A 72,089-nucleotide genomic window follows, 5' to 3' on the forward strand; every position below is an offset into this window, starting at 1 on the left:
ATCATCCTGCGCCGGTTCATCCTCCTCCTCTCCACCCAGTGGAAGTCAATGGTTGCCCAGTCAATCCCAGTTAAGGCTTGGAAGACAACTTCATCACTTATAAGGGTGGACGGTTCAACATCAGGGGCATAGGTATGCTTACGGATTGGCGGGATAAGATTTTGCACATCATAAGTTGGTGCATTAAACCGTTTGTTGTTGGCGTCGTAAATCGACTGGTAATGAGAAAGATCAGTCTCTTCAGCCAATTTGTTGGCCAATGGGCGCATTTCCTTTGTCAAAGCTCGGAGATCATCATTGTCAAAATCTGATCCGTCCTCCTTCATGCTCGGATAGCCATTTCCCACGTCAGCCGGGTCAAGATCTGGTATCCATGCTTTAGCCCGGGTTAGCGCCGTCAGAGCACCCGCCCTTGCAGCTGATCTTTTTAACTCCTCAAACCGGGCAGGCAGCATCGACAGCCTCTCTAATGTTTCCTTGATCAAGGTTGGGGGCGGTTTGTTATGAGAGGTAGTACAGATGATTCGTTGCGCGCCGGTATACAATTGCTCTATAAGAGTATAGGCAGCCTTCAATTTCTTCTGCATATCAGAGCCCAGATGGGTAATGTGAGATCCTGCATCATTACGCACATCGATAAACCGGTAGTTTATGGGATAATACATGTTAACACCTTATAATAAGGATACTTACCAAACACAGCAGTGGTCATGGCATTTATTTGCCGCTTCAAACCAGTCAGTTCTTCTACCACCGGATTAAGGGCTGCTTCTACATCCTCAGCCCTCTTTTGCAGTGTGGTTTTCTCTATGTCCCAGTCTGCCCGCTCCTTCTTGAAGTTTTCCTTCAGTTTCTCCATGGCTGCTAAGGCACTGGTCAGCTCCTCTTTGGCTTTGGAGGCTTCTGCTTGTTGGGACTTGATATTTTCTTGAAGATCAGCATTTTGGGATTCCTTTTTGCTCAGCTCAGCCTGTAAGGGACATACATGTTATGAGTTGGCAGCATATATTTGAAGTACCAAGCACATAACAAGTTATACACTTGGCACTTGGGGGCTAATGCCTATTGCTTCTTATCAAAAATTTCTTGTAAGTCCCAAGATCAATTCAAGTATTATTCTTGGCACTTGGGGACTAATGTATATTTGCTCAATAATACAGTCCCGGTTCATCTTAAAGAGATAAACTGGCCCTTGGAGGCTACACAGGCAAAAGTTGAAAGATTAACACTCTAAAGTCCCGGTTCATCTTGAAAAGATAAACCGGCCCTTGGGGGCTACGCAGGCAAAAGTTGAGGTATTACAAAGTCCTGATTTACATTGGTATCATAAACCGACCCTTGGGGGCTACTGGAGTTGATATTAGAAATTGGACACAAGGGGGAAACAATTATGAAGAGTTAACAGTACTTACCTCATATCGCTCCTTCATCATGTTCACTAAACCGGCTTCATAGTCGCGGCTTGTGTACAGGCGGTTTAAAAATCCAGAATGGATGTCTTGGGCGTTGAGGTGGGCGTAGCTTGACAAATCTGTATTCCACTTGCCCTTGTCCATAGCAGAAAATTCCTCCTTGGCACTATGCTTTGATAAAGCGACAGGATTGCCAGGGGTGGTGTGGCCGACGCCGATAATCATAATGTCATCCGCTTTGTCATCAGCCACTTTGACTGGGCTTGGCAGTTATCAGCAACTTTAGCTGGGCTTGGCGGGTCAGCAGCATGGCCTGTGGGATCATCTTCCATCTGTTCAGCACAAGTTTCATGGTGTTGCGGTGGCGGATCATCAAGAATAGCGTCGTTCAAACTGATCTGGGATTTTTTTCCAGTTCAGTGGCCGGGTTATTGTTAGCCGGTTTATTCAATTTGGCCTTTTTACTGTGTCTGGGCTTGGCACTGAAAGGAATCAATACAAAGGTTTTTTACAGTGAGTAAACATAAAATATTAAGAGTTAATTTGAGTATGCTTACCCAGGAACCGTTTTGAGGGTTGGCAGTTGCGTCTCTGTTGATTCGCCAGAAGAGGAATGGGAAGCTCCCTGATAATTTGAATCAGACGGAGTAAGAGGTTGCTGGAAATAACCCGCCTTAGGATAACGTGGGTCAGAAGTATAACAGACCTCTGGGTGACATTTACGAACCGGCGTGTTCGGTAAACCGGACGAAGTTACCACATGGCCGCTATGCCGGGTCGTGCGGCGAGCTTCATGTTGTTGTTTCTTCAAAAGAAAGTTTGGATCCATGTGAGCTAGAGGGTGAGAAAATCTTACTTTCCGGTTTGCTTGACGTGTTTTCGGAGTTGGCAGAGCTTCTGAGCCGGAGGAAAGAATAATTACCTCTACGTCACCAGCTTGACTAGCCTCTGCGTCCTCCTGATAATAATCATTATCATTAAGGTGTATGAAGAAGGAACCAAGTGAATCAAGTTCTACCTCTGACTCGTGATTTTCATCGTCATCGTCAAAGTTTAAATCGGTGGAGTCGGCGGTTTTCTTTTTGGCAGGCTTCTTGGTAACCTTGGTCTTGACACGAGGGGTTTTTGCCGGTTTATCCTGCGGCTTCTTCTTCGAGAACGGATCATCACCCTGTCAAAGATCGGCAAAAGTTATAAGGGAATAGTTAAAAGGGACGGATTAAAAATGAGAGTTACGCAGTTCTTACAGCTGGCGGTTTATTGGAAACACAAAAAGGACTAAGGCCTGTTTTACTGCATTCGGCCACCGGTTCATCCAACATCTTCTTAACAGCCTCAGTAACTTCAGCATCAGATAGCTGGATGTCAATATGGCGTTGAGGCTCTTTTAAGTCCCCTGTGTACTCACACATTAAACCGGGGCGACGGCTTAAAGGCAAGATACTCCAAGAAACCCAGCAACGGACAAAGTCGACGACTGTTAAACCATTGGCCATAAAGGCTCGGAGCTTCGAAAGCTGTGGTGCATATTTGGCTCATTCTTTTGCGCTAAGTCGTTGGGGAAACGAATGAGTACTGGTAAGCCGGTGAGCATGATAATCTTCAGCTGGAGATGTATCTCGGCAATAGAACCAAGTCTGATTTTCTTCAGCTGGAGATGTATCTCGGCAATAGAACCAAGTCTGATTCTAGTCTTTGGGGTGACTATGATGCTTAGCATGAGGGAAACTGACATCTTTTCTCTTCTGAATTGAAACCCCGCCAAGTTCAGTATTGGGCCCATCTGTAAATTCAGTACGGCGGTTCAAATAGAAGAAATCCCTGAACAGTTCAACAGTGGGTTCTTCTTGCAGATAAGCTTCGCAAAACACTTGAAAGTTACAAATATTGGACACAGAGTTAGGCCCAATATCTTGAGGGCGGAGTTGGAAGCTAGCAAGCACATCACAAAAAAAATTTGATCCGGGAGGGCTAAACCCTCGTCCCAGATGATCAACAAACACAATCGCTTCTCCATCCTTGGGCTCAGGAAGATTTTTTGGACCAGGTGCTCTCCAGTGGATGACTTCCTTTTTTGCTAAAGCGCCAGTTGCGGCCCATCCATTCAGTTGTTCTTCAGTAACTCGGGAAGGAACCCAGTTGCACGCATAAAAAGACTTGGCCATTTGAATAACAACCTGAAGGAAGGTTTGTGCCGGTTTAAGATTCATAATTACGAAGCATAAAGTGTTACAGGTTAAGAGACAGAAGTTATTCAAACATGCGAGATTGTTAAACCAGAAATTGATGTTACCAGAGTTATAATGACAAGCGATTGGCGGTTTAAGAGGGGACTAATGGTACCTGGCGGATTATCATTTTCTAAAAGTTAAACCGCCTACATTGGTATGGAAGGATGGAAAAACAAGTTTCACAAATTGGCATTACAAATCTGGATCTACCGTGTGTCAGAAAATGGAAAATATTCAGGGTGAAATGTTCTGTCACTTGAACAGTTGAAGGATCCAGATGGGATTTTCTACTTAAATGAGATGCATTAATGGAAAGGAAGGATCATGGCTATCTCTATACTGGATAAACATCAAAGTTTAAATCAAGAACTATTGCGCAGAGATGAACAATGACGAACACCGACGAGCACTGATGAACACCGATGGGTACAGAAACCCTAATGACAGATCTAGGGTGGAAGGAAAGAATTCTTACCGATGTCACGGGGGCAGCGGAGAGGCGCCGCGATTTTCTGGTAAGCTCAGGGTGATGCAGCGGCCGGAGTCGAGGTCGAAGACAAAACTTGGCAGCGGCGGCTGAGCTCGAGCATTTGGTCGACGCAAGGAAGGAGACGAAGTGAAGAGGCACGGAGGGTAAAATGAAAAGGGGCCCTCGGCCTTATTTATAAGGCAAAGGGATAAGCGACAGGTGTGAGAATCGAGGAGCCCAAAAAATGGATATATGACAGAGCTGTCGCCTCTATTTCGGAGGCTCATTAATAAAGGTGAGGTATATACGGTTTTTTAATAAACAGATGATGTCATGGCGGTTTACTATAATCTTGGAAGATGACGTCATGGCGGATTACAAGGTTTACGCGAAGGTGCTGAAGGAGGAATTTTCCTAAGTATTGAAGATTGACATGAATAGGTTCAAATCAATCTGGGGCCTAATGTTGGGGATATAACTACTGACTATAAACCGCCCAGGAGGGGCCGGGTTATACCCATAATGAGTTATTCATATTGAAGCCCATGAAGACAAGGAGTATGGCGCTTTACGGAGGAGATCTAACACAAAGGCCCAGGGCCCAAAGGCGGATTAGGGCCCGTAAACATAAACCGCCATATGATGTAACTTGTGTTGTAAGATGGAAAGGGTAGAAACTGAGTCGGACACGTTTATGAGCCAGCTGGGATTCTGTAAACCGCCGGGCGTCAACCTGTGTATATAAAGGGACGACCCGGCGACGGTTCAAGAACAAGAAACAACAGATCGAGAGCCAGGCAAAGCGTATTTGCTCCCTGGTCATCGAAACCCTAGCAATTCCACCACAACTGGATTAGGCTTTTACCTTCACCGTAAGGGGCCGAACCAGTATAAATTCCTTGTGTCCTTTGTCCCGCTTTAACCCCTTTAAGCTAACTACGTTGCGATGGCTCCACGACTAAGTCCTTACGCTAGGACATCTGCCGTGACAAAACCACGACAAGTGCCGAGCTGGTCCCTTTAATTTTAATGGGAGGTATTTGATGGCATGAAGATCATCACTATGGGCCATGTGAATATGGAGAAGGAAGTCCTCAATCCATACTGCATGATCTGTTGTTCCATCGTATGATTCAATATTCACGGGTTTAAACCTTTCTGGGAATTCGTGCTCCATTACCTCATAGGTGAAGCATAGGGGGTGTGCGGCGCCTCTATATCGGGCCATGTCATGACGCAGTTCAGATGGAGTCCGTCTGCAGTTTTCGGCCTGCACGTGGTTGTTCTTGTCGCGCCAGGCTAGATAACCGTCCTCACGCACTGGGGCACGCCCCCGTGATCCGTAGATCGATCTTGTCTGACCTGCTCTATTTTCCAGGTCTTGTCGTAGGTCATATGTGTATCCCCGAGCTATTGTTTCTCTGCTTTTACGGCGAGGTGGCGCGGGCTGGTGTTCGGCTTGAGATGTCGTTCTGTCCCGGCAACGTGGTGGTCGGTCAGGTCTGTCAGCCGCGTTACGCGCGGGTGGTATGGGCTCCAGCGCCTCATCGTCAAATTGGGGTAGCAGCTTACGCTTCGGGTAACTCTTTGTTGGTCGTTTGAGGCCGTATTCTTCGGCTGCCAGGACATTAGTCCATCTGTCGTTGAGCAGATCTTGGTCAGCTTGAAGCTGCTGCTGCTTCTTTTTTAGGCTTCTTGTCGTGGCTATTAGCCGGCGCTTAAAGCGCTCTTGTTCGAGGGGTTCCTCTGGCATGATAAAATCTTCGTCGCCAAGGCTCACGTCGTCCTTGGAGAGTGGTAGATAGTTACTATCCTCCGAGTCTTCATTCCCTGCTTGCTCGTCAGGGCCAACTTGCCCGTCCTCCCGATCATCCTGTTCGGATGTTGGTTCGATGGGGTCTTCTTGGTCTTCGGCGTTCTCCGGAGTATCATTATCTCTGGTGCCGGTATTGTTGTCTTTTTTGCGACGCGATTTAGAGCGGCGCCGCTGACGTCGACGCTTCGGTGGTATCTCAGGAGGTTCATCCTCAACTAGGTCCATCTCCTCATTGACATCGCCTTCTTTAGGTGTGTCCACCATGTACACGTCGTACGAGGAAGTGGCCGTCCAGCGTCCGGTGAACGATGGCTTTTGGGCCTGCTCCTCTCCGGCATCGTCGTCCATACCATCGATGTCTTCGGAGGGGTAGTCGAGCATGTCGGTTAGATCCTCGACAGTGGCTATAAAGTGGGTGGTGGGTGGGAAGTAAAGTTCCCTATGTCCAGTCCCTAGTCCGGGTTGGGCGCAATTCGGAAGCGGTTCCTCTGTGATGGCGAGGGACCGCATTAGGTCCAGAGCCTCGTTTAAGAGCGAGGTTTGGGCAGGGACCGAAGTTCCCTGGCCGAGCCCGCATGACGCGGGCTGCGAGGATCCAGGGCTAGTGTTCGGAAAAGAGTACGGCTTTATGATGAGTGCTGGTGACACTATTCCCTTCGGTTCTCCCGTGTTGAGTTTTGCAGCCGCAGAGAGTCCGGCGGGCTCTAGTCTCCCGTCTTCGGACCTGGTGATGCGCTCCGGATCTAAGGTCGGAGCGGTGGTTGGAGCCGCGAACCCTTGGAAGATCAAGTCTCCTCGAATATCGGCGTCATAGTTCAGATTTCCAAAACCGATCTGGTGACTAGGGGCGTAGCTGTCGATCTGCTCCAGGTGGCCAACCGAGTTGGCTCGCAGTGCGAAGCCGCCAAATACGAAGATCTGACCGAGGAGAAAAATCTCGTTCCCGGCAGCATTGTTGTAGATGATCGATGGAACCATCGAGCCTTTCGATGACGGCACAGTGGAACTCTCAATGAAAGCACCAATGTTGGTGTCAAAACCGGTAGATCTCGGGTAGGGGGTCCCGAACTATGCGTCTAAGGATCGAAGGTAACAGGAGACAGGGGACACGATGTTTACCCAGGTTCGGGCCCTCTTGATGGAGGTAATACCTACTTCCTGCTTGATTGACTTTGATGAGTATATGGGTTACAAGAGTTGATCTACCTCGAGATCGTAACGGCTAAACCCTATATGTCTAGCATGTATGATTATGATTGCCCCTACGGACTAAAACCCTCTGGTTTATATAGACACCGGAGAGGGCTAGGGTTGTACAGAGTCGGTTTACAGAGAAAGGAATCTTCATATCAGCACGCCAAGCTTGCCTTCCACGCCAAGGAGGGTCCCATCCGGACGCGGGAAAGAGCCTTCTATCTTGTATCTTCACGGCCCATAAGTCCGGCCAATGTCGCATAGCCCGGACGCCCGAGGACCCCGTAATCCAGGACTCCCTCAATCGTGACGAGTACGACTACATCAACCACGTGATATACGCTTTCCCTTAACAGTCTATGAGGGTACATAGGCACACTCTCCCCTCTTGTTGCTATGCTTCTCCTAAATAGATCATGGGTGTTCGTAGGAAATTTTTTCATTTTCATGCTCCGTTCTCCATCAACCTTAGCACCTGTACAAGGTGGAGCATTGGGAGGGGCCTTATAGTGCCGAGTGGGGTGTGTTGAGTTGTATGATGATTGGTCGTTGCTTTATATATAAAACGGGGCATGAGTCTTTTTCGGTAGGTTCACTGTTCCTAATGATATTCGCACACGATTAGCTTTATAAGGTGTGTGACAAAAAAACTCTTAGAAGGCTGGTCACAACAAGATAAGACAACACAAAAATAGAACAACCAACAGTGCCATGGCGCATAATTGGACGTCCTCAACTTGCCGTCGAGCAAAAGTGCAAGAGAGAATGAACCGGGAGCGACTAGGATAAAAGCTGAGCCTAGGGTGCAAAAATAGAAAAAACATTCTGGGCCCTCGGGTTGAAAATCGATGGTGCAAGTTATGGTGGACCAATCTGTGCAGAAAGACCCCTCTTTTATGTATAATTTTCCTCGCGACGTCCTCCTCTTTCCAACGAGAGTCCCCGCCCATCTCTCTATCGCTTTGCCTGACGGTGGCGGCGGCAATCCGGATCCGGTGCAGAGCTTGAGGGCTACGCCGACGGGAGGTGCTTGACTACATCTTGCCGGAGACCATCGACGTGCACCACGTCGCCGCCTTCTATGAGGACGTACTCCGCTCCGCGCGCGTCCCTTCTCCCTATGGTTTCCAGGTCGTCTGTCTCCTCCTAACGGGCACCCCCGCCGCCATGGGCTACTGCACCCAGGGGGTGCGGGTGCCCCGCCCGCGTAGCTGCCGAGGATGCACCACACGGCCTTCTTGAAGCCCGCTTCTGTCACATCTGCAACAAGGAGGAGCCCACCCTGCCAGCAGCCAAGCTGCAAGGTTGGTACCTCGCTGCTTTCCTGTAGTGCCGATGAGGTGATACAGTGATTTTCTTTGTTGTGCGTAATTATTTTATCAATATGTTGACAGGGAAGATGCTAATATGAACCTGAAGTCAAACCTGATGCCATTTATTAGCTTGGAGATCTTTAATCTCTCAATGCTTTGGTTACATTGATTAGGAAACGTGTTAATGATAGTGAAGTTACAGAGACTGTGGTGACATTGCATTCCACATTTGGAGGTGCTGTGTAGTAGGCAGCAAAATGGGTTGCACTGGACTGTTCCATGTGATTAGTTCATTTTAGGAGTTCAGAACAGGTGGTTAACAAAGGAATGATGCACTGGAACTGTTACTTTGTTTACTTGTAGTTTTCTGTGTCTATGCTATTGTCCGACTGAGGATTTCGTCTTTGATTGGCATCGTAGTTCAGCGATGTTCAAATTTCTTCATAATACTTTTTGTACATCCCTCGTTTGATGTTGTTTGCTAAAATCCGTTTGTAGCCATGGTGTCGGTCAAATGGTGTTCAAAATATAAATGTCGGAGCTGCTACCTCATTTGCAGCGATTGATTTCCCAGTGCTTCTCATTGATGATTTCAGTACACCGGAAAAGAACCAATCATTCTCTAACGAGGTACCCACACAGCTGAATTTTGATCTAACATAATTTCTTATATCTGTCCATGTTTAAGTCCCTGAATTTATTCATGTTTGATAGGACATTATACACACTTATCACATGTGTCACTTGCCTTTAAATGAAAACTCTGTTGCAGTTTTCTTATTCTATATGAGCATTCATGAATCATGCTTTTCTGATTGCTTGGGAGTCAACTGAACTTTGATACTTAAACAATCAGAAGTTGTAACTTGCAGCACCATAAAATTGCACTTTCACTTTTCCAATTATACAAGAGATTCGTCCTTGCTGTGAATATATTTTGCCAGATGGTACTCCTTTTTCTTTTCTCTAGCCTGACATACGTCTTTGTGCTGCAGCATTTTAACAGAGTTTCTATCATTTGTGGTGAGTTGTTCCTTTTCATCATGTACGAGTTTAGAAAAGCAAACGAACTTCAGTTCCATTCTTAATTGTTGAACACCTACACGATTAGGACACGAGCTATTATTCAAGTCTAGAAATTTGTAGTATAAATACGAAGTAAGCACTATGCCACTACTGCAAGCAATTCTTTTGGGTCTGTACACAACCAATGTTGGTATTTCACTTGCAAGGGTGCAGTACTTTGTTCACTGTTTCAGTTCTTCAATTCTGGCAATTTTACTTAACTTTCATGCTAGTTACCTAAATATGATATTCCAGTGCTTAAAATACAAAAGCTATGCTTTTACAACATGTTGTATTTTATCACTTACAACTGTTTAGTCCACCAAAGAGCATCATTTCTAATTTCTTGCCATGTGATGTAAACCACAGAAATGTGTTTGCAGATTGATGAGACAACCGGAAGAATCAGGAGTACAAAGGGAGAGAAGAAGCATTTAGCAAAGGCTCCCTTGCTTACCAACCACGTGAGCGAAACTAATTTGTCTGCAATATAATTTTAATTTATTTAGTAAGCCTATGCATACAGCCGCACAGACTCGTGCTGCTGAGTCATACTTGTTTGGTGTGATCTCTCCCTTCAGATGAAACAAGATGAGCAAGAAGAACTTGAGCTAGAGGCAAAGGTCAACTGACATGTTCTCTATGTACCATGAAGATAGTAAAACTGATGCAATTTTAGTTGCAATGCTTCCCGGTCATGTACTAAAATGACGCTCTCATGTTATGTAACATTTGATATGCATGCATGTGGATCAGAGAGGACCCAGAAAATGGAATACCTTGCTGAAATCCATTTTCACCATTATATTCAGATGTGGGTGTGTATTGCCAGATAAAGTTAATGTTGGCTTTAATTTAATATGCATAATTTTTACAAAGGAAAACATTATTTTTCTTGTTTAATTGCTGGGCTATTCCCTATTTATCCAGATCTATGGTCATCTTATTTACTTTTCATTATGATAATTCTGTTAAACTTCTAATGCTTGGTTGTGAAGATCAAGCTACAAGACATACAAGTGTCATAAGGTGTTTACTGAGTCTGGACTAATGTAAATCATCTTTTGTGTTCTATTCTGTTTCGGATGGTCCACTTTCTCATGTACACAAAGACATGCAACGCTGTGAAGATTTGGAAACGGATGAAAAGCTTGAGGTTGTTACTGCAAATGTCATGTTTATATCTAACTAGAACTAGGGGGTGTTCCATAAAATGTACAATAAGTGGGAACAGACCCCTCCTTCAGAATCTGTACCATCGGTCTGTAATCTGACGGCTCAGATTGCATTTTTCTATTTTTGCACCTGTACATCATCTTCTATTGTAGTCGTTCCCGAATGAACCACCACTAGAAGGCACCACGTCGACCGACAAAAAAGTAATGAATGCAGCGTGAGGAAGAAGCTTAAGATCTTTCAATTAGGTTTTCGTGGTCGTCTGGGATTGATGCTGCTGCATTTGATTGATTTATTTATTTATTCTTGCCGACGTTCTCCTTTCCTGGGTCGAGTTACGTTTGCTGCTGTAGCAGTTTGATGTGATTCTACATCGATATGAGCTTGTAACAGAAGCGCGCCCTGTTGCTGGAAATCGGTCACTGATGCACGGGAATAAGAAGGCTTGTGCGGAAATGTCATCAACTTGGTCCCATGGTCTAGTGGTTAGGACACTGGACTCTGAATCCAGTAACCCGAGTTCAAGTCTCGGTGGGACCTTAATTTTTTGTTCCTCTTTCTTTCTTTCTTTCGCATACAATGAACCCACCTTGTTCTTTTTCATTTTTCTCTCTTCTTTTTTGCGTACAGTCAGAGATGCAATTCAAGATGGCCAATTTTTAGCTCAATATCAGCTCCCCGCTAGATATCAACTCTCCTGTAGTTACTACCCATGCTGAACATGTAAAAAATTGTAACACAGAAATCCAGAATGGCAAGTACATCGCAAGGAAAAAAAAATGGCAAGTAGGTATGCTTACCAAAACTACCGGCCACTTGCAGCGCCGTTTATTCCCAGTTCAGATTACAGGTTTTTATTCTCAGTATAAGTTACAGAAAACTGTCTCACTGAAAGGGGTGGGAGATAAAGAAAGTCTACTCCTTGTATACACAGTTTTTTCACCTACTAGGACAACAAAATATGCACATCAGATGATGGATTATACGCATCTGAGATTAACAACAGCAAAAAGTCTCGGCTCATGTAAGGTATAGCTAATCTATGGTGATCCTACACAACAGCTCTGTCTTCCAGCTCTACTGGATCCGGGAGCATATCCCGTGAAGCCTTCTTGAAGGAGAAGGAATTTTCCTCCTCGTCGCTTCCTTCGGATTTTGCTGACTGCCTACAGGTAAGTACTTTCCCTGATGTTTGCACCTCGGAGTACTGGTACGAGTGCCCATGGAAAGCAGAACGCCAAGAGCTTCGGGATGAGGTACTTGTGAGCCGAGCTGAACTGGGGCTCGAGAAGAGCTCTTCCCGCACCACCCCTAGCGGGTTCTCCAGCGCTTTCAAGATGTACCGAGCGAGAGGCCGCCTGGAGGGCTTTGGATTCAGGCATGTCTTCGCGACAATGGAGACTGCCCATACTTCTTCTAGGTGGTCTTCGTCCACAACAAGTGAAGGGTCTACAATATTTGTGACACTCTCCTTGTCATGGGTTTCAATGTAATCTAAAGTGCTTGCCAACCACTCCTCTGAGTCGGTGTCGTTTGAGCCACTCACACCAAATTTCCCGGTGATTAGCTCAAGTAGCACCTTTCCAAAGCAGTAAACATCATATGTGCGGCTAGCAGGTGGACCTGTTAGGTGAAGAACATGCATAAAATTTTGCTCATCAGAATTATTATCCACATGCTGTACAGTATAAAACTACTGGAAAAGAGAGTTATGAAGAAGCTTTACACACCTGACATGTTCTTGTCGAGAGACCTGCCATAAAAAAGAGAGACAGATACAGATGTCAGCCAAAGAGCCCTGATATTTTATATACTTGGACAAACATCAAGTTTTCAAAAAAAAATGTGGACGATCCATCTTGTGTTTGGGAGATGATGTGGAAGTTTCATTACGGCATTACCTCAGAGACAAGGTGTAAATTACAGTGATATGTTACACTAACTGGAAAAAACAGCCATTTGTCATCATATTTACTCAATAGCGTTGACTTGTACTGGTCACTATCTTGATGCAAACTGTTCGATAGGATATACCGAACAGCTCTTAACAAGTAATTTGTTTTCGATGTAACAGGGATGAGGAACCACCAATATGTACGATAAATAGTCTAGTTGAGTGTGCAGTAACACATTCTTGTAGAAACAAAATACAGTAGTCGTCCCCAGTTCATAAGCTTTATTTTGAGCATTAAACTAAGGATAAACTGTAGTGAGCAACTAAATAGGTCATTACTTTTACTCTCGGTTGAAAGTGATGTTCGTGAAAAAAAAAATGCTGATGAGATACTCATACTACAACAGTATAACCATTTAGGCCACTAGAGTTTCTTTTAAGAGTAGCATGCTAACTATAGTAGAAGATGACATAGAGGTCTTACTTTGATGATCTCAACATCCTAGAGAAGAAACTCCTGCTGCCATCACTTGGTTGAAGGCAAATTTCACTCAAACTTCCAAGGCACACTTCAAATTTGTCATCAAGAAGAACACTGCTTGCTTGGATATCTCTACAAATATCATGACGTGATCACAAATGAATAAGAACAAGTACTGACTGAAAATATTAAAAAATCATATCAAAAACAAAATCGAAGAAATTGAGCAACCCGCATCAACTCAGATTGGGATGGTCAAATAATGGCAATTATAACACCATGACAGAGGGACGCAACACAAGGCTTAGTCAAGCACAAAACAAATAAATGATTTAATCAACTTTACTGCATGCTGCTTATAATTATTCCTTGTTTTTTCCAATGCATTTGCACATGTAAAGAAACCATATGCATGTAGGCTGTTGTTCAGCCCAAAGCTAGTGTTGCATTTTGGAGTATTTTCTTTCTTTTGTTGCAGTTTTTTTATTGGACGTAAGCCTTGTAACTTTTTGTTTTCCCGTCTTCTTAATACAAAAGCAGAGCACCTGCTAGTTCCCTTAGTAAAATCCTAAACAAAAATGTCTAGAAAATTCCAAAGCATGTTAGAATTAATACCATTGATATGAAGCCAATGCATCTAGGAAATATATAAGATAATATTTACTATATATTAAGCATGGCATCTGGTGTCCTCACTTCTAAATGTTGGTCGACAAAATGATTATACATATTATTTTCTTCCAGAAATGGTTTTTGGGCATGCATTGAGTGAGATGTGCAACTACAACCATTTTTAGAGGCCTACATGGGCAATATTATTTTCCTTCTGTCACTGTCTCACTTGTGATCTCTAGTAAAACTTCTTCATTAAAATGCCATGATTTATTGAACTGCATAGAATCTGAACTTTCCACATTCTAATCATGATGTTAATGCTGAAAGTAGCTTACCACAGCTATGAGATGTTTTATACAATAATTTTTTTCAAAAACTGCCATACTCCAAAAAGTAGTGCCTGGCATCCATAACCATACCTGTGAACCAATGGTGGACTACATTCATCATGAAGGAAGCACAGGGCCTCAGCTACACCAATTGCAACCTTCAGTCTTGTTATCCAATCCAATGAAGATAACCCCACTTCAGCATCCGCTGGCTTCCTGTGCAGTGCAGTTGTCAAATCTCCCTTTGACATGTACTTGTACACTAGCAATTCCTCGTCATCCTTGACCAAATGCCCCAGCAATGGAACAATCCTGGCATGGGATTTTTTGACAAGAAAGCTTAATTCCACTATGTTCTTCTTACTGCTCTTCATGTCGACCTTTTTTATGACAACATTTAAGCCACTCTCTAAGGCACCACGATAGATGTCCCCGGAGCGCCCATGCTTGACAAGGTTATCATCTCCAAAGCCTCCAGTGACATGGTGCAACTGCTCATAGGTGAGCTCATCCACGACGACAGGCAAACCCTTGGGTGGACTGTTAGCTGCCCGGGATGGTGACATCACCATCGGATTCACACTGCTGCTCTTGCGACCAGAGCGGATGCCGTCGTCGTTCTGCTCCAGCCCTCTTCCTCTAGGCCTCCTTCTCCCCCTCCTCACCAAGCAAAACACCAGTGCTGCAAGTGAAAGGACAACCACGATAGCTGCAGCTCCAAGAACTCCAGCTAGTACATGTTTCCACCTGACGCCTTTCTTGCCCGGTGATGGTGATGCTTGTTGTGGTTCTGGCAATGGCAATCCATTCCTCTTAAAGAAATCCTCGCAATCACCAGGGCTGCGCTGGCCTGGTACGCCTGGCAAGCAATTCATCTCGATGTGGACTGTTCCCTCAGAGCCATTCTGAAATCCAGTGGTGGCCGCTTGGCCAAAGTAATTGCTCGACACATCGACCACCTGAAACCTCTTCTTGAGGGACACCAGGCCATCGCCAATCGCACCATAAAGTGAATTCCCCGAGGCGTTAAACAGAGCTCCGGCTCCGTCACCGGCGGAGGCAGACACGTCGGGAAGCTCCCCGGTGAGATTGTTGTTGGAAAGGTCAAGGGTCCGGAGAGCCTTACTGGAGAAAACCGACGCCGGAATCCGGCCGGAGAGGCTGTTACCAGCGAGAACGAGGGTGGTCAGGTTCCCGGACATGCCGAGGTAGAGGGGCAGCTCGCCATCGACGCCGGCGGAGCTGATGTCCAGGACGGCGAGCGACGGCGGGAGGCCGCGGCCGAACCAGGCCGGGATCCGGCCGGGGAGCGGGAACCCGGAGGCGTTGAACTCCTCGAGGGCCGCGAGCCCGCGCAGCGCGTCGACGGCGAAGGCGGCGCTGCGTTCCCCCAGGCGGGTGCGGCGGAGCCCGCCGAGCCGGACCACCGCGACGCGGCCGGCGCGGCAGGCGACGCCGGCCCAGGCGGCGCAGGGGTCGGCCTTGGCGGGCCAGTCCCGCGCGCGCAGGCCCAGGGACGCGCGCAGCCCGTGGAGCGCCGCGAGGTCCTGCCGCACGAGCGTCGGCTGCGGCTGGCCCCGGGCGAGCGGCAGCAGCAGCGGCGCGAGCAGCAGCAGCAGCAGGCGGAGGAGGGCGCTGCGCGGAAGCATGGGGGAGGAGGTGGCGGAGCGGAGCGGAGCAGAGTGGGGTGGGGTGGGGGTGTGTGCGGCAGCGGTGGCTACGGGAGGTGGTGTGTCATGGCGCGCCCATGGCGGAGGAAGTGGTGCGCGCAAGGTGTTCGGCGCTTTGGGTGGCCCGGCCTCCGCCTATTTCCTCGCCGGTCAGCGTCTGGGGAAGCAGCGAGTTGACCACGGGGAGCACGGGGAGACGCCAAGGCGAAGTGGGGGAGGGCCGTCGCTCACTTCCATGCGGGCCCCACCAGAGGTTCCTTCCACCAGCGGGTGGTGGTGGCGGCGCGGGAGGGGAGGTGGTGGAGTCTGATTGGACCGAGAGCTCATCATTTGCCGCGAGCGTACGTGCGCGTTCGTGGCGCTGACCTGTGGGGCCCCGTCTCGGCCGCGTGTGAAGGAATGTTCCCACCTGTAGTGGTATCTTTTGAAAAGTAATAAAAAGACGATTTAGGTTGCCGTCATTTTCGAATCTCCGGGAGGCAAAAGAAAACACGATGGAATGGGTTCCTCACCGATTTCATTTTCTATTCCAGATGCGTGCATCCAAGACGATCATGGTGGTGTCATATCGAATAAACGTGCTAGCGCATCGATTGAACTCATGAATCATGATGCACAATCTTGCTCCTTCAAGTCTTAGAGCAACTCCAACGCAGCGACCTATTTAATCAACTCGTGTCATTTGTGTCCGTGCAAATAAAAAAAACACTGCTCAACGCACAGACCCATTCTCATTTACTATCTATTTTGTGTCCGTTTGGATCCATTTTCGACACAAATTTGGGTCACATTTGGAGCGGAGGCAGACACAAAGCGGATGCTTTCTGTGTCCCCTTCGTCCATCTATGTCTGCTACATGCGAGGCATAGCCTATCTATCATAGACCCACTTCTCTCTCTTGCTTTTTCTCTCCACTGGCCCACCCACCCACGCACGCACCGCATCTCGCTTCCGTCTCTCTTGCCGCTCGTCCTTGCTGGTGCCCATCCATGTCGACGCCCGTTCCCATTGACACGTGTCGCGTGCAGGCGCTCGTCCCTGCCAACGCGAAGGCAGCAGGCGCCAATCCCCTTCGGCGTCCGTTCCTGCTGCCGGCGCGACGGTTGCATGCATTCGTCCCGCGCAGAAGCTTCTCCCTGCCGGCGCCCGTCAATAGGCTTATTGTTGTTATCGATGGGGTGATCGGGGCCTCAGACTGCCTTACTTTAAGGGAGATGCATATTGGAGGGTGTTTTGGTACTCCATGAGGCAGTTAATGAATTGAATAGGAAAAAACTCTCTAGTGTTCATTTCAAAATTGACTTTGAAAAGGCCTTTAACAAAATCAAACTTTGGAAATGAAACTGTTTTTTCACAAATGAAATCATGACCATTATCTCTCAGGAGGGATGAGGGTCAAAGTGAATGGGGAAATTGGGTTATACTTAAATACCCATCAGGGTTTGAGACAAGAAGACCCACTGCCCTCTTACTTTTTGACCTAGTTGTAGATGTACTTAACATTTTTAGTGGGCAAGGTTGTTAATCAAGGTCTTGTCACTAGGCTGACCAAACATTTAACGAAAGGAGATGTTGCCATATTTCAATATGCACATGACACAATCCTTCCTATGCAAGATGGTTTTGAGCAAGCCACTAACATGAAATTCATGCTATGTCTCTTTGAGGAGATGTCATGCTTGAAAACTAACTACCACAAGAGTAAAGTATTTTGCACAAGGCACGCTAAAGAAAGAACTAGTCTCTTTTGAATAAAGGTTCACCTATGGCAGTGGTAGCTTGCTATGAAGTATTTTGGGATTCCAGTGGGTGAGAAGAGACTTAAAAATAGTGACTAGGTCCATTTGCTGGGAAGATTGAGAAAAGGATAGGATGTTGGCTTGGTAAAAACCTTAACATTGGGGGCTTCAGGGGAAGACTATTTTAAATAAGTCTTCTCTATCTTGTTTGTGTCTCTCTATATGATGTATTTCTATTATCTCTTCAAAGGGATCAAGGAGAAATATGATGGACCGAGATGGAGGTTCCTCGGGAGCGGGGAGAAAAATAAGAGAAAATGCCACTTGGTTGTTGGCTTGTGGTAGACTTAGAGCTAGGTTTCTCTAGAGGGGGGCAAAAACAAGACAAAATACCACTTGGTCTCTTGGCATGTGGTTTGCCTTCCTAAAGATCGGGTGGTTTAGGGAATTAGGGTTGCTTGATCTGGAATTAATAAATGCTGCCATTTTTCATCCAAGTGTTCGTGGAAGTTGTTTAATGAACTTAGCCTTTTTCATGATATGATTAGAGAAAAATATCTTGGGGGGGGGGGCTCGGGGAAAGGTACAACATAGAGAGGGAGATTCTCACTTTTGGTAGCGGATGCTGAAAGTAAATGATCTCTTTCTTTCCTGTTGTAGATTATGAGTCGGTAATGGTGAGAAGACAAGGTTTTGAGAAGACACATGGTTATGCAATGATACACTATATCAAGTTTTCCCAAGACTATACCTAATTTCCGACATCATATTACTGTTAGTGCCACTCTTGATAGTAACCTTTCTACCTTGACTTTTTTGAGAACCTTGGTAGGGGAGAAAGCGGGGCTTTGGACCAAGCTGCAACTAATGTGTGTTTATTTTCAACCTTAGTGATATATAACATATAATGTCTTGGTTACTTACTAGTTCTGGGAATTTCAGCATTAAATCCTTTTATGCTGCAATGCAAACTAGTGGTGTGGTGCCTTATAAATTTCTCCCGAGAGTGGAAAATCCACTTAGAGGCAAACTTTCATCTAGTTGGTGATTAAAAAAAGCATCCTGACTAGAGATGTCTTACTCAAGAGGGGAGGTTGTTGTGAACCAGACTATTTATTTTCGCGTGAAGCATGGGTCCATTAATCATCTTTTTTCCGAATGTCCCCTTGCAAGATATATTTGGAATGTGATTAGTTACCCTTTGGGGATTGAATGCCACTTTCCATAAGATGAAACATGCTTTAGGTGGTTAAAAACATTGGCGACAAGAAAAAATATATATACTATTGGGCTTGTAGTTGTGTTGTGGAGCATCTCGAAAGCTCACAATATGGCCTTGAAAGATCGTGGATGTCGCCTAGAGGGGGGTGAATAGGCGCTTTAAAATAATTACGGTTTAGGCTTGAACAAATGCGGAATAAACCTAGCGGTTAATTTGTCAAGCACAAAACCTACAACAACTAGGCTCACCTATGTGCACCAACAACTTATGCTAAGCAAGATAAACAACTAGGTGATAGCAAGATACATGACAAGAAACAATATGGCTATCACAAAGTAAAGTGCATAAGTAAAGGGCTCGGGTAAGAGATAACCGAGGCACGCGCAGACGACGATGTATCCCGAAGTTCACACCCTTGCGGATGATAATCTCCGTTTGAAGCGGTGTGGAGGCACAATGCTCCCCAAGAAGCCACTAGGGCCACCGTAATCTCCTCACGCCCTCGCACAATGCAAGATGCCGTGATTCCACTAAGGGACCCTTGAGGGCGGTCACCGAACCCGTAAAAACGGCAACCCTTGGGGGCGGTCACCGAACCCGTACACTTTGGCAACCCTTGGGGGCGGTCACCGGAACCCGTCAAATTGCTCGGGGCGATCTCCACAACCTAATTGAAGACCCCGACGCTTGCCCAGAGCTTTACACCACAATGATTGAGCTCCGAACACCACCAACCGTCTAGGGCGCCCAAGCACCCAAGAGGAACAAGTTCAAGGGTACCAAGCACCCAAGAGTAATAAGCTTCTCAACTTGTAACTTCCACGTATCACCGTCGAGAACTCAAACCGATGCACCAAATGCAATGGCAAGGGCACACGGAGTGCCCAAGTCCTTCTCTCTCAAATCCCACCGAAGCAACTAATGCTAGGGATGAAAATGAGAGGAAGAACAAGAAGGAGAACACCAAGAACTCCAAGATCTAGATCCAAGGGGTTCCCCTCACATAGAAGAGAAAGTGATTGGTGGAAATGTGGATCTAGATCTCCTCTCTCTTTTCCCTCAAAAACTAGCAAGAATCCATGGAGGGATTGAGAGTTAGCAAGCTCGAAGAAGGTCAACAATGGGGGGAGAACACGAGCTCAAAGGATCAAGTAGAATGGGGAAGAAGACCCCCTTATATAGTGGGGGGAACAATCCAACCGTTACCCCCACTTCAGCCCCGCAGAGAGCAGTACTACCGCTTGGCCAGTGGTACTACCGCTTGCCCCTATAAGCGGTACTACCGCTCCCCCTCGCGGTACTGCCGCTGGGCCCAGAGAGGTACTACCGCGGTGGCAGGGCGGTACTACCGCATACGAGCGGTACAACGGCCCCCACTGCCGTGGCTAGTACCGTAAAACCCGACACGAAAAAGACCCCTCGAATCGAGGCGGTACTAGCACGAGACCGCAGCGGTACTACGGCTGGGGGCTACCAGCGGTACTACCGCTCTGGAGCGGTACTACCGCTCTAGAGCGGTACTACCGCTTGTAGCACCCAAGCGGTACTACCGCTCCGGCCCGCGGTACTACCGCTAGGAAACCAAAACTGCCATAACTTCTGCATATGAGCTCCGAATTGAGCAAACTCAAGCTTGTTGGATAGAGGAAGACGAGTAGCATCAAAACAGCCCTGACCGAGAAGAACCGGCATAATCTCCAACATCGAAAACATCATAGAAGATGCGAATGAACTCCGTTTTCGATGAACTCGAGCTTGTCATCAAGATGACCATAAGCTCCAAAACTCACAAAGAGAAGAACCAAACAAGAACCAATAAAGATGATGCAAGGATGCAATGGTTTGAGCTCTCTATGAACAATACGATCAAGCTACTCATCGAGAGCCCCCCTTGATAGTACGGCAATCAATCCTATAACCCGGTCTCCCAACTACCATCATGAGACCGGTAAAATAGAAAACCTATCAAGAGCAAACCTTTGCCTTGCACATGGTCCACTTGAGCTAGATGATGACGATCTTGACTCCCTCAAGTTGGACCACCTTTCTTGGTTGCGTTGGCTCGATGAAGACTAGTTGATTGCTCCCCCATGCTCCACTATGGGTGAGCCACTCTTCCGCACATCTTCACAAGTCCATTGTCACCACAATGGACGGCAAGCTTCAAGCATTTCATCTCTTCATGATGCTTCACTTGAACTTGCACACCGCAACATCTTCACAAGTCCATTGTCACCACAATGGACGACAAGCTTCAAGCATTTGATCTCTTCATGATGCTTCACTTGAACTTGCACACCGCAACCTAACCCCACAAAGAACTCTCACGAAGATCATGGGTTAGTACACAAAGCGTAATTGACAATGCTCACCACACCATGGGATCGCTTGATCCCTCTCGGTACATCTTCTACGCTTTGTGAGTTGATCAAGTTGATTCACTCTTGACTTAGTCTTGATCAACCATGAATCTTTTCAACTCTCTTCATTTGGATGATGTCTTGAAGATATACATGAATGATCACACAATCTTCTTCTCCAAGACATGCTTGCAATAAGCTCAACTCTCACATGACCAATCTTTGGATAATTCCTTAATAACACCTTGGTCACCACATAAACTCTTTGAAACCAACACATGAACTTCAAGAAATGCCTATGGACAAATCCTTCAAATATAACTCAAGGCAACCATTAGTCCATAGAGATTGTCATCAATTACCAAAACCAAACATGGGGGCACCGCATGTTCTTTCAGGCCTGCTTCGAGTAAAAATGGCCAACTGAGCCTATCGATGTTCTTTACAAGGTTTCCTTTTGTATTAACACATTGAGTGACTTGCATGTGGGGGAGGACATAAGACCGGGACTACGGAGCTGTGCAAAGCTTATGGATCAAGTCGCAGATGAGCTATTTTGTGCAAGATGTGTTGGGGATCGTAGCAGAATTTTAAAATTTCCTACGCATCACCAAGATCCATCTATGGAGTATACTAGCAATGAGGGGAAAGGAGTGCATCTACATACCCTTGTAGATCGCGAGCGGAAGCGTTCCAATGAACGGGGTTGATGGAGTCGTACTCGCCGTGATCCAAATCACCGATGACCGAGTGCCGAACGGACGGCACCTCCGCGTTCAACACACGTACGGAGCAGCGACGTCTCCTCCTTCTTGATCCAGCAAGGGGGAAGGAGAGGTTGATTGAGATCCAACAGCACGACGGCGTGGTGGTGGAAGTAGCGGGATCCCGCCAGGGCTTCGCCAAGCGCAAGCGGGAGGGAGAGGTGTTGCAGGGGGAGAGGGAGGCGCCAGGGGCTGTGGTATTGCTGCCCTCCCTCCCCCACTATATATAGGCCCCCTGGAGGGGGGCGCCGGCCCTGGAACCCATCTACAAGGGGGGCGGTGGCCAAGGGGGAAGGGGGGTGGCTTCCCCCCCAAGCCAAGTGGGGCGCCCCCCACCCCTAGGGTTTCCAACCCTAGGCGCAGGGGGAGGCCCAAGGGGGGCGCCCCAGCCCACTAAGGGTTGGTTCCCTTCCCACTTCAGCCCATGGGGCCCTCCGGGATAGGTGGCCCACCCGGTGGACCCCCGGGACCCTTCTGGTGGTCCCAGTACAATACCGATAACCCCCGAAACTTTCCCGGTGGCCGAAACTGGACTTCCTATATATAATTCTGCACCTCCAGACCATTCCGGAACTCCTCGTGACGTCCGGGATCTCATCCGGGACTCCGAACAACTTTCGGGTTTCCGCATACTCATATCTCTACAACCCTAGCGTCACCGAACCTTCAGTGTGTAGACCCTACGGGTTCGGGAGACATGCAGACATGACCGAGACGCCTCTGCGGTCAATAACCAACAGCGGGATCTGGATACCCATGTTGGCTCCCACATGTTCCACGATGATCTCATCGGATGAACCACGATGTCGAGGATTCAATCAATCCCGTATACAATTCCCTTTGTCAATCGGTACGTTACTTGCCCGAGATTCGATCGTCGGTATCCCAATACCTTGTCCAATCTCGTTACCGGCAAGTCACTTTACTCGTACCGTAATGCATGATCCCGTGACTAACTCCTTAGTCACATTGAGCTCATTATGATGATGCATTACCGAGTGGGCCCAGAGATACCTCTCCGTCATACGGAGTGACAAATCCCAGTCTCGATCCGTGCCAACTCAACAGACACTTTCGGAGATACCCGTAGTGTACCTTTATAGTCACCCAGTTACGTTGTGACGTTTGGCACACCCAAAGCACTCCTACGGTATCCGGGAGTTGCACGATCTCATGGTCTAAGGAAATGATACTTGACATTGGAAAAGCTCTAGCAAACGAACTACACGATCTTTTGTGCTATGCTTAGGATTGGGTCTTGTCCATCACATCATTCTCCTAATGATGTGATCCCGTTATCAATGACATCCAATATCCATAGTCAGGAAACCATGACTATCTGTTGATCAACGAGCTAGTCAACTAGAGGCTTACTAGGGACACGTTGTGGGCTATGTATTCACACGTGTATTACGATTTCCGGATAACACAATTATAGCATGAACAATAGACAATTATCATGAACAAAGAAATATAATAATAACCATTTATTATTGCCTCTAGGGCATATTTCCAACAAGATGAAGCTAGACATCATGGATCTCTAGACTGACTTGAGAAGATGGGGCCTGAGTAGAACTGGAATCTGCTTAGAAATGGTGACGCCTAGCTTCTATTGTTGTTTCAGTGTAGTTTGTTTTTGCGCAGGCTATCGTATGTGTTTCGGGGACGAGTGTGCTTATGAATGTGGACAATTAGCTTCAAGTTTTCATCGTCTTCTTGCTTAACCTCTTCTGCTTCATCTGTTTTACTATGGTTTAGTTGGCTAGCTAATTGGTTAGCGTGCTATGGTTGTAATGAACTTGTGGTTTCTTATATGAAATTGGGAGAGAAAGTCTCTTTTATTAAATAAAACTCTTATATGTATCAACTAAAAATATGGGAAAAACTTTCCCTCAATTGGCTAATATTTCTAACACTCTGGCCGCCTCCCATGGATGATGTGTGTCCTCGGTGTTGGGTAACGTAGCAGAAATTCAAAATTTTCTACGCATCACCAAGATCAATCTATGGAGTAATCTAGCAACGAGGGGAAGGAGAGTGCATCTACTTACCATTGTAGATCGCGATGCGGAAGCGTTGCAAGAACGCGGATGAGGGAGTCGTACTCGTAGCGATTCAGATCGCGGTTGATTCCGATCTAAGCACCGAAGAACGGTGCCTCCGCGTTCAACACACGTGCAGCCCGGTGACGTCTCCCACGCCTTGATCCAGCAAGGAGAGAGGGAGAGGTTGGGGAAGACTCCATCCAGCAGCAACACGACGGCGTGGTGGTGATGGAGGAGCGTGGCAATCCCGCAGGGCTTCGCCAAGCACCGCGGGAGAGGAGGAGGAGGGAGAGGGGTAGGGCTGCGCCGAAAGAGAGATGTTCTCATGTCTTGGGAAGCCCCAAACCTCAACTATATATAGGGGAGGGGGAGGGCTGCGCCCCCATCTAGGGTTTCCCCCCCAAGGGGTGCGGCCAGCCCTAGATGGGGCTTGGGGGGCGGCCAAAGGGGGGAGGAGTGCCTCCCAAGTCAAGTGGAGGCCCTCCCCCTTAGGGTTTCCCCTCTCCCATGCGCATGGGCCTTGGGGGGGCTAGTGCCCCTGGCCCATTAAGGCTAGGGCGCCCCCTTACAGCCCATGCTACTGTATTGGACGTGGTGGAACATTTTCCGGACCTCCGGACCCCTCCGGAATCCTCCGGAATCTTCTGGAAGCTTCCCGGTACAATACCGAAAAAACCCGAACTTTTCCCGGAACCCGAACAACAACTTTCCATATATAAATCTTTACCTCCGGACCATTCCGGAACTCCTCGTGACGTCCGGGATCTCATCCGGGACTCCGAACAACATTCGGTAACCACGTACATGCTTTCCCTATAACCCTAGCGTCATCGAACCTTAAGCGTGTAGACCCTACGGGTTCGGGAACCATGCAGACATGACCGAGACGTTCTCCGGTCAATAACCAACAGCGGGATCTGGATACCCATGTTGGCTCCCACATGTTCCACGATGATCTCATCGGATGAACCACGATGTCGGGGATTCAATCAATCCCGTATGCAATTCCCTTTGTCCATCGGTATGTTACTTGCCCGAGATTCGATCGTCGGTATCCTGATACCTTGTTCAATCTCGTTACCGGCAAGTCTCTTTACTCGTTCCGTAACACATCATCCCATGATCAACTCCTTGGTCACATTGTGCACATTATGATGATGTCCTACCGAGTGGGCCCAGAGATACCTCTCCGTTTACACGGAGTGACAAATCCCAGTCTCGATTCGTGCCAACCCAACAGACACTTTCGGAGATACCTGTAGTGCACCTTTATAGTCACCCAGTTACGTTGTGACGTTTGGTACACCCAAAGCATTCCTACGGTATCCGGGAGTTGCACAATCTCATGGTCTAAGGAAATGATACTTGACATTAGAAAAGCTCTTAGCAAATGAACTACACGATCTTGTGCTAGGCTTAAGATTGGGTCTCGTCCATCACATCATTCTCCTAATGATGTGATCCCGTTATCAACAACATCCAATGTCCATGGTCAGGAAACTGTAACCATCTATTGATCAACGAGCTAGTCTCCTAGAGGCTTACTAGGGACATGGTGTTGTCTATGTATCCACACATGTATCTGAGTTTCCTATCAATACAATTCTAGCATGGATAATAAACGATTATCATGAACAGGGAAATATAATAATAACCTATTTATTATTGCCTCTAGGGCATATTTCCAACAGTCTCCCACTTGCACTAGAGTCAATAATCTCGTCCACATCACCATGTGATTAACATTCATAGGTCACATCACCATGTGACCAACATCCAAAGAGTTTACTAGAGTCAACAATCTAGTTCACATCTCTATGTGATTAACACTCAATGAGTTCTGGTTTGATCATGTTATGCTTGTGAGAGAGGTTATTAGTCAACGGGTCTGAACCTTTCAGATCCGTGTGTGCTTTACGAATATCTATGTCATCTTGTGGATGCTACCACGCGCTATTTGGAGCCATTTCAAATAATTGCTCTACTATACGAATCCGGTTTACTACTCAGAGTCATCCGGATTAGTGTCAAAGTTCACATCGACGTAACCCTTTACGACGAACTCCTTTTCACCTCCATAATCGAGAAAATTCCTTAGTCCACTAGATACTAAGGACAAGCCCGACCGCTGTCATGTGATCCTTTCCCGGATCACTATTGTACCCCTTGACCAACTCACGGCAAGGCACACTTCATGTGCGGTACACAGCATAGCATACTATAGAGCCTACGTCTAAAGCATAGGGGACGACCTTCGTCCTTTCTCTCTCTTCTGCTGTGGTCAGGTCTTGAGTCTTACTCAATACTTACACCTTGTAACACAGCCAAGAACTCCTTCTTTGCTGATCTATTTTGAACTCTTTCAAAATCATGTCAAGGTGTGCGTTCTTTGAAAGTATCATCAGGCGTCTTGATCTATCTCTATAGATCTTGATGCCCAATATGTAAGCAGTTTTATCCAGGTCTTCCTTTGAAAAAACTCCTTTCAAACAACCCTTTACGCTTTCCAGAAATTTTACATCATTTCGGATCAACAATATGTCATTCACATATACTTATCAGAAATGTTGTAGCGCTCCCACTCACTTTATTGTAAATACAAGTTTCTAACAAACTTTGTATAAACCCAAAAACTTTGATCACTCCATCAAAGCATCTATTCTGACTCCGAGATGCTTGCTCTAGTCCATGGAAGGATCGCTGGAGCTAGCATACCTTTTAGCATCCTTAGGATCGACAAAACCTTTCTGATTGTATCACATACAACCTTTCCTTACGAAAACTGGTAAGGAAACTTGTTTTGACATCCATCTGCCAGATTTCATAAATGCAGCTAATGCTAACATGATTCCGACGGACTTAAGCATTGCTACGGATGAGAAAATCTCATTGTAGTCAACTCCTTGAACTTGTGGAAATACTCTTTGCCACAAGCCGAGCTTCATAGACGGTAACATTACCGTCCACGCCCGTCTTCTTCTCAAAGATCCATTTATCTCGGATTTCATGGCTTCTAACCATTTGTCGGAATATGGGCCCACCATCGCTTCTCCATAGCTCGCAGGTTCAGTATTGTCCAACAACATGATATCTCAGACAGGATCACGTACCACTCTGAAGTAGCACGCATCCTCGTCGTCCTACAAGGTTTGGTGGTGACTTGATCCGAAGTTTCATGATCACTATCATAAGCTTCCACTTCAATTGGTATAGGTGCCACAGGAACAACTTCCTGTGCCCTGCTACACACTAGTTGAAGTGACGGTTCAATAACCTTATCAAGTCTCCACCATCCTCCCACTCAATTCTTTCGAGAGAAACTTTTCCTCGAGAAAGGACTCGTTTCTAGAAGCAATTACTTTTGCTTCCAGATCTGAAATAGCAGGTATACCCAACTGTTTTGGGTATTCTTATGAAGATGTATTTATCCGCTTTGGGTTCGAGCTTATCAGCCTGAAACTTTTTCACATAAGCTTCGCAGCCCCAAACTTTTAAGAAACGACAACTTAGGTTTCTCTAAACGGTGTCGTCTCAACGGAATTGTGTGGTGCCCTATTTAAAGTGAATGCGGTTGTCTCTAATGCCTAACCCATAAACGATAGTGGTAATTCGATAAGAAACATCATGGTATGCACCATATCCAATAGGGTGCAGTTATGATGTTCGGACACACCATCACACTATGGTGTTCCAGGCGGTATTAATTGTGAAACACTTTCCACAATGTCTTAATTGTGTGCCAAACTCGTAACTCAGATACTCATCTCTATGATCATATCACAGACATCTTATCCTCTTGTCACGACGATCTTCAACTTCACTCTGAAATTGCTTGAACCTTTCAATAATTCAGACTTGTGTTCCATCAAGTAAATACACTCAGCATCTACTCAAATCATCTGTGAAGTTAGAACTTAACGATATCCACTGCATGCCTCAGCACTCATTGGACTGCATACATCAAAATGTATTACTTCCAATAAGTTGCTCTCTTGTTCTATCTTACTGAAAACGAGGACTTTCAGTCATTTTGCCCATGTGGTATGATTTGCATGTCTCAAGTGATTCGAAATCAAGTGAGTCCAAACGATCCATCTGCATGGAGTTTCTTCATGCATATATACCAATAGACATGGTTCGCATGTCTCAATCTTTTCAAAAACGACTGAGTCCAAAGATCCATCTACATGGAGCTTCTTCATGCGTTCTATACCAATATGACTCAAACTGCAGTGCCACAAGTATGTGGTACTATCATTACTATTTTATATCTTTTGGCACGAACATGTGTATCACTACAATCGAGATTCATTTTAGGTGCAAGACCATTGAAGGTATTATTCAAATAAACAGAGTAACCATTATTCTCCTTAAATGAATAACCGTATTGCGATAAACATAATCCAATCACGCTCAACGCAAACACCAAATCTCGATGGTAGAGGGAGCATGCGATGCTTGATCACATCAACCTTGGAAACATTTCCAACACATATCGTCATCTCACCTTTAGCTAGTCTCCGTTTATTCCGCAGCTTTTATTTCGAGTTACTAACACTTAGCAACCGAACCGGTATCTAATACCCTGGTGCTGCTAGGAGTACTAGTAAAGTACACATTCATATAACGTATATCCAATATACTTCTGTCGACCTTGCCTGCCTTCTCATCTACCAAGTATCTAGGGTAGTATTGCTTCAGTGACCGTTCCCCTCATTACAGAAGCACTTAGTCTCGGGTTTGGGTTCAACCTTGGGATTCTTCACTAGAGCAGCAAACGACTTGCTGTTTCATGAAGTATCCCTTTTGCCCTTGCCCTTCTTAAACTAGTGGTTTTACTAACCATCAACAATTGATGCTCCTTCTTGATTTCTACTCTCGCGGTGTCAAACATCGCGAATAGCTCAAGGATCATCATAACTATCCCTGATATGTTATAGTTCATCACGAAGCTCTACTAGCTTGGTGGCAGTGACTATGGAGAACTATCACTATCTCATCTGGGAGATTAACTCCCACTCGATTCAAGCGATTGTGGTACTCAGACAATCTGAGCACATGCTCAACGATTGAGTTTTTCTCCCTTAGTTTGCAGGCTTAAGAAACTTGTCAGAGGTCTCATACCTCTTGACGTGGGCACTAGTCTGAAATCCCAATTTCAGTCTTCGGAACATCTCATATGTTCTGCGACGTTTCAAAAACGTCTTTGGTGCCACAATTCTAAACCGTTAGCATTACGCACTGAACTATCACGTAGTCATCAAAACGTGTATGTCAGATGTTTCGCAACATCTACAGACGACGCTGAGGTTCAGCACACCGAGCGGTGCATTAAGGACATAAGCCTTCTGTGCAGCAATGAGGACAATCCTCAGTTTACGGACCCAGTCCGCGTAATTGCTACTATAAACTTTCAACTAAATTTTCTCTCGGATCATATCTTAAACAGTAGAACTAAAGTGTAAGCTATGACATAATTTGCAAAGACCTTTTGACTATGTTCATGATAATGAAGTTCATCTGATTATGAACTCCCACTCAGATAGACATCCCTCTAGTCATCTAAGTGATACATGATCCGAGTCAAACTAGGCCATGTCCGATCATCACGTGAGACGGACTAGTCATCATCGGTGAACATCTCCATGTTGATCGTATCTGCTATACGACTCATGTTCGACCTTTCGGTCTCTTGTGTTCCGAGGCCATGTCTGTACATGCTAGGCTCGTCAAGTCAACCTAAGTGTTTTGCATGTGTTCCGAGGCCATGTCTGTACATGCTAGGCTCGTCAACAACCGTTGTATTCGAACGTTAGAATCTATCACACCCGATCATCACGTGGTGCTTCGAAATAACGAACCTTCGCAACGGTGCACAGTTAGGGGGAACACTTCTCTTGAAATTTTAGTGAGGGATCATCTTACTTACTACCGTCGTTCTAAGCAAATAAGATGCATAACATGATAAACATCACATGCAATCAAATAGTGACATGATATGGCCAATATCATTTTGCTCCTTTGATCTCCACCTTCGGGGCACCATGATCATCTTTGTCACCGGCATGACACCATGATCTCCATCATCATGATCTCCATCATTGTGTCTTCATGAAGTTGTCACGCCAACGATTACTTCTACTTCTATGGCTAACGCGCTTAGCAATAAAGTAAAGTAATTTACATGGCGTTATTCAATGACACGCAGGTCATACAAAAAATAAAGACAACTCCTATGGCTCCTGCCGGTTGTCATACTCATCGACATGCAAGTCGTGATTCCTATTACAAGAATATGATCAATCTCATACATCACATGTATCATTCATCACATCTTCTGGCCATATCACATCACATAGCACATGCTGCAAAAACAAGTTAGACGTCCTCTAATTGTTGTTGCAAGTTTTTACGTGGCTTGTATAGGTTTCTAGCAAGAACGTTTCTTACCTACGTAAAACCACAACGTGATATGCCAATTTCTATTTACCCTTCATAAGGACCCTTTTCATCGAATCCGTTCCGACTAAAGTGGGAGAGACAGACACCCGCTAGCCACCTTATGCAACTAGTGCATGTCAGTCGGTGGAACCTGTCTCACGTAAGCGTACGTGTAAGGTCGGTCCGGGCCGCTTCATCCCACAATGCCGCCGAAACAAGATAAGACTAGTAGCGGCAAGAAGAATTGACAACATCGACGCCCACAACTACTTTGTGTTCTACTCATGCATAGAAACTACGCATAGACCTAGCTCATGATGCCACTGTTGGGTAACGTAGCAGAAATTCAAAATTTTCTACGCATCACCAAGATCAATCTATGGAGTAATCTAGCAACGAGGGGAAGGAGAGTGCATCTACATACCATTGTAGATCGCAATGCGGAAGCGTTGCAAGAACGCGGATGAGGGAGTCGTACTCGTAGCGATTCAGATCACGGTTGATTCCGATCTAAGCACCGAAGAACGGTGCCTCCGCGTTCAACACATGTGCAGCCCGGTGACGTCTCCCACGCCTTGATCCAGCAAGGAGAGAGGGAGAGGTTGGGGAAGACTCCATCCAGCAGCAACACGACGGCGTGGTGGTGATGGAGGAGCGTGGCAATCCCGCAGGGCTTCGCCAAGCACCGCGGGAGAGGAGGAGGAGGGAGAGGGGTAGGGCTGCGCCGAAAGAGAGATGTTCTCATGTCTTGGGAAGCCCCAAACCTCAACTATATATAGGGGAGGGGGAGGGCTGCGCCCCCATCTAGGGTTTCCCCCCCAAGGGGTGCGGCCAGCCCTAGATGGGGCTTGGGGGGCGGCCAAAGGGGGGAGGAGTGCCTCCCAAGTCAAGTGGAGGCCCTCCCCCTTAGGGTTTCCCCTCTCCCATGCGCATGGGCCTTGGGGGGGCTGGTGCCCTTGGCCCATTAAGGCTAGGGCGCCCCCTTACAGCCCATGCTACTGTATTGGACGTGGTGGAACATTTTCCGGACCTCCGGACCCCTCCGGAACCCTCCAGAATCTTCTGGAAGCTTCCCGGTACAATACCGAAAAAACCCGAACTTTTCCCGGAACCCGAACAACAACTTTCCATATATAAATCTTTACCTCTGGACCATTCCGGAACTCCTCGTGACGTCCGGGATCTCATCCGGGACTCCGAACAACATTCGGTAACCACGTACATGCTTTCCCTATAACCCTAGCGTCATCGAACCTTAAGCGTGTAGACCCTACGGGTTCGGGAACCATGCAGACATGACCGAGACGTTCTCCGGTAAATAACCAACAGCGGGATCTGGATACCCATGTTGGCTCCCACATGTTCCACGATGATCTCATCGGATGAACCACGATGTCGGGGATTCAATCAATCCCGTATGCAATTCCCTTTGTCCATCGGTATGTTACTTGCTCGAGATTCGATCGTCGGTATCCCGATACCTTGTTCAATCTCGTTACCGGCAAGTCTCTTTACTCGTTCTGTAACACATCATCCCGTGATCAACTCCTTGGTCACATTGTGCACATTATGATGATGTCCTACCGAGTGGGCCCAGAGATACCTCTCCGTTTACACGGAGTGACAAATCCGAGTCTCGATTCGTGCCAACCCAACAGACACTTTCGGAGATACCTGTAGTGCACCTTTATAGTCACCCAGTTACGTTGTGACGTTTGGTACACCCAAAGCATTCCTACGGTATCCGGGAGTTGCACAATCTCATGGTCTAAGGAAATGATACTTGACATTAGAAAAGCTCTTAGCAAATGAACTACACGATCTTGTGCTAGGCTTAAGATTGGGTCTCGTCCATCACATCATTCTCCTAATGATGTGATCCCGTTATCAACAACATCCAATGTCCATGGTCAGGAAACCGTAACCATCTATTGATCAACGAGCTAGTCTCCTAGAGGCTTACTAGGGACATGGTGTTGTCTATGTATCCACACATGTATCTGAGTTTCCTATCAATACAATTCTAGCATGGATAATAAACGATTATCATGAACAGGGAAATATAATAATAACCTATTTATTATTGCCTCTAGGGCATATTTCCAACACTCGGTGGGGCCCGTCCACCACTTCTCCCTGCTGCCTTATCTTCTCCCCGATGACTCCCATCCACATCTCTCCCCCTTCATCACTAAGCTCCCCTCATTCCCCAGACGTCCAGCTCCTTCTAGCAGGCCACACCCTAGGATGGAGAGTGCTTGTTCAGGTAACGGCCAAGCAACAACACGTAGCAGCAGGCAAGCATGCTTGCTACAGGAAAAGTCGCGCAGCGTACGAGCAACAGTGGCCAGCTGAAAAGATGGTTGATGGCTCAATATTTTTTCACTTTCACATGGGTATTTGTGAAGGGTTTTTGTTGGTTCTTGCCTTAACGACAATCCTTCGAAAACGAAGAAACCTTGTTTACTTACTTGATGTGTAGGTACAAACACTTCGGGAAAGAAAGCAATCAACACCCTAGTCATTGAAGAAATTTGGAGCGACCCTCCCTTTTTGAGCAAACCTTCGTGGACCAAAGAAGAAGATAGTGTCTGGTATGAGCATGGACGCTCGTACCAGCGGTCATACCTTGCCGCCACCTCTTGATCTATACAAACAACTTTTGTGAAGGGACACATGAGAGGAGGGCTAAGAAGAAAGAAAGGAATCCAAAGAGGAGAAAACTTCACCACACGAAGAAGGGAGAAGGTATCCGAGAGAGAAGAACATCATTCAACTCAGTTTCGGTCTTCTCTGATCTTTACCCCCTTTCATTCATAGAAACCACCACATTTGAGAGAGTAACTCCAATTTGTAAGACCGGGCTTTGCAGCTCTATTCGCACTTGTTCAGAGATTGAGATCGGATCAATCATCCATACTATTGTAATTCTTTGCTCTCCATTTAACCTTCGCGTTTATTGGTTGTTCCACTCCCATGCGTGAGTAGTTTTCCATGGGTGTGGGAGATGTAGGTGACTAGTGAGATTCATTTGCGCCCATTCGATATGTGTTTTTTGTGATACTATTTCTATGATTGATTATTAAGTTGTTCATTTGTTGTGAGCGCAATTTGAGCTTTCTAATTTAAGAGCAAGGCAACATGATATGAAGACCTACATAGGTAACACATATTGTTTAGTGGGTCCGTGACCGCAAGGTGACATGTGTTGGTATCTACGAGGAGCGAAGACAATATGAGGATAACAGAAATCCACGACACTTGAAGCGTTGGTCCAGTCTCACGACCTTAATTGTTGAAACGCCCATGCACATCAGCATATGACAACGTTGATGCAAGACAATAGAGGAGAACAATCCCTGCATGGAGAAGTTCAACTACTCAAAGGTGGACTGTCTACTGAACACATAATCGATGAAGTAGAATCACATGAAAAATAATTGGTATTACCGTTGCACTAGCACACATGATATGCTGCAACCAAACCAAAAGTTTATTTACAGTGTTGTACTTGTGTTTATTTTTATGTTCTTTACTTTCTTGTGTTTACAACCCTATTTCAACCCACCTCCTGGTATGTTTTTGTTTTCGGAATAATACCAATCCCGGTAGGTATTCAGATAGTTAATTTGCACAAGATATGTGATAACTTGTGTGTGACAGAAACGATAAGATTAATACTCTCCTGTGTTTCTCGTTGGAAACGATATCTAATTGGATACTTACACGAATTTTGCTAACGGTCATCGGTGTCTTCCGTGCAATCAACGGGCAATGATGGCCAACGCGCAGGTTAGGATGACACCAGCCACCATGCAAGTTAGGGTGACACCGCCACGACGGCGGCTAGGAAGGCTAGCGTCCCGACCCAAGTAATTTTATGCTAGTGGGCCACGGCTCCGCTTGTCGCTGGGCACTCGGCTAATTCGAGAGCCGAGATGTATATTTTTTTACAACAAGGGTCTTCTTGCAATGGCGACCTCGAGCCAGAGATGCTTTTGCAATAAAGGTCCCGTTGCAATTGCAACAAAGGTCTTGTTGCACTGAAGATCTTGACGGACTGAAGATGCTTTTGCAGCAAGGGTCATGTTCTAGTAGTGGAGACAAAGACGGTTTTGCAACAAGAGAACCAGATGACCAGGCCCGGCCCTGATGGGGGGCAGGGGGGGCGGCCGCCCCGGGCCCCCCAACTCCAGGGGGCCCCTCCTGTTATGTTGTTGTACGCTGGTGGCTCATAGCTTCTGCCGGAAAGAAATTAGCCCAAATAATAAGGAAAGACGTAGCAGGACAAGCAAGTACAACATACGCAGGCAATCACGTCGTCCAATCAGTACGATCATGATTCGTGAGGCATGAGATCGCGTCCCTAATTCACTACCCTATTTGCCTCTCTATTCCCACGTCCTGAATTCCCGATCACAAGTCGCAGGCCGCCGGCAGATAGTATTCTCCGGTAGATGGATCCAGCCACACAGAACTCACATGCATATCGCCAGGCCATGGCAATTGACAGCGCCGAGCGCCTCCGGCCGGTATCCACTTTCCAGGCCATGGGCGTGCGATGTGGACTGTATGCGGGAACAAGTACATGGACAAGTGCCTCATTGCTGAGCGTCTAATCAAGGACGCCGATGCGATTGGTATGAGCTATATCATCTTACTATTACCTATTCCCCAATCCTTGTATGTAGGTTGCTAATTAATTAATTTACCTCCGTATACATATATGATGCATATCTTGCATGGTTAAATGGTTTGGCGACATTATGCATCTACAAGAAACTGTTGTATAAAATTGATGTCGACCCTATCATAAGTGAATTTGTGTCGAGAATTATTTTAAGAGACTCAAACTTATTTATCTATTTATTTTCCTTTGACTTTGCTCGGTAGTTTTGATGTTTTCTAGGATCAGTGAATGTCTATCGTTTGGAGTTTTCGTTTGTGAACATGTATGTCCTCGATAGCAGTGGCGGAGCATGAACCAAATACTAGGTGGGGCCAAATGAGTTTATAACATAGAAAATGCTAGGGTGATTAGAGACGCCGGAAGATTAGTATAGCGATTAGCATAAAAATAAGCATATTTGACAAAATTTAATCTACCAAGGGGGGCCAGCGCCCGGAATTGTCCCCGCTACGCTCCGCCACTGCTCGATAGAAGAATGAGTCAGCCCGTGTCATGTGTTCCCGGAGGCAAGCGGGTGTTAGTATGACACTTTTAAGTTATAATACCTAAAAAATATTAGATGCAAAAATTAAAATTGGGTTATGTTATGACCCTTATATTAGGGCCCCCTGAATTTTAGTTTCGCCCTGGGCCCCCAAAACTTCAGGACTGGCCCTGCAGATGACATATGATGGGCATCACACGATATCAGATCGGACGGCTCGGGACCGACAAAGATCAATCGACCGATGCACAGCACGTCCAAAAAATATCTTTATGTATACCCTACGATTCCCGCAAACAAAACAGAATACGAAGAGAAGACGTATAGCGTGTATATACGGAGATATAGGAAGAGTACTGGTGCACCTTTGCGTCGACTCTTCTTCAGGTAAATCAGCAGAATCGCCGAAGGAAAGCAACGTCACGGCATGAGATGAGACCCGATTTGCATGTGGAAAATCAGCGGAAGAAAAGATGACTAGCACTACTCCGTTGCCGCACGGTTGCCCCCGTTTTAGCATTTTAGTCCGTCGACTTGATTTGCTGATTTCTTCGGAGTCGTTCTCGTTCAGTCACCACGGGGGACAACCTCCTTTGTCGCCTCGCACACCCGTAGCTGTCAGTCAGTCGATGAATGATTTGATGCGCCCATCGCATCGTGGCGTGCGTGGAACGACCGATCCGCACGCTGCACGGTCCAAGTCTCCGGGGTGTCGAGCCAGCGAGTCGAGTCGAGTCATCGGCGGCTAGTCCAAGAATGCCGACAGGCGAGCTGGGATAAACCAATGCCGCGTCGCCGTCGCCAGTTCGGATTACCTTGAGGTGCGCGCCACACATCGCAAGGCGACACTGCTCGAGACATCGGCCAGCGACTCCTATCTTGTACAAGTTGTAGTACTCCGAGGAGTAGTAGCTCTGGTAATGTAGCCGCCTGGAATTTCCAAGGCGACTCGTCAGCCCCGTTCTGATCCTTCGTGTTTTAAAAGTAATGAGATGAGTAAACTTCTCGCGTTCGATGGGGTCGACGATAGTCGATAAGCTAATCCAGCCACGTAGAGGTGTCGCGGACCAGTCCAGTAGATACGTGCGTGCCCACGTGTACGCATCAGCAAGTACTCCTGACTCGTGCGAACCAACCTGTAGTTGGATGGTTAGAGGGACAGTGGTATCTCCAACCCACTAGGGTTCAAGTCCTGATGCTCGCATTATTCCTGGATTATTTCAGGATTTTCAGCGATGCGCTTTCAGTGGGAGGAGACGTTCCCGTCGACGACGAGGCGCCTACGGTGACTTCGTAAATTTCAAGATGACATGCCGGCTCAGTCTTTCGGAGGTGCTCATAGGGGTAGAGTGTACGTGTGTGCGTTCATAGGGGTGAGTGTATGCGCGTATGTATAAGCGCTTGCGTCTGTATTGATGTAAAAAAAGGTACTCCTGACTCGTGTCCTCTTGCGATGTGTGCGCACGGATGGAGTGAATTGCAGAAATCATCGACATTAGAGTTTAGGGTTGTAGGAAACATGAGTTTATTATTTTGTGTCAAAAACCACTAATTTTGTGTTCATTTATTTATTGCTGAAAACACTGGTTGACGACTTTGGCCCTTTAATGATGATTATGACCAATTGGTCTCGCAGAAGTTGACATGTGCAATGGTTTGTGGTAGACGACATTAGGCGGGTCTTTTTGCCAAAATGAAGAAAAATAAATCATTCCTTGATAGAAACTACTCAATCCCATAAGGTTATGCAACCATAGCCTTCAATGCCGATGGCTTGTGCAATTCACTCGCACGGTGCACTACCGATCGATCGATCGAAGCATGGAGGTTAGTGATCGATTAATCAATTACGTTCGTCAGTGTCGCTACCACTGATCACGACGGACGAACAGTACGTCTAGCAAGCTACTCTACTCCCATCATTCTGAATGTCGTTGATCCTCCGCCATGGACAGTGATTTCGCGTAATCATATGCATACGGAGCAGATGCTACATCGACGTCTATTTATACGACATGGTCCCTTAGCATCATCACACGTGCGAGCCTGTCCACGGCCTACACCTCGTTCCAGAGCGCATTCTAGAATTGATCAGCGCAGTGGTTGGTCCGCTTCAGTGTTATGTTGTGTTGTGTCGATCAGGCATGCATCCAGAAATAAGTATCTAGGGAGAACATGAGTGTTTTCAGAGCTCAGTGACTCTCGGCCGTCGGATCGATTGTTTAATGCGTTGTGGACCGTTCGATCTCGCTCCTGGTCGATATCAGCCGTTGGATCAAAAAAGTTACTGCTACAATGAATAGTTACCATCTCGTTCATGCCACCGCCTGCAATTACAGTGCCCGCCGAGGGTATTTGCATCATTTCGCACGTAGGCGTATAAAAGGCAGGAGCTCCCCGTGGAGATAACCTAGCTGCCGCCTCCTCGTGCACTCCCGCACTCGCGCCCGCTCCTCCCGCACGCGCGCCGCACCCTCACCTCTCTCTCCCCCTCCAAACCCTACCCCGCCGGTCGCCGCCACCGCTGTTGCTCGCCCTTGCCTCCCGCGCGGCGCCGTCTCCTGGCGTCCTCGCTCGCGTACTCTGCCGCATCTCCCGCGCCAGCAGATCGACGCAGCCGGGCCCGTCCACCGCCTCTCCCCGCCGCCCAGCTCGTCCCCGGCCTCCGCCCAGGTTAGACCTCGTCCTACAGCTAGCCCTCACCTCTCTCTCCCCCTCCAAACCCTACCCCGCCGGCCGTCGTCGCCACCGCTGCTGCTCGCCCTTGCCTCCCACGCGCCGCCGTCTCCCGGTCGTCCTCGCTCGCGTACTCTGCCGCATCTCCCGCGCCAGCAGATCGACGCAGCCGGGCCCGTCCACCGCGTCTCCCTGCCGCCCAGCTCGTCCCCGGCCTCCGCCCAGGTTAGACCTTGTCCTACAGCTCGCCGCCCGACTACCTTCCGGATAAGCTCAGCTCGGAGGAAGTGACCCATAGATTGGTCTCCTATAGACAGGAGGCCCTGGGCGGGCGCCTGGCTGGGATTTGCCTCGTTTGATTCCCAGTAGTGCGGTAGCGTTTGTGCCGAAGCAATGCTCTGGTTAGCTTGCTGCTAATTGCTCTTTCTGACAAACAAAAGTGTGCAATTTGTGACAACCAATGATTTCTAATTGTAGTTAGGGTATCCGGTTTCAAATTCGAATTGTTGGATGATTAGGGATGTTCGAATTACTCCAAATAGAAGAATGATAGGAAGGGGTGGGGCTAACCCCTATTTTGGTAAAGGAAGGAGTGCCTGGAGCGTTGGAATATTTTAAATTGATAAGCACCTATGCTTCCTATAATGTAGACTCCAGGAATTTTGCGTCTCTCTGAGACTAGACTTCTTGTTTCCGTAAGATTAGAGCATACAGAGAGTTCATTGGCACACAGATTGCTGAATTTGAATACCATCATTGTAATCAACTTTATGTAGAAAATTTAACCGTCCCTGTTATGTTACCCTACAACACCCTCATTGTTGTCATGTTACCTTGCAAAGTCCTCTCATTTTAGTCCCAACGTCTCTTCATAGTGATTTAACTAACAGATATTTGAGCTGGGCTTTTTACTATACTTCTGGTAGCTGATTCTCTTCATCAATTTTCATCAGGTCTGTACTCTAAAGGTTACTTTCATTTGCGTTGAAAGCTATGTGGGTCATTTGTCACGGCCACAGATGCGGCCCCGGAGCTGTCGGGTTCACCGTGACACATGTGGAGGCGTGAGTAGCCGACATCTACTGCGTCCTCTTCGACGCCGCACCCAACGCCAAGTCTGTCATGTAAGGGGCCCTCATGCACGCTCCATATCAGTACTTCCCTTTAGCTACTAGCCTGTTGTTTGCGTGTTTGGGAGTGGCGGGTTCGGGTGTGAGAGATGGGCTTCAGGGTTTGGTGGTTCATGCGGAGATCAGATAGTTTGCTTGGCTCTTGCTCGAAACCCGAAGCTCACTGGTAAATCCACCTATTTAGCAGATGGGGGTAGGAATTGCTTGATTGTGGTACCAAAATGTTTGCTCATAGAAGCTTAGTGCTGTCAATTAGGTGTCGTATATCAGTGTGACTTCTAATTTTCAATGAGTGTGCCTTCTAATTTTCACAAGCACTGGCTTGAGGCTATGATGTTCTCCACCTGCCTATACCGAGCTTTGATCATGTTTTCTCTTCTGCTGCAGGCTAGAGCTGTGGTGCAATCAGCATGTCGAGTATTTGACGAAAGGGCTCGATGCCGAGTATTGCTTCTCCAATGTAAAATTAACTCGAGTGTCGTCCCTGGTTATTATTTTGCTTGACATTTTTCATTCCAGTCGACCTTGGTTATTATGCTATTGGATGGTTCATGGACTCGCGTTGCTGGATGAAACGCTTGGCGATGACCTCGAGAACGATATTGTAGACTTCTTTTCTCGATGCCAGGTTTGTTGATCTGTTACGATATAATTGTATGGATATGTTGTTGCGGTTTTCTGTTAAATTTTGATAACACTTATGCTTAAAGATATATATGTTGAAAACTTTACAAGCAGACTATTTAAGGCTTTGTTTCAAACTTCCGCTCTTCTTTGCTGATACGAGAGAACCACTTTGCCAAACTGCTTAAGGTGGTGGGGCTACATGAATAAATTAGCTCAATCCACGTGTAGTTTTGTATATATACATACTATAGATTATAGAAACTAATAAATAAGTTGCTGAGACAATATGCTCTGGTTGCACGACACAGTAAATCTCAAATCTGATAAATTATATGGCACTCATGCTTTAGTTGAACAACATTGCTTCATACAAGGATGACAAGAAAATAACCCTTATTTTACTTTGTGCTATGGTTAGGTTGTCTCTTAAAAGTTTTGCAGCAACATGATATTTTTTACAAAAAAATACAGGTAGGATTGGTCATACCTAATTAAAGCACTAAAGATACCCATTTACAGATACAGCAATTTCTGAATATTACCCATTTGTACATGACTATGGGTGTTGTCGTGTTCCCTACTTTGAGTTATTTTCATTATGGTATAAATGTTTATTAGTATATTGTTGCTTATTTATGTTCTTTTAATGTGCTCCTGCATCTTTGATCTGTCTCACTTTACATCTTTAGTTAAGGTCCCATCGAAATTGAAAAGCATGGTAGTTGTCTAAATTGTGCTTCGTTGTATTCTTTACGAGCCAAGCAGGAAACCCAAGGGATACATGTGTAGTTAATATCATCTTATGGTTTTGTGGCTGAATATAATTAGTTGCCATCATACTTAATATTCTCTTTTGCCCAATATGGTATGTAAGGAAGATTCTCTGTAGTATGTGTTTGAATGTGTGAACTATTGATTCAGTGATGTAAGGCTACCCCATATGTACTTATCATGTATTCAGTTATGTAAAGCTATACCGTATTTTTTCTACAGGATAGGTTCAAGCCAAGTAGCTAACATCCCCTTCTACCCAAGGTCAAGCATTCAGCGGCGACATCAGAGGAGACATCGTCACACGGAAGTTTGGTACCTCGAGCCATACTTATCACTTGTTTCTTTCTTTTCTCTTGCCACTGAGTGCAATCCCTCTTTTCCCATGCAGCCCCTTCTCTGGACAAGCAAAAGCTCTGGCCGCCATGGATGCCAATGAGATTCTCGACCAAGGTTCACCTGGGCCTGCATCCTCCAAAAACAAGATGCATCCACCTATCAAGGTTAGCCGGAAGTTACCAACTTGCTTTGTAAAAGTCTTGGGATTTTTAAAGTTTGTAGGAACCCTTTTTGAATAGACGGACATTTTAGATATTTGCTTGCAAGACCAAAAGAAAATATGTTGACAAATGAACCTGCTTATGCAGAATGCTTTTGAGGATATTCATACAAAATTCTTTGTCAGTGTGCTTGCTTGACTGGGTTAATAAGAAGAATCATGCAACAGTCAAGAAAATGAACTATTGCCCATGTACAGATCAAGTGATTTTAGTCTCCCTTTCGGGAGAAGCCTAAGCCGAAAATAACTGGCCTTGAGTACTTTTCATTCGTATGCATTCCATACTCAGGGAATAAGTCTTGCGTATGTGTGTGTATACTGGAATTGTAACTCACTGTAGTAATTCATAATTAGTTCCATCTTTTACTTTGATACTGCAAAAATAGGGAGGAAATATTGTGTGAGTCAGTATCTCAAAGATAAACAAGGGGAAGATTTTAATATGCGGTGTCTCAGGCTGTTGATTTTTTAGGCTTATTTCGGCCATAGATTTATCCTGTTCATACGCTTAAATAAAATAGTTAAAGTTCATGTCTATGATTTGTATGAAAAATATGGGATGTGCTTTCGAATCTGCAATATTTTCATCCTATAGGGTTTACTTCTTTCAGCTCTTGGTTGTATGCCTGAATAGAATAACCGAAGTTCGAATTTATGTGTGGTAACAAACTAAATATGAGAAGCATTTGTCATGTTCTAAGAAATAGTATATTGTAAACGATCGGGTGAATTTTGCACTTCCATTTCTAGGTGTGTTGTTTCAGGATTTTGGAGCTTCCTGTCTATATTTCCGGATGCCTTTTGTGGTTTCAAATAGTGGTGCTTCTCAAGTTGTTTTGTTTGCAGGTCTGGCAATATTCATTTGCGCCTAGCTCCTAACATACATGGATCAATCATTTTATTATTTTGTCATCTCATGTACTTTCACATGATGTTAGAGTTCATTGTCTGAATTGTTATTTAGGTGATAGCTTTGTGAAAATAATAATAGTTAGAAGCTCAGAATCGTGAGAGATCGATGGTATTTCCAAACTGGAATGGCAATGCTAAGTCTAAATTTTACATTCAAGTGGAAATCATGTTGGTATTTGGTGCATGACAAGGTGCAAATTTCCTAACTTTTGCAAGATGGTCTGCTTGGTTTGTGCTGATCTGCTTAAGTCTTTGTTCAACGATTAGATACGAAATCTACTCGCCAGGAGGAGCATGAATAGTACATCGATAGAGGAAGTAGGAGTTCTCCGAAATGATCATCTACAAGCACAGTACATATTTGTTGATTGCTAGCACTATCTATGTTTCCATAGCATTGTTTCCAACTGCTGTAACACCTATTTTTACAATATAAGGTATGAACTACCTGGCTTTATTTTGAACTTATGTACTGATGTAGAATGATGGCTCCTGTTTTTTACTTGCTGGTATGAACTGTTTCGTTGTATTTTGTAAAGCTCAAGAATTTACTTATGATGCTAACTAACATTGCTACAACATTTGTATAGACTACCTCTAATAATTATCCTTTCCTTGCCGTTTGGCATTTTTTTTGTACAATTGCTCATTATCTTATCAATGTTGAAGCTACATATATTAGAAACACTTATTAATTACATTGCGTTGGATGCAAGCTGTTGTTCTGCTTGCTGGTACCTCTTTTGAAATACCAGGTGTTTGATCAGCACCTAAGGCAGATAGCTAGCGCACTTCCTATTAGCTATAAACTTCTCTATTTTCTTCTTCACTTTATTATTATCATGTATGAACACATATGCTAAATCTGGATTCATGTACCTGTTTGATCAAAACGTTGGGACCGGCACCCTCGCGCCAAGGCGCGGTCCTGATCTAGTACTGATGACTTACTGAGGGAATAACTGAACCTACACGCTGCGCATTTGGAAGGGAGAGCATGATAACCCAAAAGCACATAGCACACTCCCCAAATTAGACGAGCAACCGAGCACCCAGATTAGACGGGCACAAGCCAATAAAACACTCTAATTCGTCCACGTAAATGTGAGTACAATTGCTGCACAACGCAAGCATATCTTTGACTTGAGACGAAGAAAAACCTGGAAACGACTTCCTCAAAGATGTCATTTTGTTCAGAATGAACACCCCAAAGGGTTCTTCTAAACTTCAAACACTGAAAGTTACTCACTCAACAACACCTTATGCATAGTTTCATTCTGTGAAAAAGGTGATAGAGTACAGGGAAAGTTTGATCACAACACCATAAGTCTTCCCAGAACCTGATACTCTTTCCACCATGCACCTCTCTTCTAGTACAAAATATAATAGAACTGAAACTGACATTTTTCTTGGCAACATGGGTCAAGGTTTGCTTCTCAAGGATTTTTTTTTCTTTTTTTCTTGAGAGGATCTTGCGAAGCCCACTGCTCATTTCCTGATTTCCAAACCCACTTCCCTAAAAGGGCCATATATGTTCATAAATTCAAGATTTAGAACACCCAAATCCCCCATGTTATTAGGGAGACAGCCTGTTTCCCAATTTTTAACAAGGTGGCACTTTTTATGATCAGCGCCCTCCTGCCAAACTAGTCTCTTCCTGAAGGCAAATAATCACACCCTTTCAGCACACCATTAGAAAACCCCCCATGTCCTTAAGCTTCAGTTGATCGATCTGACCCTGTGCGGTTACGTGCCCGGCCCGGCCGCGCGCAGAGGCTACTTGCAATTAAGTGTGGCACCTACGGGCACGTACAACTGGCCTCGTTAGTTCGGTTCGGCCGTGCCGTTACGTACTGTGGTATGATGATTGTCGCTTCAAGGCCACGCCTTGTCGATCGATCAATTCGCACCGACGGCGAGGACACAACCGGCCGGCCGGCCGGCGGCGGCAGTAAACGATGTGCTCGATCATACGTGCTGATCCCGTGCGCTCGTACGCACAGCTGGCCAAACGCGGTGGCCGGTGAGCAATTGCTACCCTACCCCATGGCCGATCGAGGAGTTGGTTAGTGTTGCCTGAGACCGAGAGCGAGCTGTGCTGTGCTGAACCCCAGGGGGGCGGATGGCGGAATCAAATCGTCTCATGCCGGTGCCGGTGGGTGGCCCGACGGGGCGACCTGGGACAAGATCGCCCCCGTCCTCCGACACCGGCGTGGTAGGCTGCCCGGCCGGGGGAATATATGCGCACGTTGTGTTGTGCTCCTTGGCAAATCCAGATGTGCTCTTGGCGACGAGGTGGCAGTACGGAGGGATGTACGGACGAAGCATCGCTTGTGTTATTCTGGGCGACGAACTCCGACTCGAAGCCTCCAATTGGCAAGTGCTCCCTTGTTTACCCGCCCAAGAAGATCCTGTCGCTCCGGCCTCCGGTGGTGCTTCGGCGTCGTGAATGTGCGCTTCGGTATCCGCCCGAGCTGCACGATGAGCAGGCCATTTTTTCTTTTTGAGAAATAGCAGGCCATTTCTTCGGTGCATCTCGTGCTGGTACCTCTCTCTCTTCTTGCCTGCTAATAGCCCCGGCCCGGCCCGGCCCGCTCTCAAGTGCCAGTGCATTCTACTCGTCAGTAGTCAGTGGTCACCACAAAAATGTTTACGCACGTGAAAGATCACCAGCTTGCAGCTGCTTATTACAGTCCAGGTCTCCGGGACTCCAGGGTTCACGTGTTGGCAAAGAGATTGGACCACTCAGCACCGGCGAGGCCATGCAAAAGCAAAACTGTATTACTACTACTCCTCGCGTAACGTACCTCTGCCTCGCCCTGAAGCACTTGACGGTACGTACGTTATTGCCACCGCATACAGTAGCAGTACACACATGATCCAGGAAGCATCGCCGTCGCCGACGAGCGGCGGGAAAGCCAATGCACATGCGCCCCACAAGCACGGGACGGCCGGAAGCATCCGTGCGCCAGCACATGAGGAGGAGCTCACTAGATTCCACCGGGGTATAGGCCATGATTCGGCCGGGGGTTCGGTTTGATTAGCGGAGTGATCTCGATGTCCAGTTGCTTCTTCCGGCGAACGATTAGAATAATAACGGCTTCGTGTGGAGTGGCGCCAAACGGGCGTCGTCAACCAACCACCTCACGCCTCCGGTCCGGTCCGGTCCGGTGGTGGCCTCCCCGTGATCATTGTCTGCGCTCAATAGTAGCCCCGCTCGCTGGGCCAGGCTCTCTCTCCCTCTGGCCCCGGCCGGTGGCCGTACGCCCCTGCACACGAGTTGTAAGCGAGATTAAGTGAATAAATCCAAATGCATGACTCTTTGACAGATGCTGCTACTAGTCAGTGGCGGAGACAGGCCTGGGGCAGCTAGGGCTATAGCCCCAGTCGTAGAAACAACTTTCTTTGTAATTTCTTCATGCAAAGATAGCAAATCATAGAAGTTTATCACTCAACATAGCACAGCCCCAGACGTAATCTGCATCTAGCTCCGCCACTGCTACTAGTACTACCACTAGTTATCCCATTACGGTTTCTCAAAGAGAAAAAGGGTAACAAGGGTTAAGGAAACTCCAATCGGCCGACGCATTTCATTCACAGGCGTTCGTTTGGGTCCGCACAGACAAAAACACGGTCCAACATGCCGACGCAAACGGATGGTTGGCCGTTTTCATGTCCGCTTCGACCCATTTTCAGTCCAAATTTGATTTAGGTTTGGGTTCGTGTGGACATGCCACGAACGCCCGCGACGTCTTCCCCTGACCAGCCTGGCTGTGGCACACCATCTCTATTCCCACCTTCCATCTCTGCAAAACCTCCCGCCCTACGGCCATGGCCGACGAACCCGCCCCCGCTACCGCCCTGTCCGCATCTTGGTTGCCGCATCGTGGCCTAGAAAAAGCCGAAGAAGGAGCTCACCCGAAGCTGAGAGCAGTCGAGACGACGAAGCGAGCCAACCGGAGGAGGAAGGAGAAGGCAAAAGAAAACTCCTCCAACGCAACCGTCGCGGCCGCCGCTACGAACACAGAGGCCATCGCTGCCAAAGCAGCGCAACACGCCCTCCTCTTGCTAGGGTACCGCGAGCCAGCCCTTCTCGCCGCCGTCGCTGAGGGAGTCCTGGATTAAGGGGTCCTCGGGCATCCGGACTATGGTACGTGGGCCGGACTGATGGACTGTGAAGATACAATATCGAAGACTCTCTCCCGTGTCCGGATAGGACTCTCCTTGGCGTGGAAGGCAAGCTTGGCGTCCTGATATGAAGATTCCTTTCTCTGTAACCGACTTTGTATAACCCTAGTCCCCTCCGGTGTCTATATAAACCGGAGGGCTTAGTCCGTAGAGGCGGTGATAATCATAGTCATACAGGCTAGACTTTTAGGGTTTTAGCCATTACAATCTCGAGGTAGATCAACTCCTGTAATACTCATATTCATCAAGATCAATCAAGCAGGAAGTAGGGTATTACCTCCATAGAGGGGGCCCGAACATGGGTAAACATTGTGTCCCCTGTCTCATGTTACCATCAACCTTAGACGCACAGTTCGGGACCCCCTGCCCGAGATCCGCCGGTTTTGACACCGACATTAGTGCTTTCATTGAGAGTTCCATTGCGTCATCTTCAAGATGTTCAATGGCCCCGTCAATCATCTGCAACAATGCTGTCCAAGGGGAAGTCTTCCTCCCCGGACAGATCTTCGTATTCGGCGGCTTCGCACTGCGGGCCAACTCGCTTGGCCATCTAGAGCAGGTCGACAGCTATGCCCCTGGCCATCAGGTCAGATTTGGAAGCTTGAACTACGTCGCTGATATCCGCGGGGACTTGATCTTCGATGGATTCCCGCCCACGGCAGCCGCTCCCTGCCACCGCGATGAACATGACTTAAATCTGTCATCGGACCACACCCAGGAGATAGCGCTTGTGACCGCTCTGGCCCTAGATCCGGAGCAGATCGCGCCATCCGAGGACGGGAAGCTCAACCCCGCCACGGAAGCTGCAGACCCAGCGGCGTTGGAGCCGCACACAGACCCAACCTTGGGTCGAATCTGCGCCACCGGAACCTCGGACTCGTTTCCGGCTACAGGTTCCGAACCACATGTGTCCGCGCACGTCGAGCTTGATCGGTCATCGATCATCGAATTCGGCTCCGCGGACATCTTCCGGCACTCACCTTTAGGCGATGTGCTAAACTCATTAAAACACTCTCCTTAGCGGGGGACTCACAGCCGAATTATATCCGGTTCGAACTGGAGGCTGATGACGGAGAATTTCGCTTCCCACCCACCGCCCACTTTATAGCCACTGTCGAAGACTTAACCGACATGCTCGATTACGGCTCCGAAGACATCGACGGTATGGACGACGATGCCAAAGAGGAGCAGGGCCAAAACCCCCCGTTTACCGGGCGCTGGACGGCCACTTCTTCGTACGACGTGTACATGGTGGATTCACCTAAAGAGAACAATGGCGATGACAAAAAGGATCCAGTCGAGGATAAACCTCCTGAGACACAACCAAAACGCCGACCTCAGCGGCGCCGCTCTAAATCACGCCGTGAAAAAGATAGTGATACCGGCACGAGAGAAAACAATACTCCGGACGATGCCGAAGACAAGGAATACCCCGTTAAGCCAACCTCCAAACAGGACGAATGGGAGGACGGGCGAGTCAGCCCTGATGAACATGCCGCAAACGAAGACTCGGAGGACAGTAATTATCTTCCACTCTCCGAGGACGAGGTGAGCCTCGGCAACGAGGATTTCATCGTGCCTGAGGAACCTCTCGAGCAGGAGCGCTTTAAGCACCGGCTAATAGCCACTGCGAGGAGCCTAATAAAGAAGCAGCATCAGCTTCAAGCTAATCAAGACCTGCTCAACGACAGATGGACTAATGTCCTGGCAGCCAAGGAATACGGCCTCGATCGCCCAACTAAAAGTTACCCGAAGCGCAAATTGTTACCCCAATTTGATGACGAGGCGTTGGAGCCCGTACCATCAGCCCGTAATGCGGCTAACCGACCACCACGTGGTCGGGATAAAGCGGCACCTCAAGTCGAACACCAGCCCGTCCTACCTCACCGTAAAGGAAGAGATAAAACAGCCCGGGGTTATACATATGACCTGCGGCAGGACCTAAAGAACAGAACAGGTCAGACCAGATCGATCTACGGATCGCGGGAGCATGCCCCGACACGTGACAACGGCTATCTAGCCGGACGCAATAATCACGCCCAAGCCGAAAACCGCAGACGAACTCCATCCGAGCTCGTGGCCCGATATAGAGGCGCCGCACACCCTCTCTGCTTCACTGATGAAGTAATGGATCACGAATTTCCAGTAGGGCTTAAACCCGTAAACATCGAATCATACGATGGGACAACAGATCCCGCGGTATGGATTGAGGACTTTCTTCTCCATATTCACATGGCCCACGATGATGACCTCCACGCCATCAAATACCTCCCACTAAAACTCAAAGGGCAAGCTCGGCACTAGTTAAACAGCCTGCCTGAAAACTCCATAGGCAGCTGGGAGGACCTGGAAGACGATTTCCGTGATAATTTCCAAGGCATGTACGTCCGACCTCCGGATGCCGATGACTTAAGTCACATAGTTCAACAGCCCGGAGAGTCAGCTAGGAAATTCTGGACCAGGTTCCTAACCAAAAAGAACCAGATCGTCGACTGTCCGGATGCCGAAGCCCTGGTGGCCTTTAAGCATAGCATCCGCGACGAGTGGCTCACTCGACACCTCGAGCAGGAAAAGCCAAAGTCCATGGCAGCCCTCACGGCACTTATGACCCGTTTCTGTGCGGGCGAAGATAGTTGGCTAGCCCGTAGCAATAATAATGCAAGCAAACCTGGCACTTCCGAAGCCAAGGATAGCAGCGGCAAGCCCCGACGCAACAGGCATAAGCGTTGAAACAATGGCAACAATACCGATGACACGGCGATCAACGCCAGATTCAGTGGCTCCAAGTCCAGCCAGCGGAAGAAGCCATATAAAAGAAACAACCCGGGACCATCTAGTTTGGACCGCATACTCGATCGTCCATGCTAGAGTCATGGCACCCCAGACAAACCAGTTAATCATACCAACAGAGACTGTTGGGTTTTTAAACAGGCTGGCAAATTAAATGCCGAAAACAAGGAGAAGGGGTCGCAAAGCGAGGACGATGACGAGGAGTCCCGTCCGCCGAACACAGGGGGACAGAAGAAGCCCCCCCCCCCCCCAAGTTAAAACAGTTATCATGATATACGCTACCCATATCCCCAAGAGGGAGCGCAAACGCGCACTCAGGGACGTCTATGCGATGGAGCCAGTCGCCCCAAAGTTCAACCCATGGTCTTCCTGTCCGATCACTTTCGATCGCAGGGATCATCCGACCAGTATCCGTCATGGCGGTTCAGCCGCACTGTTCCTCGACCCAATCATCAATGGATTCCATCTCACGCGAGTCCTCATGGATGGTGGTAGCAGCCTGAACCTGCTGTATCAGGATACAGTGTGCAAAATGGGCATTAATCCCTCAAGGATCAGGCACACAAAGACTACCTTTAAAGGAGTCATACCAGGTGTAGAGGCCCGCTGTATGGGCTCAATCACATTAGAGGTTGTCTTCGGATCCCCGGACAACTTCCGAAGCAAAGAGTTGATCTTCGATATCGTCCCCTTCCGCAGTGGCTATCACGCACTGCTGGGACGAACCGCATTTGCTCGATTCAATGCGGTACCACACTATGCTTATCTCAAGCTCAAGATGTCCGGACCACGCGGCGTCATAACAGTCAATGGAAACACGGAACGCTCCCTCCGTACCGAGGAGCACACCGCTGCCTTAGCAGCAGAAGTACAAAGCGGCCTTCTCAAGCAGAACCTTAATTCGGCGGCCGAGCTCCCGGACATTGTCAAACGAGTCCGGACTACTCTGTAGCAGGACAGCCCAGCTCGTCAAGATCTCGACTAGCAATTCGGCCTCCGTCCCAGTCCCGACCAAGTGGCGGCGTTCGTACCGCGCGTACATACCTACGCACTCAAAATACCATGGGCATAGACGGAGGCATAACTAGATTGTGATCCATAATACGGCTCGACCTCCCCTGGATTCACATACTTTCACCTTTTCTTTTTCATCCTTTTCAGGTTTCTTTTTCCCAGACCTTTCTGGTGCCCCGACTGTCAGACCCATCATGGGACGGACACACCAAGACGGCAAGAAGCATCGACGTATACGGGAATTTCCAGGCGGTCTCTTTAGACGATCGTTATGCCTGTTTTCAGGACCCGCGGGCAGCTCTCTCTTGGTTGTGGCATGTTAAATAGCCCTGTTGCTTATTGCACTACTTGTACAAATACGCTTTGACGTATTAATCAAACTATAATGGAAATAGTTTGCGGCCCAACTTCCGCGGCACTAGCTTGCTACCTTTTTTATACATTCTTATCAAATCGCACCCGTACATTTTGGTACGCTTTAATCTGCCAGGGGCTTCATTGCGCCCCATAAATACGGCAACAAAGTCCAAACACTTTTTACAGTATAGTTCGGCACCCCGAATTTAGCATTATATGCATTGGCTCTGAATCATGTCTTTGGTCAATACTTGGGTTGCCTGGCTCCTGTGCTTACTATCTTACGTTTCGCTATATCGGCTAGGGTAGTAAAGGGAGAACTACTGCGATTGTGTCCTTGTTTATCCGGATGAGCACCTCAGTAGAGAAAGCCGAAAACTGACTGTCATGATGCGGCGTGAGCCGGTCAGCTCTTCGGAGGTTTCAAATCTTTAGCGATTTTTTCTGCATTACGCGATGAATCGGTTCTTACCCGATCAGGTGTTTACAGCACCCTAGTTCGGATACTAGGAGCTGCGCCTAAATTTTTGTTGTCAAACTCCTATGGCTAAGTGAGGGTGATAAAGCCACATAGTCCGATTGCCTGGTTCGTTGCGCTAAACACCTCCTTCAAGGACCAAACAATTGGATCAAGAGTGTTTAGATTCCATCCCGAACACCCCCGTACTACCTACGTGGGGGCCGAAGCCGACGACTTGCCAACTCTCAGATTTCATAAACACGACCGCACAGGAGGGGAAATTTTAACAAGCATTATATTACATAATCGACTTCGTTTCATACAGGGCGAGATAACATAAATGTATTCATTCAAAGATTACATCTTTCGAACATTGCTCCGCTACAATGCGGGATCCCTCCGGGACATCGCTAAAATATTGCTCGGGCGTGCGGTGCTCCTTGCCCTCGGGCGATCCCTCGGTCGCGAGCTTGACGGTGTTCATCTTCGCCCACTGCACCTTGACGCGGGCGAAGGCCATCCGCGCACCCTCGATGCAGACCGATCGCATGATAACGTCAAGCCGGGGGCAGGCACTGACCAGCCGCTTCACGAGCCCGAAGTAGCTGCTGGGTATAGCTTCGGCAGGCCACAGCCGGATTATTAAATCCTTCATGGCCAGTTCAGCCACCCTATGCAGTTCGACCAGCTGTTTTAGCTGATCGCTAAAGGGCACCGGATGTTCTGGCGCAAGGTATTGCAACCATAACATCTTCTCCGTTGAGCTCCCCTCTTCGGCTCGGAAGAATTCCGCAGCGTCAGAAACACTGTGCGGCAGATCCGCAAACGCCCCTGGGGAACTCCAAATCCGGGTTAGTAAGAGGTATCTCTTCTTCACATACTTGCTTTGCATAATAAAAGCCTTACCCGCCATGATTTTCTTGGCCTCCTGGATTTCCTGGAGGGCGCCCTGGGCTTCAACCCGGGCCTCTTGTGCGCTCTAGCGAGCCTTGGCGAGTTTCATCTCTTGATCCGCAATGTCGCGCTCCAAGGACTCGCATTTCTTGACGGTGTCCTGGAGCTCCTGCTGGACCTCACAAACCCTGGCCTCGTGTTTTCCACGGACGGCTCGCTCCTTTGCCGTTTTCTTTTTGGCCTCAGCCAGCGCTTTCTTGAGGGTTTCCACCTCAGAAGTCGCTCCTACAAATATCATGGCACTATGGTCAGCATAAATCATTCATCCTTTCCGGATATACACAAGGTCATTACGTACCTTGCTTGTCCTCCAGCTGATTTTTTACACGGCCGAGCTCTTCCTCGGCCCGCTCCAGACTCTGCTTTAGTCCGGAGACCTCAGCAGCATGAGAGGTTGCAGCCAACAACGACGCCTGCTTATTCACATAAGACATATTTAGTTAGTTTCCTGCGAATATTACTTGATCCTCTGTCCGGCTTTTCTTTTCGAACACCGGACAGTGTCTCAGGGGCTACTGTCTATACTGTGACATTCTTTTTACATAATTGCGTTGCTTACCTCAAAGCCTATTAGAAGGCTTGTGCAGGCTTCGGTCAATCCACTCTTCGCGGACTGAACCCTCTCAACCACCGTACCCATAAGGGTCCATGGAAGCACTTCGCAGCGCTTCCATTAGAGTGTCCGGCGCCTCTGGCTGGACAGAGGCCACCGGCAGGATAGGCGTACCTCCTTCTTTCGAAGGAGGCTCCTTTCCTAGTTCCGGAGCCGTTGACGGAGTCCTGGACTAAGGGGTCCTCGAGCGTCCGGCCTGTTATCCATGGGCCGGACTGATGGGCTGTGAAGACGTGAAGGCCGAAGACTGTACTCGTGTCCGGATAGGGTTCTCCTTGGCGTGGAAGGCAAGCTTGGTGATCAACTATGAAGATTCCATCCTATGTAACCGACTCTATGTAACCCTAGATTCCCCCGGTGTCTATATAAACCGGAGGGTGTAGTCCGGAAAGTATATACTCATTACTCATAGTCATACAGGCTAGACTTCTAGGGTTTAGCCATTACGATCTCGTGGTAGATCAACTCTTGTAACCCTCATATTCATCAAGATCAATCAAGCAGGAAGTAGGGTATTACCTCCATAGAGAGGGCCCAAACCTGGGTAAACATCGTGTCCCCTGTCTCCTGTAACCATCGATCCTAGACGCACAGTTCGGAACCCCCTACCCGAGATCCGCCGGTTTTGACACCGACATTGGTGCTTTCATTGAGAGTTCCACTGTGTCGTCGACGAAAGGTTCGATGGCCTCTTCGATCGTCTATAATGACGCCGTCCAAGGAGAAACCTTCCTCCCCGGACAGATTTTCGTATTCGGCGGCTTCGTACTGCGGGCCAACTCGCTTGGCCACCTGGAGCAGATCGATAGCTACGCCCCTGGCCACCAGGTCAGATTTGGAAGCTTGAACTACGTCGCGGATATCCGTGGAGACTTGATCCTCAACGGATTTGAGACCACGACGATCGCTCCCCCTCACTCCGATGAACATGACTTAAATCTGTCATCGGACCAGATTCAGGAGATGGTTCCCGTAACAGCTATGGCCTTAGATCCGGAGCAGATTACACCATCCGACGCCATAGAGTCCGCGGCGTTGGAGCCGCACACAGACCCAACACCTGGGGATATCTGCGTCAACGGAATTCCAGACTCGTCTCTAGCTATAAGTTCCGAACCACACACGCCTGCGGGCGCAGATCTGGATCGGTTATCGATCTTCGAGTTCAGCGCCACAGATATCTTCCAACACTCGCCCTTGGGCGACGTTCTAAATTCATTAAAAAACCAGTCCTTGGCAGGGGACTCACAGCCGAACTGTGTCCGGTTCGAGCTAGGGGCTGATAATGGAGAATTTCGCTTCGCACCTGCCACCCACTTCATAGCCACCGTCGAAGACTTAACCGACACGCTTGATTATGGCTCCGAAGACATCAACGGTGTAGACGACGATGCCGATAAGGAGCAAGGCCAAGACCCGGTCAACGCTGGATTCTGCAACCCCAAGCCTGGTCAACGGAAGAAGCCATTCAAGGCAAACCGAGACGAACCATCCAACCTAGACAGGATATTGGACCGACCCTGCCAGATTCATGGCCACCCCGATAAACCGGCTAATCATACTAACAGAAACTGCTGGGTCTTTAAACAGGCCGGCAAGCTCAACACCGAACACAAGGGGAAGAGGCCGCCAGGCGACAGGGACGACGGAGAGGTTCACCAACGAAATACCGGGGGCCAAAAGCAATTTCCACCTGAGGATCAACTACTCCCGGAGCGAAAATAGCAGTCCGGCTTCCGCCGCCCACCTCGTACACTTGCAAAATTTGTGCCGCGCATACATCACTACGCACTCAAGATACCATGGGCATTGGCGGAAGCACACTACGGACAAGCCTGCAAGCACCCCCGTAACATTTTTTATCCATTTTCTTTTTATTTCTTCCTTCACTATCCCTTAAAAACAGGTGACGAACAGGACAAACATCTGAAACTGGCGCTATCGGAGTCCGGATCCGTACACTCACCTAAGGGGCTATTCCCATCTAGGATTCCCCCCGCCGAGGACTGGCGGCGCAGACGTGCGACAGGAGGTCCAAAATAACTTTTTGTAGACCGCACTCTCTATTTTGAGCCTGTACTATGCCTGTTCCTCCGCCTCCGACTCCGAGCATGTCAAATAACCGGGAGGATGGCTTTTATAATATAATAAGTAATCATTGGCATATCCCTCAGCTCCCAGTAAACAGTATCCGAATTAATCATCCATGTGGTTTCGCCACGGAATATGGCTCCCATGGTTGTCTCACAGATATACCTTGGCATAACCTGCCAGGGCTCGGTATGGGAACAAATGAGTTGCCAGCAAAAGCCCGAACAGCTCTACAGCGTACTTCGGCGTCGCAAGTTTGGCCTTATATGCATCAGCTCCGAATCATTGTATTGGGTCAATAGTTGGGTTGCCCGGCTCCTGTGATTGCTACCCTACGTTCCGCTCTATCGGCTAGGGTAGTAAAGGGAGAACTACTGCGATTGTGCTTCCGGTTCATCTGGTCAAGTACCTCAGTAGAGAAAGCCGAAAACTGACTGTCATGATGCGGCGAGAGCTGGTCAACCACTTGACGACCTATTGGAATCTTTAGTGATTCTCCGTGTCACAAGAAGGATCTTTTTCAGATCAAATATGTAAGGCACCATACGCCGCATACATACCAGGGGCTATGTCGTAGTCCCACCATAAAACTCCTATGGCTAAGTGAAAGTGTTAACGCCCTATAGTCCGATTGCCTGGTTCGCCGCCTTATCACCTCCTTTATGGACCAAGACGTTGGATAAAGAGTGATTAAATGCTTTTCCGAACACCCCCGTACTTCCTACGAGGGGGCTGAAGCCGACGGTTGGAAAACTTTTAGATTATATTAAAACGGCCGCACAGGAGGAATTCAAGCTTTCAAGCAAAACATAAAATAGATCAACTATAAAATGGCCTTTTACAATTCTCATACACCTCACTCGAACATTATATTTTTCGAGCACTGACCCTCTATCAAGCGGCCGGCCTCCAGGACGTCTTCAAAATAATGCTCCGGTTCAGGACGGTCCTTGCCCTTGGGTGGACTCTTCGCCGCAACATCGATGGCCTTCATCTTCCCCCAGAATGTCTCGACTCGGGCAAAAGCCATCCGTGCACCCTCAATACACGCCGATCGCTTCACAGCGTCGATACGCGGCACCGCGTCAACAAGCCTTTGCACCAAATCGAAGTAGCTATTCGAAACAGGATCGGTTGGCCACAACCGGATCATGACGTTCTTCATGGCAGCACCGGATATCCTATGAAGTTTGGGCCATTGGGACATCTGTTCATTGAGCAACAGAGGGCGCTTTGATGCGCCAAACTGCGACCAAAAAAAGCTTCTCCGTTGCATACCCATCTCGCGCTTGGTAATACTGCGCCGCATCGGAAGAACTCTTCGGCAGGTCTAAAAACTCGTCCGGAGAGCTCCACACTTGGTTAAGCTGAGCATAGTTCGGATCACCGAACTTAGCTTGCAGCAGGAACGGCTTACCAGCCGCAATCTCACTAGCTTGCCGGATCTCCTCACGGGTTGCTCTGGATTCCGACCGCGCTTCTCTCGCCTCTTGTAAGGCCTTGTCCTGTTCAGCTGTTAAGGCTTTATTCTCCTTCTGCAGAAATGCACAGCGGCCAGTAGCATTCTCCAGTTCGAGCATCATCGTGGATATATTCTCCTCGTCTTGGCGCCGTGCAGCTTGTTCGGCTTTTAACTTAGCCAATGCCTTTTCGGCAGCCGCATTGCTACACCGGGCATGCTCCTTGGCCCAGGCTAGCTCCGCTCGAAGAACTTCAACGGCGGCAGCACCATCTGTAGCCACGCATATTCCAGCATACAGATTTTAGCATCGTGCTTATACCACAAAAAATGTATGGGGATTGCCCCAAATACATACCTTGCGACTCGTCAAGACGCATATTGATTAACGCAAGGTCATCCCCTGCTACATCAAGCTTCCGCTGCAGCTCGGCAATATCCATAGTCTGGGAAGTAGCTAAGGGGGAAACAACCTGCGTTCCAGTTCATCAGATCAGTCCTTGAGTAATCCTTTTTGATCCTCCGATTCGCTTCCCAGTGGAAGCCAACCCGAGTCTCAGGGGCTACTACCTATACACAGGTGCATCTTTGCAAATAAAACATAGCTGAAAATATTATATCACAAACCTCGAAGCCTTTTAGCAGGCTCATGAAGGCTTCATTCAATCCACTCTTCGCGGACAAAATCTTCTCAACCACTGTACCCATCAAGGTACATTGTTCTCCCGAGACAGATGCTTTTCGCAATATGTCCCGCAATATATCCGGAGCCTCCGGGTCTCTGGAAGCCGCTGATACGTCTCCGTCGTATCTACTTTTCCAAACACTTTTGCCCTTGTTTTGGACTCTAACTTGCATGATTTGAATGGAACTAACCCGGACTGACGCTGTTTTCAGCAGAATTGCCATGGTGTTATTTATGTGCAGAAACAAAAGTTTTCGGAATGACCTGAAACTCCACGGAACTTATTTTTCGAATATAGTAAAAATATTGGCGAAAGAATCAAGCCCAGGGAGCCCACACCCTGTCCACAAGGGTGGGGGCGCGCCTGCCCCCCTGGGAGCGCCCCCCTGCCTCGTGGGCCCCATGTTGCTCCACCGACCTCAACTCCAACTCCATATATCCGTGTTCGGGGAGAAAAAAATCAGAGAGAAAGATTCATCGCGTTTTATGATACGGAGCCGCCGCCAAGCCCTAAACTCTCTCGGGAGGGCTGATCTGGAGTCCGTTCGGGGCTCCGGAGAGGGGAATCCGTCGCCGTCGTCATCATCAACCATCCTCCATCACCAATTTCATGATGCTCACCGCCGTGCGTGAGTAATTCCATCGTAGGCTTGCTGGACGGTGATGGGTTGGATGAGATTTATCATGTAATCGAGTTAGTTTTGTTAGGGTTTGATCCCTAGTATCCACTATGTTCTGAGATTGATGTTGCTATGACTTTGCTATGCTTAATGCTTGTCACTAGGGCCCGAGTGCCATGATTTCAGATCTGAACCTATTATGTTTTCATGAATATATGTGAGTTCTTGATCCTATCTTGCAAGTCTATAGTCACCTACTATGTGTTATGATCCGGCAACCCCGAAGTGACAATAATCGGGACCACTCCCGGTGATAACTATAGTTTGAGGAGTTCATGTATTCACCATGTGTTAATGCTTTGGTCCGGTACTCTATTAAAAGGAGGCCTTAATATCCCTTAGTTTCCGCTAGGACCCCGCTGCCACGGGAGGGTAGGACAAAAGATGTCATGCAAATTCTTTTCCATAAGCACGTACGACTATATTCGGAATACATTCCTACATTACATTGATGAATTAGAGCTAGTTCTGTGTCACCCTATGTTATGATTGTTACATGATGAACCGCATCCGGCATAATTCTCCATCACCGATCCAATGCCTACGAGCTTTTCACATAATGTTCTCCGCTTATTTACTTTTCCGTTGCTACTGTTACAATCACTACAAAAGCCAAAATATTACTTTCGTTACCGTTACCGTTACTTCCATATTACTTTGCTACTAAATACTTTGCTGCAGATACTAAGTTATCCAGGTGTGGTTGAATTGACAACTCAACTGCTAATACTTGAGAATATTCTTTGGCTCCCCTTGTGTCGAATCAATAAATTTGGGTTGAATACTCTACCCTCGAAAACTGTTGCGATCCCCTATACTTGTGGGTTATCAAGACTATTTTCTGGCGCCGTTGCCGGGGAGCATAGCTCTATTCTTTGAGTCACTTGGGATTTATATCTGCTGGTCACTATGAAGAACTTGAAAGACGAGAAAACAAAAATTTATCCCTCAACTACGAGGGGAGGTAAGGAACTGCCATCTAGCTCTGCACTTGATTCACCTTCTATTCTGAGTAAGCTTGCGACACCTAAACCTGCTTCTGCTATTAATTCTGATATGTCGCAGGTTATTGATGATGCCACTTCTGCTATGCATGATACTTATGATGAAACTACTTCTATGCTTGATACTACTGTGCCACTTGGTGAATTTCTTGATGAACAACTTGCTTGGGCTAGAGAGAATGAAATTATTGAAACTGATAATATTGATGAAAGTGATGATGAAGGCTCTCCCAATAAATATGAATTGCTTGTTGTGCCTGAGGGCTATGTTATGGATGAAGAAACTAAAAGAGACTTTCTTGCTTGCAATGATAGAAGTGATCTTAAGAAATTATTAGCTAAGCTTAAACAAAAAACTCTGAATGCTAGAATGAAATATGATCCTGCTTATGCTACTACACCTATCTTTGTTACTGATAAGGATTATGAATTCTCTGTTGATCCTGATATAATTACTTTGGTTGAATCTGATCCTTTCTATGGCTATGAATCTGAAACTGTTGTGGCACATCTTACTAAATTAAATGATATAGCCACCCTGTTCACTAATGATGAGAGAACTCGCTACTTTTATATCCTTAAAATATTTCCGTTCTCATTAAAGGGTGATGCTAAGATATGGTTTAATTCTCTTGATCCTGGTTGTGTGCGTAGTCCCCAGGATATGATTTATTACTTCTCTGCTAAATATTTCCCTGCTCATAATAAACAAGCTGCTTTAAGGAATATATATAATTATGTGCAAATTGAAGAAGAGAGTCTCCCACAAGCTTGGGGGGGCTTCTCCAATTACTTAATGCTTTGCTTGATCATCCTCTTAAGAAAAATGAAATACTTGATATCTTTTATAATGGACTAACCGATGCTTCCAGAGATTACCTGGATAGTTGTGTTGGTTATGTTTTTAGGGAAAGAACACCGGATGAAGCTGAAATTTTATTGAATAATATGTTGACTAATGAAAGTAATTGGACACTTCCTGAGCCAACTCCTGAACCAATTCCTAAACCAACTCCGAAGAAGGGGTGTTCTATTTCTCAGTCCGGAAGATATGCAAGAGGCAAAGAAATCTATGAAAGAGAAAGGTATTAAAGCTGAAGATGTTAAGAATTTACCTCCTATTGAAGAAATACATGGTCTTAATTTACAGCCTGTTGAATAAATACATGATTTCAATCCATTACCTATTGAAGAAGTACATGGTCTTGATAACCCGACACAGGTAGTAAAGGTAAATTCTCTCTATAGATATGATAAAGCTGAAATCCCTCCTACTAAGTTTGCTAGCCAATGTTTGGATGAGTTTGATAATTTTATGGTTAAGCAAGAAGATTTTAATACTTATTTTGGTAGACAATTAAAACAAAATGCTTATATGATTGAACACTTGGGTGATTATATGTCTAGAGTTAAAGGTGAACTTAAACTCATTAGTAAACATGCTTCTATGGTTACCACACAAGTAGAACAAGTACTTAAAGCTCAGAATGATTTGCTCAATGAAATGAACAATAAGAATAATGACTATGTTGTTAGAGTGGCTACTAGAACCGGTAAAATGACTCAGGAACCTTTGTATCCTGAAGGCCACCCTAAGAGAATTGAGCAGGATTCTCAGAGAAATAATTTAGATGCACCTAGTCCTTCTAAAAAGAAGAAAAAGAAAAATGATTGGACTTTGCATGCTCCTAGTGAACCTATTGCTGAAACACCTGAGAATCCAAATGATATTTCTATTTCAGATGCTGAAACACAATGTGGTAATGAACATGAACCTAGTGATAATGTTAATGATGATGTTCATGTTGATGCTCAACCTAGCAATGACAATGAAGTAGAAATTGAACCTGCTGTTGATCTTGATAACCCACAATCGAAGAATCAACGTTATGATAAGAGAGACTTTGTTGCTAGGAAACATGGTAAAGAAAGAGAACCATGGGTTCAGAAACCCATGCCTTTTCCTCCTAAACCATCCAAGAAAAAGGATGATGGGGATTTTGAGCGCTTTGCTGAAATGATTAGACCTATCTTTTTGCGTATGCGATTAACTGATATGCTCAAAATGAATCCTTATGCTAAGTATATGAAAGAAATTGTTACTAATAAAAGGAAGATACCGGAAGCTGAAATTTCCACCATGCTTGCTAATTATACTTTTAAGGGTGGAATACCTAAGAAACTTGGAGATCCAGGAGTACCTACTATACCATGCTCCATTAAAAGAAACTATGTTAAAACTGCTTTATGTGATCTTGGAGCCGGTGTTAGTGTTATGCCTCTCTCTTTATATCGTAGACTTGACTTGAATAAGTTGAAACCTACTGAAATATCTTTGCAAATGGCTGATAAATCAACTGCTATACCTGTCGGTATTTGTGAGGATGTGTCTGTTGTGGTTGCAAACGTTACTATTTTAACAGAATTTGTTATTCTTGATATTCCCGAGGACGATAGTATGTCTATTATTCTTGGAAGACCCTTTTTGAATACTACAGGGGCTGTTATTGATTGCAACAAAGGCAATGTCACTTTTCATGTTAATGGTAATGAGCATACGGTACACTTCCCGAGGAAACAACCTCAAGTCCACAGTATCAATTCTATTGGAAAAATTCCATCAATTATTTTTGGAGGTTTTGAATTTCCTCTACCTACTGTCAAGAAGAAATATGATATTCTTATTATTGGGGATGTGCATATCCCCGTTGAGGTAACATAGTGTTATTCGAAATTTCTCCGGTTCCATGTTATTCGGAATGAGTTTGTTAACAAGACCTGATCAACCTTGTTAGTGGATTCCTTTTGATGAGCATGAGATGGATGAAGTTAGAAAGCACAACCTTCTGTACCCTCTTTTTACTTTCTGTTATTTAGTTGAAATAAAGTAAAAATAGTATTTTTCTGTCTGTTTTCTGATTTATCCATGCAATATAAAAATACCCCGAAAATAAAAGTTCTCCAAATGCCCCGAAATTGAAATATGATTTTTTCTGGAATATTTGAGAATATCTGGCACTGAGATCACAGCGGCGGGAGCAAGCACCTGGCCATGAGGGTCCAGGGCGCGCCCACCCCTACAAGGCGCGCCCCCTGCCTCGTGGGCCCACGGTGGCCCCCCTCCACTTATTCCTGCACCCACACACTTCTTCTTCCTCCCAAAAAAAATCACCATCCAGGTCAAGCACGCGTTCTAGCTCATTTTGCTGCGATTTTCGATCTCCTTGCTCAAAGCACCTCTCACAAAACTGCTTTAGGAGATTGTTCCTTGGTATGTGACTCCTCCATTGGTCCAATTAGTTTTTGTTCTAGTGCTTTATTCATTGCAAATTTGTGCTGCCTAGGTGACCATGTTCTTGAGCTTGCATGTCAAATTTATATGGTTCCAAGTAGTTCTAATGCATGATATAGTCTCTAGGCACTTGTAGGAGTAGTTGCTATCAATTTTGTTGAGCTTGGTTCACTTTTATTTGAAGTTACTAAAATTTTCAGAAATTTTTCAGAGGAAGAAATATGTTTAGGAAAATGTACCAAGGTGGTTCTTCAAGGAAGCAAGGACCCAGGCTTGCAATGCGTGATGCTGACGATGAACCACCAAGGGACGCTCCAGTGCGGCCTTGTGAATGGCCTTCAGAAGACTTTATGGATCGAGCGGGAATCAAGGAAGAATTTAACGCATATTTGCGTAACGCTGATCTTGTGAGCTTCGAGGCAGAAAAGTGCCGTCAGTACTACTATCTCACTAGTTCCTTTGTGAGGAGGTTTGAATTTTCATCCTCACACAATTCTCAAACTGTCCTATTTGATCTTTATGAAAATTCTTATACCATGGACTTAGAGGATTTTACCACTGCTTGCAAACTTCCACAATGGGGTAGTCCTAGTGAACCTCGCAAATCTGAATTTAGAGGATTTCTTGCTAGTATAACTGTGGGGGAATCTAGAGACACAGCACAAGCCACCATAGGGAGCATTCATTTTCCTGCTATACATTATTTTGCTCTCTTCATAGGTAGGTGCATAAATGGTAAAGATGAAGCATGTCATATGTGTGTCCCTGACCTCAGTGTTCTCAGGAGCGCCGTGTTAGGAGATAAACATTATAATTTGGGAGCCATTGTTGCACGTAGGTTTCATAATAATAGATTTAATGGAGATTTCTTTGGTGGAATTTATGCAACCCGCTTAGCTGATTTTCTTGGTGTAACCATACATGTTGATGATATTGAATTGCTCCTTATCTAGACTTTAATGCTATGGTTCACCATCAGGTTGTCGAGAGGAATGAACCACCTCTCCAGTACCGACTAATCTTTGACAGGCGTCACGCTGTCAATATTGTTCTCCCTGCCCCTACTCTCTTTGATTTTCAAGCAAAGGGGAGATATTTCATAACCAGGGAGGAGGCAAATGAGTACGAAAGGAGGACGAGGGCAGCTCGCCTCCAAGCTGCAGCCCACGATGCGATAGCCGCTGCATCTCAGTAGGACCCCAACTACAACTTTGGATATCCGCCAGGCCATCCGTGGCAATAGACCAACTTAGGCCAAAAGCCTATGCTTGGGGGAGTACGTATTTCCCACTGACATTACATTTATGTTTACATACTTATTGCTAGATGTCGGTGCTCATACTCTTTCATTATCCATGCTAGTTTATTTTTTTTATGCTTTCTTCTTGTGTGTTTGAAAAATCTTAAGAAAACCAAAAAACTTAGTGGTAGCTTTTAGTTAGTTTACCTTTCTTGCTGTAGTAGTAATAATTAAAAGAAAACCCAAAAATATTTCCCGTTCTTCCTTTGCTTGTTGGGAGCTTTCCCATGTAAATAGTTTTATTTCTTTTCTTTTCTTTGGAGGTCGATAGGAGAAGACCATAATTAAAATGTTGAAGTGGCTCTTATATGCATTATTGTTGATTTAACCAAGAGCCCATATTGCCTTGTCTTCTCCTGTTTATTGAATGCTCGCAGATTCCAGCTTAGTCCAATGCACGTGCACTATTATTATTATTCACATCGTTCGGTCGTGCAAGTGAAAGGCAATTATGATGATATATGATGGACTGATTGAGATGAGAGAAGCTGGTATGAACTCGACCTCTCTTGTTTTTGTAAATATGATTAGTTCATCGTTCCTGATTCAGCCTATTATGAATAAACATGTTTGCAATGATAATTAGAGATTATAGTTGCTCGTGCCATGCTTAATTAGCTAGGAGCTTATAATGGTTTACCTTGCGTGCCAACATGCTATTAAAATGGTTGTGATGTGGTATGATAGGGTGGTATCCTCCTTTGAATGATTCAAGTGACTTGACATGGCACATGTTCACAGATGTAGTTGAAACAAATCAACATAGCCTTCATGATATTTATGTTCATGGTGGATTATATCCTACTCATGCTTGCACTCAGTGTATATTAATTTTAATGCATGTTCATCACTGTTGTCGCTCTCTAGTTGGTCGCTTCCCAGTCGTTTGCTAGCCTTCACTTGTACTAAGCGGGAATACTGCTTGTGCATCCAATCCCTTAAATCCCAAAGTTATTTCATATGAGTCCACTATACCTTCCTATATGCGGTATCTACCTGCCGTTCCAAGTAAATTTGTATGTGCCAAACTCTAAACCTTCAAATGAAATTCTGTTTTGTATGCTCGAATAGCTCATGTATCAACTAGGGCTGTCTGTATCTTCCATGCTAGGCGGGTTATTCTCAAGAGGAGTGGACTCCGCTCCTCGCTCACGAGAAAATGGCTGGTCACCGGGATGCCCAGTCCCATGCTTTATGCAAACTAAATCAAAATAATTGCAAACAAAACTCCCCCGGGACTATTGTTAGTTGGAGGCACTCGTTGTTTCGAGCAAGCCATGGATTGATTCTTGTTGGTGGAGGGGGAGTATAAACTTTACCATTCTGTTTGGGAACCGCCTATAATGTGTGTAGCATGGAAGATATCGCCATCCCTTGGTTGTTATGTTGACAATGAAAGTATGCCACTCAAAATATTATTTATCTCTATTTCAAAATCGAGCTCTGGCACCTCTACAAATCCCTGCTTCCCTCTGCGAAGGGCCTGTCTATTTACTTTTATGTTGAGTCATCACCCTCTTATTAAAAGCACTAGCTGGAGAGCACCGCTGTCATTTGCATCCATTACTATTAGTTTATATTGGGTATGACTATGACCGGATCTCTTTTACCATGAATTACAATGTTTAGTCAGTCCTTGATCTTTAAAGGTGCTCTGCATTTATGTTTTGCGGTCTCAGAAAGGGCTAGCGAGATACCATCTTGTTATATCATATCATGATTGTTTTGAGAAAGTGTTGTCATCCGAGATTTATTATTATTGCTCGCTAGTTGATTATGCCATTGACATGAGTAAACATGAGACCTAAGTGTTATTGTGAATATGGTTAGTCATAATCTTTGCTGAAAACTTGAATGCTGGCTATACATATTTACAACAACAAGAGCAAACAGAGTTTGTAAAAGTTTTTCTTTATCACTTTCAGTTTGTCAACTGAATTTCTTGAGGACAAGCAAAGGTTTAAGCTTGGGGGAGTTGATACGTCTCCGTCGTATCTACTTTTCCAAACACTTTTGCCCTTGTTTTGGACTCTAACTTGCATGATTTGAATGGAACTAACCCGGACTGACGCTGTTTTCAGCAGAATTGCCATGGTGTTATTTATGTGCAGAAACAAAAGTTCTCGGAATGACCTGAAACTCCACAGAACTTATTTTTGGAAAATATTAAAAATATTGGCGAAAGAATCAAGGCAGGGGGCCCACACCCTGTCCATGAGGGTGGGGGGCGCGCCTGCCCTCCTGGGCGCGCCCCCTGCCACGTGGGCCCCTTGTTGCTCCACCGACCTCAACTCCAACTCCATATATTCGTGTTCGGGGAGAAAAAAATCAGAGAGAAAATTCATCGCGTTTTACAATACGGAGCCGCCGCCAAGCCCTAAACTCTCTCGGGAGGGCTGATCTGGAGTCCGTTCGGGGCTCCGGAGAGGGGAATCCGTCGCCGTCGTCATCATCAACCATCCTCCATCACCAATTTCATGATGCTCACCGCCGTGCGTGAGTAATTCCATCGTAGGCTTGCTGGACGGTGATGGGTTGGATGAGATTTATCATGTAATCGAGTTAGTTTTGTTAGGGTTTGATCCCTAGTATCCACTATGTTCTGAGATTGATGTTGCTATGACTTTGCTATGCTTAATGCTTGTCACTAGGGCCCGAGTGCCATGATTTCATATCTGAACCTATTATGTTTTCATGAATATATGTGAGTTCTTTGATCCTATCTTGCAAGTCTATAGTCACCTACTATGTGTTATGATCCGGCAACCCCGAAGTGACAATAATCGGGACCACTCCCGGTGATAACCATAGTTTGAGGAGTTCATGTATTCACCATGTGTTAATGCTTTGGTCCGGTACTCTATTAAAAGGAGGCCTTAATATCCCTTAGTTTTCGCTAGGACCCCACTGCCACGGGAGGGTAGGACAAAAGATGTCATGCAAGTTCTTTTCCATAAGCACGTATGATTATATTCGGAACACATGCCTACATTACATTGATGAATTAGAGCTAGTTCTGTGTCACCCTATGTTATGATTGTTACATGATGGACCGCATCCGGCATAATTCTCCATCACCGATCCAATGCCTACGAGCTTTTCACATAATGTTCTCCGCTTATTTACTTATCCGTTGCTACTGTTACAATCACTTCAACGGCGGCAGCACCATCTGTAGCCACGCATATTCCAGCATACAGATTTTAGCATCATGCTTATACCACAAAAAATGTATGGGGATTGCCCCAAATACATACCTTGCGACTCGTCAAGACGCATATTGATTAACGCAAGGTCATCCCCTGCTACATCAAGCTTTCGCTGCAGCTCGGCAATATCCATAGTCTCGGAATTAGCTAAGGGGGAAACAGCCTGCGTTCCAGTTCATCAGATCAGTCCTTGAGTAATCCTTTTTGATCCTCCGATTCGCTTCCCAGTGGAAGCCAACCCGAGTCTCAGGGGCTACTACCTATACACAGGTGCATCTTTGCAAATAAAACATAGCTGAAAATATTATATCACAAACCTCGAAGCCTTTTAGCAGGCTCATGAAGGCTTCATTCAATTCACTCTTCGCGGACCAAATCTTCTCAACCACTGTACCCATCAAGGTACGTTGTTCTCCCGAGACAGATGCTTTTCGCAACATGTCCCGCAATATATCCGGAGCCTCCGGGTCTCTGGAATCCACTGATACGTCTCCGTCGTATCTACTTTTCCAAACACTTTTGTCCTTGTTTTGGACTCTAACTTGCATGATTTGAATAGAACTAACCCAGACTGACGTTGTTTTCAGCAGAATTGCCATGGTGTTATTTATGTGCAGAAACAAAAGTTCTCGGAATGACCTGAAACTCCACGGAACTTATTTTTCGAATATAGTAAAAATATTGGCGAAAGAATCAAGGCCAGGGGGCCCAGACCCTGTCCACGAGGGTGGGGGCGCGCCTGCCCCCCTGGGAGCGCCCCCTGCCTTGTGGGCCCCATGTTGCTCCACCAACCTCAACTCCAACTCCATATATTCGTGTTCGGGGAGAAAAAAATCAAAGAGAAAGATTCATCGCGTTTTATGATACGGAGCCGCCGCCAAGCCCTAAACTCTATCGGGAGGGCTGATCTGGAGTCTATTCGGGGCTCCGGAGAGGGGAATCCGTCGCCGTCGTCATCATCAACCATCCTCCTTCACCAATTTCATGATGCTCACCGCCGTGCGTGAGTAATTCCATCATAGGCTTGCTGGACGGTGATGGGTTGGATGATATTTATCATGTAATCGAGTTAGTTTTGTTTGGGTTTGATCCCTAGTATCCACTATGTTCTGAGATTGATGTTGCTATGACTTTGCTATGCTTAATGGTTGTCACTAGGGCCCGAGTGCCATGATTTCAGATCTGAACCTATTATGTTTTCATGAATATATGTGAGTTCTTGATCCTATCTTGCAAGTCTATAGTCACCTACTATGTGTTATGATCCGGCAACCCCGAAGTGACAATAATCGGGACCACTCCCGGTGATAACCATAGTTTGAGGAGTTCATGTATTCACCATGTGTTAATGCTTTGGTCCGGTACTCTATTAAAAGGAGGCCTTAATATCCCTTAGTTTCCGCTAGGACCCCGCTGCCACGGGAGGGTAGGACAAAAGATGTCATGCAACTTCTTTTCCATAAGCACGTACGACTATATTCGGAATACATGCCTACATTACATTGATGAATTAGAGCTAGTTCTGTGTCACCCTATGTTATGATTGTTACATGATGAACCGCATCCGGCATAATTCTCCATCACCGATCCAATGCCTACGAGCTTTTCACATATTGTTCTCCGCTTATTTACTTTTCCGTTGCTACTGTTACAATCACTACAAAACCCAAAAATATTACTTGTTACCGTTACCGTTACTTCCGTATTACTTTGCTACTAAATACTTTGCTGCAGATACTAAGTTATCTAGGTGTGGTTGAATTGACAACTCAACTGCTAATACTTGAGAATATTCTTTGGCTCCCCTTGTGTCGAATCAATAAATTTGGGTTGAATACTCTACCCTTGCAAACTGTTGCGATCCCCTATACTTGTGGGTTATCAGCCGCTCTAGGAGCACCACCATCCTTTGAAGGAATTTGTTCACCCGTCTCCAAAACCACCGTCGGCTGCGAGCCAGACAGTCCGGGGCCTTTATTATCAGCCCCAGAATCTCGGACGGTCGGAGATCCACCTTCGGGTACTGCCTCTTTTATCCCCTGCGTAACTTGTTGATCAAGAAGAACCCTCTGCGACGACACTTCAGAGTCGTCCGCCTTATTGGGTGAGGAGGTTGGGGGAGGCGTCTCGCTCTCCATCATCTCTGGGAGGAGACCTCCCGAAGAAGAGGATTGCCCAGAAACACTCTACGCCGACCTGTAAAAATGCACGGACGCGTTACGTACATCTTCGGTAACGGCAAAGGAGCGGGACACTATCAAAGTATTCTGGATTCACTTACGGTTTGGCCAAGGGCTTGTCCCCTTGTCGGAGCTATTCAACGGCGTCGCTTTCCAAACCCAAGCCGCTCAACGGTGGCATCTTGCCCCTTTTGGGGGATCACCCCTACCAACCTTCGGAGGCGGCCCTTTCCTCCTACTCGGAGAAGGGATGCTGGCTCCTCTTTCGCCTCTATCTTCAGGCGAGGAAAGGTCGATTTCTCCGGACTCAGTATCCAACTTACTTCCGGAAGAAAGGTCATCCCGGGTCTTTTCGCTCTCCTCTTTGCCCTCCCTTGCCGGCGCCTGATATGGTGCCGAGGCCAGCATCATTGTTAGCACAGGATTAGCTAAGTCTTCGGGAAGGGGAGCCGGACACCTAATCCATTCCACCTTATTTATCCAGCCCTGAAAAAGGATGATTCGGTCAGTATCTTGCCACTGGGTATCTGATTATGAGGTATTCGGCAAACGGGTACTTACTGGGGTATCCGGATGATTATAGTCTAGGCCGACATCTTCGGTGGTGTCCGGCCATTGCCTTCGTTTCCCGAAGAATAATCTCCACATTCCATCGTGCGTAGTGCCAAAGAAGTGCTGAAGAGTCCGCGGCCCTTCTGGATTGAACTCCCACAAGCGGAGAGGCCGTCGCTGGCACGGCAGGGTCCGAAGAACTACCATTACTTGAACAACGTTGATGATATTGATGTCCCTCTCAATGAGGCTTCGGATGCGACTTTGCAAAGTTCGCACCTCGTCCGTTGATCCCCAGTCCAACCCCTTATTAATCCACGATGCAAGCTGAATTGGGGGGCTGGATCGAAATGCAGGCGCCGCTGCCCACTTGGAGCCGCGGGGCTCGGTGATATAGAACCACCCCTGCTGCCATAAATCAGAAGATTTGGCGAAGGATCCTTTCAGCCAAACAACGCTGGCAAGCTTGCTCACTATAGCACCACCGCAATCAGCTTGCTCCCCCTCTATCACTTGCGGCTTCACATGAAGGTCTTGAGCCACAAGCCGAAGTGCGGAGGAGTTCGGAGGAAGGCTTCGCACGTGACGATAAACGCCGAGATAAGAAGAATAGAGTCTGGGGCCAGATCGTGAAAATCTAGCCCGTAATAGAACATGAGCCCTCGGACGAAGGGGTTAAGTGCAAACCCTAACCCGCGGAGGAAGTGGGACACGAACACGACCCTCTCGCCGGATCTGGGGGTGGGAATAACCTGCCCCTCGGCAGGAAGCCGATGATGGATTTCTGCGGTCAGATACCTCGCCGCCCAAAGCTTTGCAATATCTCCCTCCATGACAGAAGAAGCTACCCACCGGCCTTGACGGCTGGATCCGGACATGATTGGGGCTTGTGGCAACTAAAACCCGGGTGCTGGAACTCGAGGTAGCAAGGGTTGAGGAAGAAGCAAGCGTGAAAGAAAAAGACGGGTCTGTACCTGTCGGAGATATACCCCGCGGTGTAAACCGGCCGGAGGTATAACCCGGCCGGACTTGGCGGTTTACTTGAGACCCGGCTGAGACTTGAAGATTCACTGGCGACCCGTTTTGACCTGGCGGTTTACGATTCATTGGTAATCCGGCAGGCGGCGATCAAGAGGAGCGACAAGACCCGGTGGCCCAACGGGCGGTTCATGAAGGACGGTTCATACTATGGTGGGCCGGTTTAAGAGGAAAGGCATGAGGAATATTTGTCTTACAAGGAGTTAAGACCTGGACTTGTATCCGGTCTGTATTAGAGATAGACTAGTCCTAATCCTAATAGGACTCCACATGTAACCCGCCCCTTCAAGATATATAAGGAGGGGCAGGGCTCCCCAAAGAGGGACGGGCAACAATCAATAATCTCTAGGGCTAGACACAATTAGAGGAGAGCCGGTTTACGACGACTCCCTCATGAGCGTAATGAGATCTAGCCTCAAACAGCATGTAGGGTTATTACCGGATGATGTTTCCCGGGGCCCGAAGCTGTCTAAATCCTCGTCTTGTGTTGCGTCTCTCGATTCCGCTCAACCCCTCTCAAGCTACTACATAGATGCGCTGGCCTCACGACTAAGTCCTCACCCTAGGACATCTGCCGTGACAATTCCACGACAGTTGGCGCCTACCGTGGGGCCAGGCGCATGGTGGTGTTAAGTTCTTGAAAGGATATCTCTCAGGGATCGAGAAGAAGCTCGCAGTTGATCAACTATGAGTTCATCAAGGGAGATTGAAAAAGTATTCAGCGGCGATGGATATTGAGTTCAAGGGAATTTTGGGCTTTTGCGTTCTTCTATGTATCGCGGAGGCAACACGATCCGTCTAATCCGAATCGAAGATCAAGATTTTTTGGCTGCAATCGCGTGTCGCCGAGACTGACAAGAGTTGTGCTGCAGCCGCCGTACGCACGGATCATGCAAACCGTCGTATACATCAAGCAGATCCTGAGGCAGGCGCCGCTGGAACTATTGACGCCAGACATCAAATCAGAGTTGTAGTACTACAACAAGCTGCAACGCAACTTATCCAGTCTGGTTGCTTTTTGGGACGATTCACTAGCACTCCATAATGCTATTTGAAGACTACTCCACGTGAAATCCCAGAGTGCCACAAATATTTGCACAAGGATCGAAGTCCGATTGATCTGAAGTTCAACTAGCACTACCACATACACACACGTGAAGCTAGCAAATCAGTGGGCAGGAGGCCGGCCGATCAGCAAACCAAGTCGCCACCAACACAGCTGGTGCTGCTATCTTTACGGCCTCAAGCCGCCACTTTCTGTCTCGCCGGCCGCCCCACAGGCCACCGCCGCGGCCTCTGTCTCGTGCACACGCGCGTGGTTTTTTCTCTGCCGCGCAACGCACCACGTCGCTGCACCTCCATGAGCCGTCCCTAGCTGCCTTGAGTCGACCGGTTACTGTCATGACCTGACCGAGCTGCCCTCGAAATGGATTAACTTTTTCCGCAAAGACCGTCAGATCTCCCAGTCGCGGAGACGGTTTCCACTGTAGTCTCTTTTGCTGATTGGACATACTACAAATCCCAAGCTATTACATCAAGTCAACGTGGTGCTAGATGTTGAACCATTGCCAAAATTGCCGCGGCGCCGCCGCCATTTGTGCGGCCGGCCTCAGCAGCGGTCGCACGCCCCAATGGGCCTTGAAGCCGAGTCAAAACCGCTGAGGTTCGCCTCCGAGTCGGAGGAAGTCAAGTATTACATCTGGGCAAAATAAAGCTTCATGATTATATTCAGTGGATGAGAGAACCAAGGAAATAAAACGCGGCAGCAGGAGCTGTCGGCATCAGTCAAAGGATGAGGCGTTGAAAGGAAAAAGACCAAGACTATGTCCAACATTATTCGGCATCAGTGTCCGCTTTATCCTACGAAAAATACCAGGTGCTATTTATCCTATTTATTTTTTAAAAAGGTGCATATTATTTCATCCGAGCAAAACTACTTTGCCTTGCTGTGTTTTATATACAGGTAAATTATTCATTACAAAAATGGTGTTATGCCGCGGATGCACGTTCGGCTCTGCCGCGTGGCTCCACGGGCACGCGTGTCGCGGTCCAGATTGCATCAAACGCGCCAGCTGACTCGCCCGTCCGCACCTCCTTACAACGCCACGGATGACTCGCATGTCCGCCCTCGCGGC

The 72,089-nt window shown here is 46.8% G+C and overlaps 2 protein-coding genes and 1 non-coding gene across 3 annotated transcripts; 2 read left to right on the forward strand and 1 right to left on the reverse strand.

Moving 5' to 3' along the window:
- The first annotated feature begins 11,144 nt into the window (after positions 1 to 11,144).
- TRNAQ-CUG (transfer RNA glutamine (anticodon CUG)) lies at positions 11,145 to 11,216 on the forward strand. The gene has a single exon. It is a non-coding gene; the product is annotated as a tRNA-Gln (tRNA).
- A 230-nt stretch (positions 11,217 to 11,446) lies between these two features.
- LOC123122984 (probable LRR receptor-like serine/threonine-protein kinase At2g16250) lies at positions 11,447 to 16,062 on the reverse strand. The gene is made up of 4 exons (XM_044543374.1): positions 14,086 to 16,062; positions 13,055 to 13,183; positions 12,407 to 12,429; positions 11,447 to 12,299 (listed from the first exon to the last, which is right to left on the reverse strand). Exons 1-4 carry the CDS (start codon positions 15,642 to 15,644, stop codon positions 11,728 to 11,730), a joined length of 2,283 nt encoding a protein of 760 aa, XP_044399309.1. The 5' UTR covers positions 15,645 to 16,062; the 3' UTR covers positions 11,447 to 11,727.
- Positions 16,063 to 34,800: 18,738 nt separating this feature from the next.
- Positions 34,801 to 42,667, forward strand: LOC123120955 (extensin-like). The gene is made up of 4 exons (XM_044540908.1): positions 34,801 to 34,879; positions 37,804 to 38,314; positions 39,607 to 39,847; positions 40,840 to 42,667. The coding sequence occupies exons 1-4, from the start codon at positions 34,801 to 34,803 to the stop codon at positions 40,861 to 40,863; spliced, it is 855 nt and encodes a 284-aa protein (XP_044396843.1). The 3' UTR covers positions 40,864 to 42,667.
- Positions 42,668 to 72,089: the final 29,422 nt, after the last annotated feature.

The sequence above is a fragment of the Triticum aestivum genome, chromosome 5D (assembly GCF_018294505.1).
Source record: "Triticum aestivum cultivar Chinese Spring chromosome 5D, IWGSC CS RefSeq v2.1, whole genome shotgun sequence".
In the NCBI taxonomy this organism is placed as follows: domain Eukaryota; kingdom Viridiplantae; phylum Streptophyta; class Magnoliopsida; order Poales; family Poaceae; genus Triticum; species Triticum aestivum.

Bases quoted from the DNA above. Each gene is read 5' to 3' on its own strand.
- LOC123120955 (XM_044540908.1), top strand. From the start codon at position 34,801: ATGTGGACTGTATGCGGGAACAAGTACATGGACAAGTGCCTCATTGCT. The intron at 34,880-37,803 runs GTATGAGCTATA...TATAAAAGGCAG, and splicing joins CAAGGACGCCGATGCGATTG to GAGCTCCCCGTGGAGATAAC. The intron at 39,848-40,839 runs GTTTGTTGATCT...TTTTTTCTACAG, and splicing joins ACTTCTTTTCTCGATGCCAG to GATAGGTTCAAGCCAAGTAG.
- LOC123122984 (XM_044543374.1), bottom strand. From the start codon at position 15,644: ATGCTTCCGCGCAGCGCCCTCCTCCGCCTGCTGCTGCTGCTGCTCGCG. The intron at 13,184-14,085 runs GTATGGTTATGG...TGATATTTGTAG, and splicing joins AGTCCACCATTGGTTCACAG to AGATATCCAAGCAAGCAGTG. The intron at 12,300-12,406 runs GTGTGTAAAGCT...TTCACCTAACAG, and splicing joins TCTCGACAAGAACATGTCAG to GTCCACCTGCTAGCCGCACA.